The 68,209-nt window shown below is 54.9% G+C and overlaps 3 protein-coding genes across 7 annotated transcripts in view; 1 reads left to right on the top strand and 2 right to left on the bottom strand.

Annotated features, from left to right (window-relative positions):
• Window positions 1-32,112, bottom strand: part of LRP1 (LDL receptor related protein 1) — a 78,972-nt gene extending 46,860 nt beyond the window's left edge. Inside the window, exons 1-13 of one of the 2 annotated variants that reach the window (XR_003791197.1) lie at window positions 31,584-32,042; window positions 23,214-23,336; window positions 20,524-20,661; window positions 18,335-18,454; window positions 16,681-16,809; window positions 16,297-16,560; window positions 7,111-7,273; window positions 6,779-7,001; window positions 5,555-5,744; window positions 4,944-5,087; window positions 3,531-3,767; window positions 1,896-2,076; window positions 804-1,026 (exon numbers count right to left, since the gene is read on the bottom strand). Coding sequence is in view for 1 of the 2 variants with exons in the window: in XM_029206206.1 (XP_029062039.1) it covers window positions 804-1,026; window positions 1,896-2,076; window positions 3,531-3,767; window positions 4,944-5,087; window positions 5,555-5,744; window positions 6,779-7,001; window positions 7,111-7,273; window positions 16,297-16,560; window positions 16,681-16,809; window positions 18,335-18,454; window positions 20,524-20,661; window positions 23,214-23,336; window positions 31,584-31,650 (2,202 nt within the window). In the remaining variant the exon portion in view is untranslated. Of the gene's footprint in view, window positions 1-803; window positions 1,027-1,895; window positions 2,077-3,530; window positions 3,768-4,943; window positions 5,088-5,554; window positions 5,745-6,778; window positions 7,002-7,110; window positions 7,274-16,296; window positions 16,561-16,680; window positions 16,810-18,334; window positions 18,455-20,523; window positions 20,662-23,213; window positions 23,337-31,583 lie in introns of both variants that reach the window. The other variant, XM_029206206.1, reaches the window with a different exon arrangement.
• Window positions 32,113-46,301: 14,189 nt separating this feature from the next.
• On the top strand, window positions 46,302-59,920 carry STAT6 (signal transducer and activator of transcription 6). Of its 3 annotated transcripts, XM_029206200.1 has the most exons (23): window positions 46,302-46,569; window positions 49,166-49,302; window positions 49,715-49,853; window positions 50,149-50,232; window positions 50,653-50,791; window positions 50,918-50,970; window positions 51,143-51,291; window positions 51,459-51,713; window positions 51,882-52,013; window positions 52,135-52,323; window positions 52,655-52,742; window positions 52,867-52,989; window positions 53,587-53,679; window positions 54,400-54,606; window positions 55,794-55,888; window positions 55,985-56,121; window positions 56,461-56,607; window positions 56,825-56,888; window positions 56,995-57,105; window positions 57,299-57,391; window positions 58,195-58,260; window positions 58,365-58,493; window positions 58,572-59,169. In XM_029206200.1, the coding sequence occupies exons 2-23, from the start codon at window positions 49,187-49,189 to the stop codon at window positions 58,759-58,761; spliced, it is 2,799 nt and encodes a 932-aa protein (XP_029062033.1). In that variant the 5' UTR covers window positions 46,302-46,569; window positions 49,166-49,186; the 3' UTR covers window positions 58,762-59,169. The 3 variants fall into 3 exon arrangements, with proteins under 3 accessions (XP_029062033.1, XP_029062035.1, XP_029062034.1); XM_029206202.1 differs by lacking the exon at window positions 51,459-51,713 and having other exon boundaries at window positions 46,314-46,569; window positions 58,572-59,920; XM_029206201.1 differs by lacking the exon at window positions 46,302-46,569 and having other exon boundaries at window positions 48,052-49,302.
• NAB2 (NGFI-A binding protein 2) lies at window positions 59,848-65,931 on the bottom strand. 2 transcript variants are annotated; one of them, XM_029206205.1, is made up of 7 exons: window positions 65,479-65,931; window positions 63,172-64,045; window positions 62,697-62,830; window positions 62,309-62,360; window positions 62,083-62,215; window positions 61,677-61,868; window positions 59,848-60,708 (listed from the first exon to the last, which is right to left on the bottom strand). In XM_029206205.1, the coding sequence occupies exons 1-7, from the start codon at window positions 65,559-65,561 to the stop codon at window positions 60,599-60,601; spliced, it is 1,578 nt and encodes a 525-aa protein (XP_029062038.1). In that variant the 5' UTR covers window positions 65,562-65,931; the 3' UTR covers window positions 59,848-60,598. The 2 variants fall into 2 exon arrangements, with proteins under 2 accessions (XP_029062038.1, XP_029062037.1); XM_029206204.1 differs by lacking the exon at window positions 59,848-60,708 and having other exon boundaries at window positions 61,196-61,868.
• Between the last annotated feature and the right edge of the window lie 2,278 nt (window positions 65,932-68,209).

The following is a 68,209-nucleotide window of genomic DNA, read 5'->3' as shown; positions in this document are numbered from 1 at the left end:
TCCACCACACATTTGCCAGGATCTATTAAGGTAGCACTAAGAAATGGAAAAGACGGGATCCCTTCGCTGGAGCTGCCTATTGTCTCAGGAAAGGCACACAAGGCTGTCCACGGCGGAGAGGGGTCTGGAGACAACACCCCAGGGGAGGCGGCCCGCCCCTGAGTGCTGTGCCAGTTGCGGAGGAGCTGGGTGGAGGCAGCAGAGGGCAGCACCCTGACGTGTGCTGGACTCGAAAGCTGTCTAGTGCTGCTGTTCCAAGTGCCGGGACGCAGGGAGCAGAGGGTGAAAGAGGACCACAGAGACGGTCAGGGGCCACACCACAAAGGGCCTTATATACCATGAAAGAGCTCGGTCCACACGCCTAGACTTGCACGGGGCTCATGGATGAAGCACGTAGCCCCCGGAATGAACGAGCGTGCGTCTACACCGTCTCTAGGCATCTCGCACCTGTACAGGGGCACACAGTGCAGGCACACGCCAGTGTGTGCTGCCTGCGTGTGCACAACCAGGCAGAGGTGCACACGAGGTGTATGCTCAGGTGTTCACATGGGTGGTCAGGCCCACAGACCATGTGCATGGTCACAGAGATACTCCGATAGAAGCTAATCCTCAAACAACGTAAGACATAGGCACACAAGCACACAGAGGGACACACCCACAGGCTCACAGGTAAACACACATGAAGCACACAGGCCCGGACACACACAGACGCCCACACATTCAGACACACAGCCTCACCCGCACAGAAATGTGGTCCAGCAATGCACACATGAGCACCCACACACAGGTGCACGCCTGCCCACCTTCCGGTCCGTGCCATTGAGCAGGATGGTCTCGATGCGATCATAGAAAGCGTCCACCCAGTAGAGGCGCCCAGCTGGGATGTCCAGGCTCAGCCCATTGGGCCAAAGTACTGTCTTGGAGGTGACAAAGATGTCTCGGTGTGAGCCGTCCATCCAGGCCCTCTCCAGCCGCCCTCGCCGACTGTCCTTGGGGTCCTCCTCCCAGTCAGTCCAGTACATCCACCTGTGGGCAGCTACTGGTCAGCACCACATAGCCACCCCTGCCATCAACATCCTCCCCTGTGATCCCAATCCAGATGGGCCATCCCAGAGCTTCTCACAGGGGTCTTCCTGCCCTGCTCACCCTTAGCCCACATATTTCATTCATTCATTCCTCCATTCAACAAATATTTGTTGAATGCCTACTGAGCTGGGTACAGTTCTGGCGCTGGAGGACCCAGCAGAGACCAAAGCAGCCAAAGCCCCTGCTCTTGTACGGATATGTCCCACCCAGGAGACAGACAAGAAACAAGTCAGTCGAGAGGGTCACACACAACGCAGAGCAATAGGAGTCAGGAGGGACGCGAAGCAGGGGCATGGCATGGAGAGTGCCCGGGCAGCCGGTGGGGAAGGCCTCTCTGAGGAAGTGGCATTTGAGCTGAGATGTGAATGCTGAGGAGCCACATATGCAAATACTTGGGAGTCCCAGGCAGGGCAACTCCAAGAGCAAAAGCCCTGAGGTAGGAAGAGCTGGAGTGCTGGTTTAAGGAACAGACAGCAGGCAGTGGGGACAGAACTTGCAAATGCAGGATGTGAGGTGCAGATGAGGTCAAACGAGCTGCAGGCAGACCCTGTAGGACCCCGGGGCTGATAAGGGCAAGGGGAGCCAGGGGAGGGCCCGCTGGGAGTGACAGGACCAGATTTCTATGCATGTGTTTAGAGCATCACTCCTATTGCCCTGTAGGTGGGGACACCTTTTCCCCTTTCAGCCCAATTCTCACCCAAGCATCCCACCTCGGCTGCCCTCCCCTGTCCACTCTCTCTCTTATCCCCCAGTCCTGAGGCCCACGCAGTCCCTGGCTCCTCCCCTCCCAAGGTCGTGGGAGGACTCACCCATTGAGCGGATCCACCACAATGGCCCTGGGGTGTGTCATTTTGCCCTCAATTAAGGTCTTGCGGGTCTGAGCAGCTTTCTCCAGCCTGGCCACACTGATGGTCTTCTTGGGCCCATCATCCGTCCAGTACAAATTGTCCCCCATCCAGTCCACAGCTACGCCCTCCACATTGTGTATGCCTGCAGTGGGCGGGGCGGAGCAAGGAGGGAGAGCCTCAAAGGAGGCTCAAATCTGCCTGCCTCTGGCTCTTAAGATACCTGCACCTTGGAGCACGTGGCTAGTGGGGAATGCAGGGAGACTCCTGTGCCCTAGACAGTGGCTGGGAGGGGATGGAATGAGAGGTTGGAGGAAGGAGCCTGGGAGGTCGTTTGTGCTGCCACATCTGTGTTGAGTCGGGGTCTCTCAAAGCTGCACATGGCAGGGCTTCCCTGGTGGCGCAGTGGTTGAGAGTCCGCCTGCCGATACAGGGGACACGGGTTCATGCCCCGGTCCGGGAGGATCCCACAGGCCGCGGAGCGGCTGGGCCCGTGAGCCATGGCCGCTGAGCCTGCGCGTCCGGAGCCTGTGCTCAGCAACGGGAGAGGCCACAACAGTGAGAGGCCCGCGTACCGCAAAAAAAAAAAAAAAGCTGCACGTGGCAGCAAGAAAACCTACATGGCACACGTGGGCTCACTTGAGAAGGCATGTCAGGGCCTGAGCTGGGGTGGACAGCTGAAGCAATAGGCATGTGGCTCTGGGCACAAGTGCGACGCCACATCCCAGGCCTAAAACTCTTGAGCTAACAAAATGAATAAGTTAGGAAGTGATTTTTCACTTAGCCACAGGCTTCATCTCAAGCTAAATAGCATCCCTGGTATAGGGAACCCCAGTCCTTTCCTGATGAGGAGTTACTTTTGATTTCCCCGAAGTCTTATGATTGCTGACGGCTGAGGTTCTCTGAGCCGAGGTGGGGGATGGAGAGCAGGCCAAGGGGTGGTAACCAGCACCAGCCAGACTGACTGGTTAGGAAGCCCTGTCCTGGGGGCCCGAGTGCAGGTTTGGGAGTTCCTAACACCCGGGAGGCATGGTGCAGCGCTCGCTCGGAGGCTCAGAGCCTCCTCGCCGATGGATATTCAGAAGGCAGTGCACTGCTGACCTGCTGGGGCAGCTCAGAGGGAAAAACTGGATTCCATTCACAAAACACAATTTTCTCAGGACATATAAGCATGCAGCTCTTGGCGGCCGTGAGGTCTGGCTGCACAGACCCTGTGTGTACACACGTGTGCCGGTGTGTCTGCGCCGATTCAGAGCCTCAGGCCTCTCCCCGGCTGTGCACTGCATGAAGCTCCAGGGCTCAGAGCCAATGGCAGAGAGACCCTGAGTTTTCCCAAGGGCTGGCAAGGACGGCCCACACTGCCTTAGCCATCCATCCTCCGGCCTCTTTCCGGCTCAGCCAAGAAGGGGGTCACCCAGGGGTCAATCTGTCTATCCCCTCATCTCCATGCCAACCAGCCCAGCTAGCCAGTCAGGTGGGGACTCTCCACGCTGGAAGGGCACCAGGAGAGAGATGCCCAGGCCCCAAATCACTTCCTGCCTCAGGTGGGCGCGTGCCTTGGGGGTCCCATCCACACACCTCCCACTTTGGGGCCCTTACCATCCTTCAGGATGGTCTCCCGCTCAGTGCCATCGATCTTCTGGCGGCCAATGAGGTAGCTGGTGGTGTCGGCAAAGTAGATGAAGCCGGTCTCAGCATGGAAGTCCAGGGCCCGGGGGTTCATGAGGTTCTCGATGGGGATCATGTGCTCGTCGGGGACCTTGGCCCCCATATCCATGCCCCGGATGATGCCTGGCCGGCCCTTGCCATACACGAGGAATAGCTCGTGTTCCGGCTCTAAGGCAGGCACAAGGAGGGGCACAAAGTCAGACACACACACACACACACACACACGACCACCACCCAGCCAATGCCCCGGCTGTACTGGGTCAAGGGTGTGGGGACAGCAGGGGGTCTGAACCACATGGACAGACACATAAGCATGTAAGGTCCAGGGAACAACGCCCTGGGGGGTTTCTCCTATACACTCTAGGGGTGAGAAATGGGGTGAAAGTAGCATGTCTTCAGTAAGTGCCCTCTGTTGAGTAGTGAAATTAGTGGCCCAAATATGTTGGAATCAGGTCCCTTTTGACCACTTCCTCTGTTCATCCTAGTCTAAGCCATACCACTTCTTGCCTACACCGCAAAAACAGCATCCTGCCACTTCCCTGCTGCCCGTCCTCCACCCAGCAGCTAGCATGATCATTTTTACCAACGTGAATCAAATCTGTTAAGCCACCCAGAGCTTCTCATTCCAGTTAGAATATAATCCAACACCCTTCCTCATCTCCCCTCACTCACGCGCTGCCCCGCTCCCGTCCCCGTCCCCCTGCCGCCTCTCTGCTCACCGGCACACCAAGCTCACGCCGGCCTCTGAGCCTCGGCACTACAGATTCCCTCTGCCGGAAACGCTCTCCTTTCAGGTACATGATTCACATGATTCACTTCCTCATTTCACAGAGCGCTTGACGTTAATAACACCTCCGCAGAGAAGCCTTCCCTGACTGCTGTCTAAACTGGAGCCTTCGCTGTCATTAACTCTAAGCTGCACTTTATTTTCTTCCTAACACCTACCCTCACCTCAAGTTATTTATGTGTTTGTCTGCCTCCCCTGCCAGACTATAAGCTCCATGAGGCCAGAGACAACGTCTATCTTGTTTACTGCTGAACCCTCACTGCCAGGACAGTGCCAGACATAGCGTGTGCTCACTAGATACTTGGTGAATGAAGGGAGGAATGAAGGGATGAATGGGCCAGTTGACAGTGTTCTCCAGAGCCTGAGTTGGGTAGCGGGATAAGCCCTGCTCTCGGATGGGAGTGTAAGTCGCATCCCCGTCCCTCACCGGGGCGAAACTTTGGGTAAGCCCCTCCATCTTTCTGCATCTCAGACAGATGCAGCTGGGCTATGGGAGGCAGGTAAGGACCCCTCCCGTCCCACCCCAGCAGGCACACAAGCCCTTCCCTGTCACTCACTCTTGCACGACTTCCCATCACTGCCCAGGCTGAAGCCGGAGCGGCAGCGGCAGGTCCGCGCCTTGTGACTGTTGGCCAGCAGACAGATGTCGGAGCAGCCTCCCGGCTTCCCGTACTGGTCATTCTCGCAGGCGTGGCTCCTCACTGGGGCAGGGTGGAGAGCTGGTCAGGACCCCTCGAAGCCCCTGTGCCAGGCCTTGAGAAGGCTTCCTGCAGTCTGACCACTCTCCCTCCTGCTAAGGTCTTTGTGCCTGTTGTCCCCTCTGGGGATTCGGAAGCCACAGGACTGGCATTCCTCTGCTCTGACACCACCCAGCCTTCAGACTCTTGGGTGGGGACCTCTGTGGTCAGGGGACAGAGTCACACTGTTGCCCACAGCCAGGCGCTTCTACTCTAGACCAGCCTGGGAACTGGGAGGGGTGATCTACGTCCTGAGCAGAATAGGGGCAAGGGGCTCCCTGGGGGTGGGATCTGGAGGCTGACGGGCAGGAAGGGGCAGCAGGGGAAGAAGACGGTGGAGAGGAGGTAGTCTGGGGTGGATGGCTAGGAGAAGCAGTCATGCCACAAGAGAATCAGGGGTGTCCCTAGCGGGGCTGTGGAACCCCGCTCACCTCGGGGCTGACGCCGCTGGTGGTAGATGTGGAGGGCACCTCCCTTGTCCACACGGGTGACGACCTGGTAGTCGGTGCTGTTGAAGCGGTTCACGCGGATCACGCTTGTCTTCTGCTGGGCGTTGGCATTGTCTGAGTTGGTGGCGTAGAGATAATTCTCAAACACGGTCAGGCCATACAGGTGCTCGATCTGAGATGGGCAGGCAGGAACGGTCAACGTGAGAGGAGAAGAGAATCCTCCCTCTGCCCCTGGTGAGCCCCTCAGCTTCTCTTCCAGACTCCATAACTTGCATCCCCAAACTCATTCCACAGTTGTCTGACTCCGTGCTTTACTCCTGTCTCCTCTGGACTATCCTGTTCTTGAGATATGCTTGTCAAATCCCATCCACCCTTCACAGAGCATCTCTTTGAAGGGCTTCTGGAATCTTCTAACCAGAGAGGACAGTCTCTCCTTCCACACTCCATTTCTGGCTGTAATCCACTGTCCGGTGATCTGTGGGTTTACTCTACCCACTCGGCTCAAACCCCTTGAGGGCAGGAACCATATCCCTCTCAGAACCAGGCACACATTCAATGATGGGATGATTTTGCACTGAAGTAGAGTTGGGCCCTACACTCTGTCCACAGGGAACATTCTTAGTCCGCCTCTAGCTCCCAGCTTTTGGGAAGGTTGAGAGAACAGACTGGCCCCAAGCAAGCCTGATAACAGCCTCTGCTACCTGCATAATGTATCTAAGGTAACCAACTGTCCCAGTTCGTCCAAGACTGGCCCAGGGGACTTTCAGGGCTGACACTGGGACAGTCTCAGGCGAATCGGGATGGAGGGTCCCCCTAATTATCCCAGAAGAGAGATGTCATCTCTGAACTGGAAGGGCTTCTAGACTAGGTTCAAGTGCTATTTCCCAGCTGTGTAACCTCAAGCAAATCACTTAACCTCTTTGAATCCTGCCTTTTTTCAGCTGCCAAAAGGGAACTGAGACACCTGACCGCTCATTTTCCAGGGGCTTGTTGTAAGAACCCAACTCAAATGAGAAAAGGGAAGTAAAAGGTGGTCTCTAAAATGACTGTGGCCGTCCGAGTGGAAGCCATATTCTGTCCTTTCCCCCAGATGCTCGTGCCCACCCCCTCCCTACCAGAGGGCTCAGGGCAACCACGCTCCCATTCTGTCCCCCGCCCTCCCAAGAGGCCCAGAGAAGGGTTTCCCGGCCAAGACTTCCTCCTCACCAGGATGCCCTGGATGATGGTCTGCCGGCCCTTGCCCTCGTAATCCACCACCTCAATGTAGTCCAGGTAGGCATCGGCCCAGTAGACGAGGCGGCTGACCAGGTCCAGTGTGATGCCGTGAGGAAACACAATCTTGCTGTCGACCAGCTTGGTGCGGTTCTGCCCGTCCATATCACAGCGCTCCACTTTGGGGATCTGCCCGTAGTCAGTGAAGAACACCTTCCTGTGAGCAGATGGCATGTTAAATGGGGTCTGGACACTGGGCACCCTCCCTTCTACCACAGCCTCTGCCTCCCTGTTCCAGGGCCAGTGCCCCTGCCTGCCCCGCTCACCCCATGGCAGGGTCCAGTGCAATGCCCTTGGGGTTGTAGAGCTCCAGGTCTAGCAAAGTGACACACGTGTCCCCGTTTCGGTTGCAGACAAAGATCCTATCATCGATGTCATCCACAAAGTAGAAGTTGCCTGTCAGCCAGTCGATGGCCATCTGTTCCACGTCTGGAGAGTGTGAATGAAAGGGCTATGGGGGAGGTCCTCCCACAGACATGCCCACCCTCTGCTGGTGCAGAACCTACCGTGGGAAGCCCACCTCCTCTGGGGTGCCCTCCTTCACCACCCATGCCACGGCTGTCTCTCCTCCCTGAGCTCTTACGGGAGCTACTGGCAGTGGCACATTTTGCCTTGTGCTCTTGGCCACCCTTCACCAACAGGGTCTCTCCAAAGAGAAGTCTCTGAGTATCCTCCCACACAGCGTTGCTCCCCATGCCGAGCTCAGGGTGGGCACACAGGGGCACTGGATAATTGGTGGCTGGTTGGCTGACTGACAGGTTTCCCAACTCTAGCCCCTGCTTGAATGGGACCAACTTCTTGGGGTTCCAAAAGGCAGTGAGGATAGGTCTACTAGCTCATTCCAGAATTTTTTAAATCTGCTTTTACTTTAGATAAGAGCACTCAGGCTAATAAAACATCACACATCTCTGCTTTTGGCTGGACTTTCATCATCTTTGTATGGTAAGTCGAGTTATACCACACTAGCTAGGAGCACAGACTGGAAGCTGTACGTGCTGCATGACTTTTAAAAGTGGAAAAGCAGGGCATCCATCAATAAATCCACTCTGAGAGAAGAGAATGTCCAAATATGGGGCCCACAGAGATGGAAAAGGGAAGGTCCGTGGTGGCAAAAGGTTAGAACCAGTGGCATGGGCCAAACTTCCTGTACTCGCTCCCATTCCCCTGTTTCTTCAATGTCCCTATTGCTCAATTTCCTCCAGTCCTCGGGAGGGTGGGAAGGAGCAGGGAATAAGATATAGGGCTGGAGGGCTTCCCTGGCGGCGCAGTGGTTGAGAGTCCGCCTGCCGACGCAGGGGACGCGGGTTCGTGCCCCGGTCCGGGAAGATCCCACGTGCCGCGGAGCGGCTGGGCCCGTGAACCACGGCCGCTGAGCCTGCGCGTCCGGAGCCTGTGCTCCGCAACGGGAGAGGCGACAACAGTGAGAGGCCCACGTACCGCAAAAAAAAAAAAAAAAAAAAAAAAAAAAAGAAATAGGGCTGGAGGAGAGAGTGCAGAGGAGGAGAGCCATCAAAGGACTCTGAAGGTAAACTGAGGCATGGCTCAGAAAGAGGGGGAGCTTCAGAAGGGTGGGAGTGGGGGAAGAGGATGGAGACCAGGTGCCCATACTCAGTCTATGGCAAAAAGGGCCTAAGAGATCAGGGGTGGGGCAAGGGCAGCAGGAAGTCTAGGAGGCAGGAAGTCTGGGGACGGGACCCCTGCTGGCCTCCTGGGGGGCGGTGTGGCTCCTTCTCTCCAGGACCCACTGGCTCCCATCCACCCACTGCCCCCTCCAACTACCACTATCAGAGGTGATACCTCTTGCAAGCAGGGAAGTTTCCAAGACAATGACTCCCTGGGACCCCTGCCTTGCACTCCACTTCCACCAATTTCCTCAGCAGGTAAAGGAGTCTTTGGACCACCTGTCTTTGGCTGAAACTTATTTATTTATTTATTTATTTTTTACTGAAATCCCCACTAGCCACACTCAACCTGGTAAGGATTATTCAATCCCTACACAGCTACAGGTATAATGACTAGGCTTTCTGCTCAGCCCTCCCTAATCCTCCCCCCTCCCTCACAGGGATTCAGGGGCTGTTTCCTAACAGTGGGTAGGGGTGGGGGGCACAGGGAACAGGAACACGGCTCCCAAGGAACTTGGCCAGGCCCTGACACTGACTCACAGTCACAGGACTTAGGCTGAGGGAGGAAGGGAAAAAGCCAGTCTGAGACTCTCACCAAACTAGTTTCCTCTTCAGGTCCCCCCTGTTGAACCCCACCCCAAGATGCCTGGAGAAAGAGGTCACAAGGATGAGGTGTTACCCCTGTGACTGCTGATGTGTCCCTAAACCCAGCAACTCTCTCCTATGAGCCCCAGTACTGTCCCCTCCTGACAAGGTCAAAGAGAGGGGGCAGAGCAGCCTGGGCACGTGGATCCCAGGCCGGGTAGGAAGAGGGCCCCGCGCAGGGGTTAGGCGAGCAAACTACCCCACACTGTGACCACAGAGAAAACAGATGAAAATGAACGCTGCTGGACCCCATCCAGAGGAAACCAAGGTCCCAAGCTGGGGCCGGGGTGGGGAGGGGCGCGGGGGGGAGGGGTGGACCCTGCCGCAGTCCCAGGCAGCCAGCAGGGTGGGTGAAAGGCAAACAGGGCTGTGTGCCCTTTACTTGGTGGGCACGGTGGGGGTCTGGGGGATGCTGGCGTGTAGACGAACCTCATCACTCAAAGCTGTTTTCCCAGCACCAGCTGGGGCAGCTGCGTCCTTCCCTCCAACTTCCTGAGGCTTCCCTGAGTCACTGCCCAGCTCCAAGGCTGGCAACACCCTTCCCCTGCTCCCCGATCCACCCTCCCTCGGCAAGAGGGGAGGAGGAAGAAACCTGAAGGGATCTGATGCCCCCCCATCCCAGATGCAGTTCCACGTCCTCCCCTGCAGCCTCAGGATGGCCGACCTTCGAGCCTCCCTGCTGGCCTGGGAAGGAAGGCAGAGGGATCGTCCTTCTCTCAGATGTTTACCCTTGGCTCGTCTCCTCTTCCACCTCCCAAAGGCCAGGCAGGGCCCCACTCAGCAGGCCGGTGAGGAGTTGGCAAGAACTGGAGTCCCCAGCCCGGCCTGGGCTCCCCTTTGGTATTTTTGCAGCTGGAGACTATTAGTTGCAAGCAAAACTCCTTTGTTATCCAACCCCTCCACCACATTATCTTCCTCTCTTCTCAAGTCCAGACTCCTCTGCACACCCCACCACATACACTCACACACATGCACACACTCACACGCACACACACGCTTGGCCAATCTTCCCATTGCAAGTGTAGTGAGACGGGCTCAGATTGGGAGAGGGCACCTTCCCTCCCGGGCTCCCCGCAGGCAGTGTCTGGGCCACTGCCCCCTGTCCCGGGGCGTGGAGGGGGCAACTGGAGTCCTGGGCTTCGGCCTGCAGGACCTGACATTCTGTCTCCACACACCCAGAGGGCAGCTGGCCCCTCGTGGCCCAGCCTTCTCGGAACTGATCCACCTCACGGCACCCTCCACAAGGGCTCTCTGGCCAAAGGCCCCAGAGATCCTGAAGACGGGAGAATCCTGTAAACCCAAGGGGTGGGATGCTGTGTGGTGATGGGAGGAGTGTGGGGCTGGTCTGGAGGCTGAGGGGTTAGGGATGCCAGGGTAGAGAAGGAGGCCAGGAAGCTGGGAGGGTAATAAGACAGAGGATAGACCACAGCCTGCCTGTGATATCACAAAGGACTTTCAGTTCCAGGCCCCAGAATAGACCTGGGCTGTGTGTTTGTAACTGCTGAGCCCTCCCTGTGCCCCAACGCTGATGCTCAGTGCTCGGCACTTGCCACCACTCCAGCTTTCCTCGACGTCGCCCTCCTTCACGTCATTCAAGAGGCGTCTCCCTAAACTGGTGGCTGCTTTTCCAAAAACAACAGCCCCAGCCCATTCCCAAGAAGACCCTAACTTCAGCCGCAGGATTCTAGTCACTCTTCCTAAAATAATTCTGGGGAAGGAGGAGAGTCTCTATGCCTTGAGGAAATATCCCCCAACACATCCATACACCCAAGGATTGCAGAATAGGGTACCAGGTCCCTGGGCGAGGAAGGAAAATGCCATTTCCACCTTAACTACATCCCCAGTGAAGACACCAAGTTCTTGCCCTTGTTCCAGAAAACTTCCCTGCCTCTCCCATCACTCTGCCCTGGGCCCAGACAGCCTCCAGACACTGACAGCCTGGGTGTGAAGCCTAGTTCTGTCACCTTCCAACTGTGGAACTATGGGCAAGTCACCTGATGTCTCTGAGTCTCAGTCTGCGGATCTGGGATGGGATGGTGCATTAACAGCACTTAGCACGAGGCCTGGCACATGATAAACGCTCCACAAATGGGAGCTGTTGTTCATACCACTGCATGATCCTCCCTCACCTCAACCCCATCCTTCCTTCCCTTTTCCATCTGTCCCTCCAGCCAGAGCCCTGTGGCCTCCTGACTGAAGGTAGGCCCTGCAGGTGGGCAGTTTGGGGCTGACACCTACTATTTATTCTTCAAGATAGTTCAGGCCCTCAGAAGGAAAATTTCTGTATTGCAGGCTTCCATAAGCCCCTTTTATCACGGCCTGCTTACCTGATTACAAATATTGTGAGGGCAGGGCAGGTCCTTCATTTTTGTCCCCAGCGCCTGACACACACGTACTGATTCATTCAACAAATATTTGGTGAATGCTGAGTGCTCACTCTGTTGTCCTAGAGCTGGGACTTAATTTTTTCCTTCCCTTCTATTGCCAGGATCCTCCTTTTCTGGCCTGAGGATGTCTAAGACAGTGGGACAAGACGTCTGTCACGCAACGTTCTTGCTTGTCAGAGCCACTCTGGGATCTCACCCAAGGGCTGGGGGAGATGCTCGGGAGCCCGGGGCCTTTGCAGGTAGGGAGGAGACCACCGGGCAGGCCTGGCAGAAGTTTTGCTAAATGGCATGTGCTCACACTCCTGTTTCGTGCTGGGTCCTGATTTCAGCTCTTCTTGTTCCACCAGCAGGTCCGGGGATCAGCCACACTGGGTCAGCTCTGTCCCTGGGCTCCCTTCCTGCCCCGCTTGTACTTCCAGCCCCGCTCCCCTCCCCTGAGTGGCCCAGGTCCACACAGGCTCTCAGTCCTGAGTCCCGGGGATGGGATGCGTGGACTCTGCAACTCTGATTCAGAATCAGAACAAGGGTCTTCCCACTATTGAGAAATTCTTGCTGGGCTCTAAAACACATCTCTCTTGCTTAAGTTACTTCCTTTGGCTTGAAAACAGGGAGGGGGTTGTTGGGCGCAGGCTGGGTGGAGAGGCAACTTCAAGGAGACAGCGGGGGAGGAGAGGACTGGGCTGGAGCTGTGCCGGGAGACACAGGGCTGGCCTGGCCAGGAAGAGGAGAGAAGGGCCATTAAATGATTAGGAAACTTGGAATGGGAATGGGAAGCAAAAGCACCAGAATGCGGGGGGCCCAAGGCCAAGAGCAGGCTGGCGAGAGCCCCCCAATATTCTGACACCCAATGGGTGGAAAGGCCAAAGAAGCAGGTGGCCAGTTTTCATCTGTGACACTGGAAGTGTTCTGTAGGCTGGGGTGGGGGCTGAGAGGGCCTTGGGTGCCCAGCTCAGTGGGAGCGTGGCTCCCCTTCCAGCAGGGAAGCCAGTTCATCAGAATCAGAGGAGATATTCTCTCTTTCTGTGCCCCTTCTCTAGACAAATCACTGCCCTATTTCCTGTTGTGATTTTAAACACACACACGCGCGCACACACACACACACACACACACACACACACACACGAGAGGGAGGGAAAAGTGAAGCTGGCCAGCTGGACTTGGGGACCCATTTCGCAACCTTGCAGCCTAGGAGGACTTTTCTGGGCCTCCCCTCCAATCTCCTCCTTCCCCATGCAGCATGGTACAGAGAAGAAACCCTAGGACCCCCAAGGGCCCCTCCAGAGCATTCCCTCATACACAGCCCCGAATGAAGTGACTTCAGCAAACCTTATGTCCTTCAAGGCCTCTATCTGCAACCTCAGAACCTCCCCTCACCACACACACACATCTTCCCAGGGCCCCGCTCCTGCAGTCTGTGCTCTTTCTTTCTACAGCAGAAACATCCTCAAAGCTCAGGGAGGACAGGTCAGAGGAGTGAAGCCTAGACAATGCAGGGCCGGGCTGGGCTGGGGGTCAAGCAGACTTGACCCCCAGCCCTGCCCAGGGGCGGCCCTGCAGGGGGCTGGACAGGGCCTGAGGTTCCTTGAGAGGGTGGTCAGAAGTGGGGGGTAGGGTGGGCAGGCCAGGCCTGTCGACCCCTCTGGGCCTCGGTTTCCAGAACTTCAGTCTTTTGTCTGTCACTTTCAAAATGCTTCCCATGTTTATGCACAGCCTGCTCTGCCGTTTCTTTACATCAACTCACTTTTCTTATTTTGCTGCATCCTGAACAACCTATGAAGCCGTAGGTTTGATGTGCTGGTTGTAGGAGTTTCTAACGGGCATTACATAAAAACATGACTGTAACAATAAAAACGCACATCCATACACGACCTAAAAATCAAGGCACTCCGGCTTTGGGAAAGGCAGTAGTAAACCCTGAGGGGTGGGACACGGTCTTCCCTGAGGGTCTCCTGGCTCACCCCATCATGTTCTCTAGTCATGGGATCAGAGTCCTCAGAGACATCCCCGTCCTGCTGGGGCAGCGGCAGAGGGGAGGATGGACCGTGGAATTACATCCCAGGAGGGAGGAGAAGAGATGAGGACTGATTTCTAAGACCCACCCTCCAACCCAGGCCAATGCAAGACACAGGCTGGGGGAGGAAGCGCTGGCAGCCCAGCCTGTTAAGGGATGAACACACACACACACACACACGCAGACACACACACACACACACGCAGGCACGCACGCACGCACACGCACACACACCTGTCAGAACGAGTGAGGATGCGGTCAGTAGGTCTCTCCCCACTCTTGAGTAGAAACAGGGGGAAGGAGCTGGGCTCAGACAGGAAAAGGCCGGACTTCGGCCCTAAGCCTATTCCACGGAGCCAGTCATGAAGCCGCACCAACCACTGTGGGGCCTGGGAGGGGCCCTCCAAGGGCTCAGGAGTCAGAGCAGGCCTGGCTCACAAACGCCCAAGGACCCATGTGAAACAGGCTCACTTCCTGGCCTCCTTCCTTCTTTCTATTCTATTTCTGTTTCCAGAGTTTTCTCCAGGGCAGGCTCCCCCTTCTTCCCACACCAGCAGGCGGGCTTCTCAGCCTCTGGGCTCTGGGCTCCAGCACCTCTCCCTTGTCAGACTCCCCCCGCCAACCCCCCCCACCCCGGCATGGGGCTCAGGCCAGGGGTCCGAAGGAGGTCAGGGTCAGCCAAGAATGGCACGATTGCAGGGAGGGCTCCCCCAGAGGGCAGAGAGAAAGCAGGAGAAAGCAGCAGCCTTTCTTATTCCTGCCCCTGGGGGAGCTAATTACAGGCCAGCAGCCCACTGCCCAGGTGAGTGCCTGGGACCAGCCACGCTGCACACCAGGGCAGGCCATCAGCCTCTCCTGGGAAGGGGGATGAACTGGGGGCGGGGGGAGGGTGCTGGGGAGAGACACTTCTGACATCCTCAGCTCAGGGCCCATAATTAGTTTGTGGGATGAGAGCAAAACAACCATCCTCAGGGTGACAGCCAGACATTCAGGCGGCATGGGGCATGGGGTGGGGGTAGGGCAGGAGGAAGGGACAGAGGCTGGGGCAAGAGGAACCCATTCATTTGCCCCAGCAGCATTTCTCCCCAGAACCTTCCGGTCTCTTCTGGCCTCCTGGACTCTGCCCCAGAGGGGCCCAACGAATCTAGCAGACTTTGAAGGCAAGGCTCTGTTTGCCAAAGGAGGGGCACCCACCTGAGGTTATTTCCTGCTTCTCCTGGGGAGAAAGGCAGGAGAGGGGCCAGGCCAGAACAAAAAATGTTCCCATCAGGGCACCCCTGCCAGCCACCTATCCACAAGCTCATCAGCCCATTGGCCGCCCTGAGGCAGGGCCAGGGAGGGAACTGCTGGAGCTGTTTGCCCAGACAGCCTGTTGGGTGGGACCGTCAACAAGGAACAGGGAGAGGGCAGCTGTCTCATGGGGTCTCACCCTAATACTACCCTACCTACCACGACTGCCCGCCCCTCAAGAGCTCAGCCGACCAGGCGTAGCAGCCCCCAGCCCAGCACTCCAAGGAGGACAGGTCTATCACAGGTGAGCCCTGGTCACCAACAGCTATTGGGATGCTGTGGAAGGGCCGCAGCTGAGGTGTGGACCACACAATGGGGCTGCAAGAGGGCGAGGGCTCTTGGAGGAACCCCTGCTCCCTCAAAAACTAAGCCCTTGTGTCCTCCTGGGATTTTGGTCTTCTGTGGGGATCATCACATGGGGACCCAGAGAAGGAACTTCAAGATCTTCTAGACAGGACCCAGGTTTACCATCCTAAACCTTGTGTGCACTGGCCTCTAGTTACTTCTGGCTTTCTCTGCAATTTATCTGATCTCCCCAGACAGGCTCAAACCCATTATGCAGATTAGGAAATCAAAGCAGAGACAGGGAGTTCTGGTTTACTCAAGGTCACAGATCAAGTTACCCTCTCTCCTGCGGGAGAGATCAACCATAGGCCAGACCTCCCCCCTCAGCCCTGTGGTGCATTTCCTGGAAATGTGATGATGCCAGATGTTTTGTTTGTTTATGTAGCAGCATCTGAGATGAGCAGGACGGCTCCAGGCAGTGGATCTATGCCCTGGCCCCATCCCCAGTGACAGCCCATCTGCCACCTCTGAGACAGCAAAGTATGGCCTGGGAGGGAGCCCCAAAGGGGGACATCCAGGATATCTGAGAACGCTCACGTGGCCCCAGCGCTCACGGCTCCTCCTCTGGGCTCATTCCTGCCACAAAGCCCCCTAGAAACAGCCTCAGGACCCCTACAGCCATGCTGCAGCAGGGAGTCCGTTCTGGAGATGTCCCCAAGAGAAATAATGGAAGAGGAGATTGGACCCAGCCTGGCCGCGGCTCCTTTGCCCTCAGCTACAACTTAGCCAGGCTCCTCTGGTTCCAGGCCTCTTCTTTCCCTTGCTCTGGCTCTCGCTGTGTGGGAAAGCCCCTCTGTGGATTTATCAACACTCCTCTCTCTGAAAAGGGACAGCCCCTGGTCTCTGGAGGCTGACCAGTTATTGCCCCCATCGAGCACTTCTTCTGGGAGGCCCTTCTCTGCCCTGAGCCAGGAACGCAGGAGCCATCAGAGACTCAGCTCAGAGAGAGGGGAGGAAGCACAGCCACAGCTCTGCCCCGGCTCCAAACAAGTGTCTTCATCATGTGAAGCCCCTGCCTCGGCCTCCGTCAGCGGCTTTTGTTTAGGCTCCTGCCCCGGACAGGGGTCACCCCGAATATCCCTCTGACTCTGTCCCGGACAGGCTCTGTCTTGCCCATCTCCCCTGCCCTCCAAGCTGGAACAGGTGACTCACGGTGCAGGCTGAGGGAGATGTTGATGGTGTGCTCATCCACGAAGCCCTTCAGGCCCGGCATGCGGGCACACTTGAGCTGTGTCTGGGCAGCACTGTCCCCAACGTGCACCCAGCACACCGTCTCGTTGGCATAGCTGAAGTCCATGGCTGTGGTCTGCCGTGTGCTAGTGGGTGTGATGGTAGAGACCTGGGCCCCACTCAGGTATGTAGCCAGGATATTCTGTGAGTTGGCAATCAGCAGCACAGGGGGTCGGTCTACCGGCTCTGTAGGTGGAGGAGAGAAGGGTCAATGCAGCAAGTGGCCCTGAGACCTCTCTGGCCACTCCCCATCAGGGAACAACACTGAGGGCGCCTAGCTGTACGGCCACAGGTGACCCCACCTACCGTTCTTGGCCTTGCAGGAGCGGTTGTCTGGCTGCAGCAGGTACCCTTCCACGCAGCCGCACGTGAAGGAACCATCTGTGTTGGTGCACAGCTGGCTGCAGATGCCATAAACCGAGCACTCGTCAAAGTCTGCCGGGAAAAGGAGAGAGCGCCGTCACTTCCAGCGTGCCGAGGGCAGGGAAGGGAGTGCCCTCAGACACCACCAGGGATGTGTCCAAGCCTACGGCTACTTCGGAGGACAGTTTGGCAGAATCTATTACAATAAGAAATGTGGAAACTTTATCACCTAGAGAATCCAGACTTGGAATCTACCCTGGAGAAATATCCACACACGTGCATATTATCCATTCGCTCAGAAAAGATTTCTTGAGTACCTACTACGTGCCAGGTACTGTTCTAGGCTCAGGGGATACATCAGTGAATAAAACAGATTCAAATTGCTGCCCTCATAAAACTTAAATTCCAATAATAAATGAAATACTGTTCCTACGATAATATGACACAAAGGTAAACGGCATGTTAGAGGAACTAGTGCAATGGAAAGTGGCTGGTGCTATGGAAAAATATTAAGCAGAGAAAGGGGGCAGAGAATGCCGGCGCTGGGGGTGGGATTTTAGGGAGGTAGGGATGGCCTCACTGAGAAGGTGGCATTTGTGCAACGACCCCAGGGAGGTAAATTTAAAACAGAAAAGTTTGCATTGTGTGTAACAGAAGAAACTGGGAACATCTTATGCATCAAAAGGGAGATGGCCAAGTAAACTGTGGTAACAGTCATACATCACAGTGGTTTTTAAAAGAATGAGGTAGACCTCTACATATTAACATGGAAAAATCTCTAGAACATACTGGGTGAAAAAACTGAAAAAAGCATATGTACAGTATGATATTTATGTAAAAAAAAAATCACATGCACATAAACAGTACTTTCAATTAGATTCTCCATGAGTACATGTATACATGGACAGAAAAAGGCCTGGTCAGAGAAGTAGCAAACTGGTAACAGGGTTGACCTCCAGAGAGATGGGGAAGGGACCAGAACTGAAGAGGATTTGTCAAAGGGGACTTTGGTTTTATCTATAATGCTTTAATTTTTTTTTTTTTTACAAGAAAACTCACATATGACCTATATAATTTTTTTTTTTTTGGCTGCACCACGCAGCATGTGGGATCTCAGCTCCCTGACCAGGGATCGAATGCACGCCCCCTGCACTGGAAGCGTGGAGTCTTAACCACTGGACCATCAGGGAAGTCCCTGACTCATATAATTTTTAAGACGACTTTTAAGAAGTCTGGTGGAGGGCTTCCCTGGTGGCGCAGTGGTTGAGAGTCCGCCTGCCGATGCAGGGGACGCGGGATCGTGCCCTGGTCCAGGAAGATCCCACATGCCGCGGAGCGGCTGGGCCCCTGAGCCATGGCCACTGAGCCTGCGCGTCCGGAGCCTGTGCTCCGCAACGGGAGAGGCCACAACAGTGAGAGGCCCGCGTACCGCAAAAAGAAAGAAGTCTGGTGGAAGCAAGTAGTTAGGGCCCACAGTCATGCCCTGAGGCTGTAAAGCCTGTAGCCCCGCCTCCTGTCTTGCACCTTCCATCTGCTTTCTCCTCCCCAGCCCGGCCCACTACCCCTCACCTCCAGCACACACGGTGGGCACACTTACCTTTGCAGGTCTTGCCGTCTGCCTGAAGTTGAAAGCTGTTGTTGCAGTAGCAGGTGGGCCCGTTGAGTGTAGGGACACAGTGGTGCTGGCAGCCCAGATGAGAACACTGTCCTCGCTGCTCTGTGTGGGAGCAGGTGACACATACTCAGGACTCCAGACCTGGCAGCTGTACCCAGACTGCAACCTTCCCCCAACCCTTCAGAAACCACTTCTGCTGCCTGCAGTGTCAGAGATGAAGGGGCTTACGAAGCATCGACCCTAAAAATATAGTGTCAGCCAGGAAACCGAGACCAAGGGTGGGTATAAGATAGGTCCAAGGTCACACAGCCCATTATGATTTAGAACCCACATCTCCCTGCTCTGGCTGCTCTGAACTCCCTCTGTCCCCATGGAGAGGGGTTCTGGTAGTTTGTTGGCGTCAACAGGAAGTGGGGACAGTGATTCTCATCCCCTTCACATACCTCTTGCCTGCACTGCCCGAGGACTGCAATGTTGGCTTTGGGGCTGAGGGTGAAGAGCTGGCATGGAATTGAATCTTTCTGTGCAGCACCCTAGCTCTTGTCTAGAAGCACCCCTGCAACCCATCCCTTGAGCCCTAGAGGCCTCAGAGAGAAGGCCCAAGGTCCAGGTAGAGGATAGGAGGAGGAGCAAAACTGGCTCCCCTGGGATCCTTCTCTAATCTTCCTCCTGCCACTGACCCACTTCCACAGGGGAGACAGAAGGGAATGAGACAGGAGGGGGAAGAGGTGGGAGAGCAGCTGCCCCCCCAGACCAGCGACCCAATTAATGGTCTTGCATGAGGCCAGGCGGCCTGGCCACAAAGACCCCTTTGTCCAGCTGCCTCACACCCCTGCTCCCCCCCTCCCACCTAGGAGAGAGCACTGCCTGAGATGCTAAGACGTTTAGAGGCACTAAGCCTGCCAGGAGGAGCTAGGATCGGGGGCCGGGCCCCGGTTCTTCCTTCTCCTTCCCATCTCTGCCCGAGAGCCCGAGTGTGCTGCCCTGTCCAGCCTCCCCCCAACACAGGGGGGAAATAGTGTTTGTTCCGGAAAATCTGGAAAAGAGTTTCTCTTCTGGATATGGGGTGGGAGGATGATGAGGTCCAACTTCTGTAATATCAGAGAAGGAAGTCCAAACCCTAGGTTTTCGAGGTTCTTGGTTGTTTTTGATACTGACCAGGTATACAAAATCAAGCAAGCTTGAACACACGCCATCCGATAAGATGGGACGTGCTTGGTAATTGAAGTCAGCCCCTAGGCCCACACTCTGCATCCCATTCCAGGAGCTTCAGAGAAAAACATGCAGAATCAACCAAAGGAAAGGATAAAAATCTTCCACAAACTCCCTTGCTCCACACTCCCTGCCCTCAATGAACAGGATCCAGATGTGTCTCTTCCCACAGGCAGATGTTTTCTGACACGCGTTACAGGCACAAGACACGGTCCCCACCCCCCAGGGAAGATTGCCCCACACCCAGGGGCTTGCCTAGGGACTCACAAAGCCAGGCTTCTGCTCCAGGCCCAGACCTTGAGGGCAGTAGGAGAAGTCCCCATTCCCTGACTCACAGGCCTGAGGCCCTGCCTGTCCCCCCTGCCCCCAAAGAATCTCTCCCATTGCTCACGTGGGATCCAGACTCTCCCTGGGTCATGGGGGCCTCCAGGGGGAGAACTGCAGAGCTGGTGACCTGAGCTGCAGGTGGGAAGGAAGTCTGACCTATCATAGTTCCCTCTTCAGCCTGGGTGACTTTCCCATCAAGCAACTTCACAGAGCCTCAAAGATCTGCACTTCCTGGGGGACGCCTTTGGGGCCCTGGAAGTGGAGGCAGGGGGACAAAACTCCAGAACCCCCCGACCCCAGCTTCAATCACAGCACCTGCTCCTCTCTGTTCATACTCATGTAAGAAACGATTTGAAGAAAAGACCCCGCTGTTTACAGAAATAAAAAGTACAAAAACGCTGATCTAGTATAAAGCTCTCATTTCACAGGTGGGAAACTGGGGACTGGAGAGGGGTAGTGACATGTCCAAGCACACACAGAGAAGTGCCCGGGGCACAGGGGAGCAGGACAAGGCCTCATCCCCCACAAAGGTGCGAGGACAGTCCTTGGATGGCGGGCCTCCAAACCTGTCAGGTGCCCACCTGAGAACTCACTGCATCCACCTGGGACAGGAGAGGTGGAAGAGCCCTTACCTCGGCAGTGGGGCCCCTCGTCCGACCCATCTGTGCAGTCCTGGACCCCGTTGCAGAGGCGGGACATGAGAATACACAGCTCGGTGCCCAGGCAATTGTGCTCGTTCGGCTGACATCGCTGGGTCTTACTCTGTGGACCTGGGGGCAGATGGAAAGGCCAGCATGACCGCACTGGCTACAGAGGCTGTCTGCCTAGTTGTTCACTGGGGGAGGGGGTGGGGAACTGAGACTGGGGTTACAGGCACCTGCACTTTTTAGATCTCAGGAGGCCTAGGGCCTGGATAGACTCTTCAACCTCGAGCTCTCCTATGCCATTCCCAACAGCAGCTACACACCTGGGAGCCGCCAGGTGGAGGGGAGAACTAGGTTTTAGCAAAGAGTCCACTCCCCAAATGCCCCACGCTGTGGACCCCAATGCCTCACATTCTACACTCAGGAGACAAAGTACACCTCCTTCCTATAGCTCCCCAGGTCACAGAGCCTGGAGCTGAGAGCTGGACCAAGTCTTCTAGAACTGCACTTCCCAATATGCAGCATCATACGTGGCTACTGAGCATTTGAAATGTGACTAGTTCCAACTGTAAGTATAAGATGCACACTGGCAAAAACAAACAAAAAACAATGGGAGTTCCCTGGTGGCCCAGTGGTTAGGACTCGGTGCTTTCACTACCATGGCCCTGGATTCAATCCCTGGTCGGGGAACTAACATCCCGCAAGCCACATGGCATGGCTGAAAACAAACAAACAAACAAATAAATGAATAAATAAAATAAAATGCACACTGGCTTTTGAAGACTTAATACCACAGCCACAAAAAAGAATGCAAAAGATCTCATTAATACTTTTAAACAAATAATATACTGAAATGATAATAGTTTGGATACATTGGGTAAAATAAAGTTGAAATTAATTTCACCTGATTATTTTTACCTTTTTGAATGGGGCAACTAGAAAATTTCGAAATTGTGTACATGGCTTGCATTATATTTCTGTTGGATGCACTGTTACAGACCCCCAGCCCCAGAGCGGCTTGCCTGATGCAAGGCTTTGGAAACGGTCAAAGGCTGTGGCCCACTATGGTGTCTTGGTACCTCCTTTGTTACCCAAGAAGATGGGCTGGGGGAAGGGCAGGGCAGAGCTCCTGAGGGGATTCTAAGGAGGCCAGGTGACCTAGGACGCTGGCTAAACCGGTGGGCTGGTAGACAGACCACTGCCCATTGGCTCCCAAGCCTGGACAGGGTGTGAGAGAGTGTCTGTGTATGAGTGCACCTGTCCGCCTGTGCCTGGTAGGAGTCCACATGCATAGGTGAGGGAGGTGTGTACCGTGGAGCAGAGTGGTGTGGAGTGAGGGTGAATCCATGGCCCTGGATCCAATCCCTGGTCGGGGAACTAACATCCCACAAGCCACATGTGCTGGTGCTTCTGGCCTTGGTATGTGCATTTCCATGTCCTTTTGGGAGCGAATCTGGGTTTGTGTGTGCGTGTCTGGGAGCATCTGTCTGAGTGCAGGCTGTGTCTCTGCAGCCCCATTTCCGAGTGTTGACTCTGCGCTGCTGTGAGAGCATGTCTGTGCCAGCATCTGCCTCTGTCCGTGTGTGTCGGGGAGGGTGGAGGGGAGTGAGTCAGTGCCCGGGAGGGACTCAGCGTGGGTGTGATGGGCCCAGGACTGTGCATGAGTGGGGACAGTGTGGGGATGTGTATAAGGTGGGGTTTACATCGAATTAAAGGGAGGAGGATAAAAAGAGCCAGATCTGGACCTTCTGCATGGCTTTCTTTATCCCTAACGCCAAGCATTGGGGTCAGAAATGTGGGGCATAAAGACGGCATCAGACAAGAAGATGCTCCAGGCTGAGCCACCCCCCCCGTACAAACACTTGCAGAATATCCCTGGCTCCCACACCTCCAGGGCAGGGTATGAGGGTGAGGCAGACAGAACTGGTCGCTCCCTTTCTGGCCCTAAAATTACCCCTAATAATTATGGGTGAGGGTGTGGAGATGGGGCTGGGACAGGATAAAGCCGGAGAGAGAACGGAGACAGACCTAGGAACGCAGGATCCCCTAGACCCCAGCCCAGATTAGCCCCGCAGAGGAGAGACTCTGCCAGCTGCCCAGGACTCTAGGGTCCCGCCAGAAAGTCCTCCACTCCCGCCACTGGCAGGGTAAAGCCTGGGTGGGGACCTGTCTCCCAGTTTAAACAGCTGTGCCTCTTACGGAGGGCAGGGGGAGCGGGGGAGGGCGGGAAATGCGCAGGGGCGGGGTTTCTGGGACAGAGACTTAGCAAGGGGCCAGTGGCCTTTGGCCTGGGAGCCTGAGGACAGGAAGGGGACCCAGCAAGACCTGGGGGCACTCATCAAGGATCAGGAGGTTCAGAGGTGGGAAGAAGAGGGATGAGCCAGAAGGGAGGGGAGCCTGGGCCCTCTCCTTCCAGGAAATCTGTCAGCCCAGAGAACACAATCTCTGGCTGGCTTGGGGGTATAGCAGCTGAGGGAGCTCATTTCTGAGCACACCAAGCACCGTGCCGGGCTCTTTGAAGAGGGGGAGAGGACAGTTTTAGCTGTGTCATGTACAAACAATCATAGAGCAAGGTCCACGCCAGACTAGAGCTCAACTGTCCTCATCCCAAACTGCCTGGGCCAAAAGGAAGAGGCATAAATCGGTGGTGTGGGGAGGGGTCCAGAAAAGGCACTTACAAATCTCGGGAGCCTCGTCAGATCCGTCGGGGCAGTCCCTCTCACCATCACAGCGCCAGCCCTTTGAGATACAGGTGATCTGGTCTCTGCAGGCAAACTGCTTTGGGCTGCAAGTCTTAGGGACTGGGGTCAAGGGAAGAAAACAGGGGTGTGAATGAGGGATACAGGCCAACTCTATGGCCTTAAGCGCTCTAGGGCGCCTCCTCCTCCCCCAGCATCAGTCTCCATCTGGCCCAGACTCTGACCCACGGTCCATGTGTTGGGGGGGGTGGGCATGTGGCTGGGGTTCACTCCCAGAACACCGCGTACCTGCGACGGTGGGAGGGGAAGGATGCAGGGAGCACGTTTTATTGCCCCCCACTCAGTCCCGAAGACTGCCTGTTCGGTGTGCCCTCCCCCAGTCCTCAGGGTCAAAGCCCTTGCTGTTCTCTGTTACTCTGGTCAGACACCAGCAACCCCATTTTGCTGACTGAGAGTGATGGGGCATTTAGCCATTGGCGTGTTTTCTCTTTATCTTCCTCCCTGTCTCACTAGAGGTCCAGAGCTGGTCTTTTCTAACCTCTCTGCTCCTTCGCCCTCTGGGACACTTTTGGTCCCTGGGACCCATCATCCTGCCCATCTCCAACTCTTAACCACCAGGCCCCCAGATGGGATGTGTGTCTGGGGTGCCCTTGGCACAGTGGTGGCTTGGAGATGGCATCAGCAGAGGAGCCCTGCCTCCACCTGCATTCTCTAAAGACACAGCCTCCCTTGCTGGTTAGACTTTCAGCAGATGCCCTCAGAGGTAAGAAGCACCTAAGATTGCCCAGGATGACAGAGTTGGAGAGCTGAGGCAGGGGGATGGCTGGGGTGACCTGTAGGAGCTGGTTTCAGCCCAGCCGACCTGTTAAGGTCCTATATCCGGGACCTCTTTGCCCTAAACCCTCACCCCCACCAGCTTCCCTCTGCTCCTGCCCCATTCTCTTACCTCATTCTCCGGGGATGAATTAAAGACGGTAACGCTAACCCTCATTGTTACCTCAGTATGTGCCAGGAAATGTGGTACACTAGTTCTTTCCACGTATCATCTCATTTAATCCTCTCCACAATATGACAAAGTAGGTACTACTAATACCACCATTTCCTAGATGAGGAAACCAAGCCTCAGAGAAGGTGGGTTCACACAGCAGGCAAGTGACAAAATCAGGACTCATACCAGTTGAGCTGACTCTAAGCTTTTAACCAACCAGTGCACACCAGTCTCCCCATTCTCACTGAGAGGCTCTCAGGAGTTGTTCCTCCCGATCCCGTCACCATGCCCTCCACGGGAAGAAAAGTACCCCCCTCCTTCACCCCCAGCCAGTCTCCCAGCCCTTCATCGCCTCTTCCTTGGTCTGCGTCAATCCCATTTCTCTTCGGCTGTCGTGCACTGGAAACCAGCTCTGTGCCAGGCACCGCACTAGGCACTGGGGTGCCAGGGAGGGGCGAGATGGCCCCTCAGGAGCCACAGCACCCTGGGAAGACGGCAGGGCAGAGTGAGCTCAGGGCTGGGACAGAGCAGAAGGAAAGTATGTCAGGGCTCTGAGCAGGGAGGGATGGAGTGTGAGGGGAGCCACACTGAGAAGACGTCCTCCCTCCCTAACCCCCATCTCTGGCAGAGGGGACAGCACTCAGGCCCCTGGCCAGGATGAGAGCCGAGTTCAGGAAACACATCAAGGATGGCCTGGCTAGGCCCGCGGCCCCGGGGTCCCCCTCCCCCCCCCCCCACCCTGAGCAGGGAATAAAGGCCCCTTGAGGAGGTGGATAATGCTGAGTTCATTGCCCCACTGGGCCAGCTGTGAGGTCTTCCCGGGGAAACAGCCCGCCAGCCTAGTTAGCATGCCAGAGAACGGTCCTCTTCCCCTGGCCAGCCGAGACCGGCTGGTGGCGGGGCGGGTAGAGGGGGCTGGAAGGGGACTCAGAGGCAGATGGGCTGTTTGGAGCCCAGAAAGGCCCCCATGCCACCCCTGCCTCCACCTGGACTTTTAGTCCACGCCCCCTCTCCTCCCCAGGGTAGAACTCACAGCCCAGGCCTGAGGTCACCGGTTGGTCACTCCAATCTCCCCTCCATTCCGAGTCCCAGCCATGATCCCCTCCTCCTTTGGCCCTCACTTTGTCCCCCGCGCTGTCCCCCACCCCCATTTTTGGCCTGAACTCGACAGAGGAAACAGCAGCTGGCAAACTCCGAAAGCTGGAATGAGAGAGATTCACAAACCAGATGTGCTCTCGCAGAGGGAAGGGAGCGGGGGATGGGAGTGAAAGGAAGAGGAGCGCTCAGGGCCCCTGTCCCACAGCAGCATCCCTTTGGGCTGGGGCAGGGGGACTGGAGGTGCACGTCTCCCACAGGTCAGGGCAGCACAAGGATCTCGAGAGATGTGAAAGAACTTCCTTTCCATCAGGGATGGTGGAGAAAGCCCTAGGAATCTCAAGTGTGAAGGCTGAGGCCTGTCTGTGATTTCCTTCAGGGGGAAGAGGGGAGGAAAGAAACAAATAACCTACTTCGGGGCAGTCTACACAACCAAGGGAAGCCTCACTTGGAGGCAGAGGGAGCTGCAGTGCGGTGGGGTAGGAAACTTGTAATCTGCTTAGAGCCAGCAGCCAACCCCACTGCCCTCAGCTGCGCCTTCCGCTTCTGATGCCAGCACCCAGGAAACCCACCTCTGTGGCCTTAGATGAGGGAACAACACGGCCCTAAGTTCAGGAGTAACTAGTGGCCTCCCCTGCCTCCTGCGCCTCATGAGACTTGGGGCTTTATAAGGATATGAACTAACATTTTTCAACATGGTCACTCTGTGTCAGCCACTGAGCTGAAACACTTTGTACACATTAACTCATTTGGATCCTCAAACCCTGTGACATGGGTACTGTTGCAATCCCCATCATACAGATGAGGGAACTGAGGTACAGAGCGATTAGTGACTGAACCAGCAGTTCCTCACTGGCCACGATGATGGAGCCACATGAAGAAGGATGAAGAAGGGAAACGGCAGGGTCCTCTGGCGCTGGGAGTGGGGACAGGGATTACAGGAGGTGGCAGTGGCCTTCAGGGCTCCTCAGAGAGGAGGGGAGAAGGTGGAGAAGACGGAAAGGGACAAGAACGGGACAGAAGAGGGAAGAGAGAAGGGAGAAGAAGGAGAGGACTACGGAGGGAGAGCGAGCGAGGTTGCAGAGAGAACGCCAGGACACAGGGGCCGTCTGTTCTCAGCTTTGCCCAGAGATGAATGTGACCGCCATGCTAACTCTGGCCAACACCCCTGCCCCCCCTCAAACCCAGGCACCCAGCCCAGCCATGGCCCCCAGGGCCACCAAGATGGAGCCAGAACAGGAGGTGTAGGATTGGGTGTGCATCCAGACACAACACGGACCCCACTGCCCTGCTTAAGCCTTGGCTGTCATCCTGTCCCATTCTGGGACCTTGGGGGCAGGGTGGGGAAGGGCGGTGAGAGGGCCTGACCAGAGTAGAGAGAGTGACAGGGAAGTACAGCCCTGAGGGAGTCTTCTCCAGAGAAGGGGACCCATCTGTTGATCCCCTTGGGAGCAGAGATGGAGAGGAAGAGAGATGGTGAGATTTCCTAAAGACCCAGGAGACCTGAGACAGGGTAAGCATGAAAGAGACCCCTGAGACCCTTTTCAAGAGCAGACACAGCAGATGGAGAGATAGGCTGTGTATCAGGGGATGTTTTCTGAAAGGAGCCACATGATATATCTAAGGGAACAGAGGAGCCAGGGGGTGGCCAAGGGGTGGGGGACAGAGCCTGCAGGAATCTAAACTTTCAAACATATGGGGGTGGGACAGCAGGGGCCTCCCAGACCCTAACCAAGAGCTTTTCACTGAATTTTATGTATTTTGGGTGTTACCCGGTGGCTCCTTCCCCGCAGCTCAACGAGGCTCAGACACATTTTTGTCATTCCTGAGTCTGGGCCTCTGCTTTGCGGCCTGGACAGACAGACAGGATGGCTTGGGCTGCTGGGGGAGGGGAAGGGTCTCCCCCTCCATCCTGAGTCAATATTGACTCAGCAGGACATTAGCCTGACCTCCCCACCATCTTTTCCTTTCCCCACAAGTAAAATCAGACCCTTTGAATGTCTCCAGAGGTCAGCATATCTCTCACCAGGCCTTTAGAAGGCCTTCCCACCTACCCCCCAACACACACACACAGCTTATGCGCTGCAGAAGGAAAAGCTCTAAGCTCCTGACCCATTCCTCACAACTTTCTCCAGTTCTCAGGTTATGAGGAAGTTCTGCCAGAAGTCTAACCTCCCTCCTCCTTTCTGAATTATCGGCACTCCCTCTCTTACTCAACCCACAAAGGGTATCAAGTTCCCTTCTTCCAGAAACATTCTCTCCAAAATTAGTGGAGGGGGAAGAAGAGAGAGGAACTTGGAGGAAAGTGGAGGGAGAACTTTCACTGCCGAACTGGATACTCCAAGCTTGGCCTGGGAGGGGAAGAATAACTCCAAAATGGCGAGCACGTGGGAAAGCCCAGGAGAGACTTCTGCTCCCAGGTAGCTTTCAAGATACCAAGAGGCCTGGATGGAGGTGGATGGAGACAGACAGAGACAAAGCAAGATACAGAGACTGAGAGAGACAGGACAAAGAATGTCACAAAGGATGAGGTAAGAGAGATGAGAGGATGAGAGACAGAGGTTCTTTGAGGCCAAGAGAGCACACACCAATGATACACAGACAGAGGCAAAAACCAGGGAAGGGGTCTCAGCCGAGAGGTTGCCAAGACAACGACACAGTTGTCTTGGGATGACCCCGGAGAATAACATCCCTGAGACTCAGGGTGGGGAAGCATATACCTTGACTTGGACAAAGAGAGTCTCTGCCCTAGCAGTGCCTGACCCAAGGGAGACTCAGAATAGGGGCCGCTGCCTCCCACAGAATTGGGAGGGTGGGAGGAAGGAAGACTGAAGCTCTTCAACAGGGAAGCCAAGGCCTCCAGGAGATTCTCATTTTCCCTGGGGGTGCAAGAGGGATAAATACCCCCCCTCACTGTCCCTCACCTCTTTCTCAGGGAGGTTTTACACTGGGGCCTGGGGCCACCGCACCGGAAGCAATCTGGAGCCAACTGCTTCCTTCTCCAAACAATGCAGGATCCTGCTAACCAGGCTGAAATCTGGGACTGAACACAGGGGCATGGGTCTAGGTTCTTCAAACACCCACACCCAGCACCCAGCTCCACCAGGTCAGGGACAGCTTGCATGGTCCCACTCAACTGCACTCAGATTCCCAAAGGGCGAGGAGCCCCCATCCGGAGTTGGAGGACTTGAATGCTGGAGAGTTCATAGAGGGTTGGGGAGGAGGGCGGTGCCCTGAGAGGAAACTACTGAGGGGAATAAGCCTTAGGTTTGGGGTTTTGGTATGCAAAGGCTGAGACTACAGCAAGAGGAAAGAAAGTTAGACTTGGTAAGGAAGGGCTTCCCAAAGGTAAGGAAGGGCTTCCCAAAGGTAAGGAAGGAGTTTTGTAAAGTTCCGGGGATGTGGACAGGATCTGGCTCTGGCCAGAGCCCCTGCTGACATCCTTAAGAGGCCCAGTGATGGGGAGTGGTTGGGGGCAAAAAAATATAGAGAAAATGGAGGAAGGGGGAGCAAGATTAGGAGAAAAGGAAGTCTTGAGAAGCAGCCTCAAACATCAAAATATCCCTCCATCCCCAAATCAACATCCCACACATCCCTGGTTTGAAAGATGAGGGTGAGGGGAGATGTCCAAGATCTGAGTCTGACCAGGGGAGAAAGGAGTTTGGAACCATCTCTCAGAGAGCCAGAAGGCAAACAACTCAGTCTCATAACTCACTTAACTGTCCAGCTTGTCTGATAAATGGTAATACACTGGCTCGAGGGGGTACGTGGAGACGGGTAGGAGAGAGGGAGGCAGCCAGCCCTCTCCACTACAAAATGTTCCTAATCTCAGCAGGAACCTCAATAACTCCTCTTCCCATTCCCCATTCCATCTGTTTCTCCATCCTCCCAGGTAGCAAGTATACTCAATTCTGTCTACTAGCAGGGAGTGACATTGCTCCCCAAAGAGAAGGGGACCCTGGGGATTGGGTTCAGGCATAGCAGAGAAGGCAGAAATGGTGGAGAAGGACCCTAGGGCTGCTCCCCTGGAGGGAAAGCAGCAAGGTCTGTGATAGCAGCAGAAAGGAAGGTTAGACATTGAGTCAGGTAAGCTGGAGCCAGGACGTGTCCTTCTCCAGAAAACGAAGGAGAAAGTTCCGTGTCTGTGGGCCTGAGACATGAGGGCAGGGGTGGGGATAGAGGAATCCGTAGGCTGTCCTGGACAACATTGGCCCTACAGGTCTGTGCAGTTTCCCTTTCCCACTCCCCAGAATGGGGTAGAACCGATGATTCACTATTCCCATTCTTAAGGTGAGCACAGTATGGGTGTTTGGGGAGTGGTCCTCTCTCCAGGACTTTGGATAGAGTTTGGTTTGAGCTGGGGTTACAGCTGTGGACTGGGTGGAAACTTACAAAAGCGTGGGAGACCATTAAGGAAAACACATCCAGTCTCCCTCTTCCACTCACCACCCACCAACTTGGTGTGGCAGATAGAACCACTTTGGAACCCTGGGGGTGAAGCTCCCTGGGGCCATTCCTGACCAGGCTGGGGACTTTTTCTGCTCTCCACAGAGACCCCCCTTTTCCCTCTGCCTTCCATCGTGGGGCTCTTGATGGGTCACTCTCTCTCAAAATTTTTTTCTATCCCTCCCAGAAGTCGCTGTACCCAAATCTCTCTGCCTCAGTTTCCCCTCTCACTTCACAGGGCTGAGAACAAGAGGAAACAACATGCATAACTGAGGAAGTCATGGGCAAGGGCTGGTCTGAAGGGTATTCAGAGCAGAGCCTCTTTCCTCCTCTTGGGCAGATAATTGATGTGGGATGGGGGGTAGGCAGACAGAGTCCCCAAGACGGCATAACTGAGAGCTACTGAATATATTGTCTTTCTGGGCACAGCTACTTCCTGACCCCTTAACCTCCCTCCCCCCACTGAAGCAAGTTGTGGGGAGGGGAAGAGAGAGAGAGAGAGAGATAGTCTGGTTTCAGAGAAAAACTTTCCCAATCACAATCTGGCAAAATTTAGAAGATGGAGGAGGGGTGCATGATGGTATTGGGTCCAGATTTTTCTCTGGATGAGAGGACTAAAATGACGGGAAGGGATGAGATCCCACCCCTTCCAAATCAGGGGCCCAGCCCAGCCCAACCCCATGACCCCAGCTCAAAGCTTGAGCAAGACTTGAACCAGTGACTCACAAGTAAGAGGGAAAATCGCTGACATTAAAGAAAGGCAAGAGGGCCCCCCATTTCTCCAAAAGGACACGGCTCTAGCCCAAACCTAACTGCAGTCTACAAAGTGTGTGCGTATGAGGGGAGGAGGGGAAATGCTGGAGAGAAATAAACACATCTACCAAAGGAGCAGGGAATTAGGGGGTGGGGGCATAGCCATAACCCCATCCAGCCTCCAACTCTCCTTCCAGTACAAACTGTGATCAGACCAGAAGTCAGGGAGAAAGAAGCCTTCCTCCACCCTCCCACCTCAGCATTCCAGGCCATTCTCCAGTCCCCTTCCCCAATGATGACATCTAACGTTTTTCATCTCAAAGCTCCCAGGAATTAAGAAGGAAAATTCAAAGTCATATAGCTTCGCCTTCCCCCACCCTCTACACCCCCCAACACAGCCCTTTCCAGGCTACTGACAGAGGCCCTGAGAGGGGGAAGTGCTCATTTCGGAACCCAGGCTGTCAGCCCGCTGGATCCTGGACCCAGGCCTTCAAGCCCAGTCTCCAAGGGCCCAGATTCCACACCCAAGCAGGGGGCCCTCCCGTGGCCCTCTCTCTCCCCACCACAGCCATCCCCCCTGTCCTGCCTGCCCTCTGCCCAGCGGGGCACCCCTGACCCGGCTACCCTTCCAGATGCAGAGGCCACTGCAAAAGGACCCCCGCCCCCTTTTGCAGCCAGTAAACAGCAAATCCGGATTCCTTTACAATTCAGATGTGTTGTGTGGGGGGGTGGAGGATGTAGGGGAGGCAGAGGCCCTCCCCCACCAGAGATAGGAAAAGAAGGCCTCTAGATGTCAGGATCAGAAAAAAGGGGATCCCTCCTCTCCCTTCCCAGGCCTCTGGTCTTTGTTTGGGCTGGGGGGGTCCCAGAAGCATCATTTGCCCGGGGCCCCTATCCTCCAAATTGGACCCCCATCCCCACCCCCAGTCAGGCCGCTGCTGTGTCAGCTGGACTGGGATAACAAAAGGCACCCCCTCCCGCGTCTCCCTTTCCCATCCGAACGCAGGAGTGGGGGCTGGGGAGTGGGTGTCCCCAGGGGTCCAAGGGGGCCGCGGAATCTCACTCACCATCGACAGCGGCCGCGACCAGAGCTGAGAGCAGGGGCAGCAACAGCAGCAGCGGCGGGGTCAGCATGGTGTGGGCTGATGCAAGCAGCAGCCCCCTGCCCTCTGGTCCTGTTACTTTTCGCCGTCGCCGCCCCCCCCAATTGGGGGGTCCCCCCTTTTCCTCCTTCCTCCCTTCTCCTCTATTCTTATCCTATCCTTCAGCAAAGCTCACCAGGGGTCTGGGTGAAGAGGTAGAGTTCGGAGCCCCTTGGGGAGGTCCTGCAGACGGGGGTGCACCCTCTGCCCCCAAATCCAAACCCTTCACCCCCGGCTTTTCTCTTCGTTCCTCTTTTTCCCCCTCCCGGGCGAAGCTCACAGCCCCATCTCCGAGCCGCCTCCGGCTGCAAAAATGCACAATTGGGAGGAGGCGGGGTGGGGGAGTGGGGGGCGTGGACCGGGTGGGGGAGCCTTCGGAAGGGGCCTGATGGAGCTATGGGGTCTCCCCTCGTTTCCGCCTCCTCAGTGCACGGGCCTGGAGCTCGCACCACTGTTCCCCGGACTGAGGTGCCGCGGGGCGGGCGGGGGGGGGAGAAAGAGCTACGCGGCAATCCTGTGAGTGCGCATGCGCCGATTTGGCGCGCTGCCCTGGGGAGGGGGAGTCAGAGCGGCGACCAGATCTGGATCTCTGGCTACCGGTCCGAGAGCGGGGGGTTCCCGGGGTCCCGCTGGCTGGCTTTGGGCCTGGAGCGCCCATTCCCGTGACTGGGCCTTTCTCCCTTGCGCTCGGGAGCTGAAGGGGCGAGGGGGGTTGGGCAGGGGGGGTTGAGGGCTTTTCTTTGAAACTCGGTGTCTTGCCCTAGAATTTCAGGCCCCGTCTGCGGATCCAAGACCGGGAGGTCTGGACCGAGGCCTGATCTCCTGGGGGAACCCTGACTGTGCCTTCCCATGACTGGGGTGGGGTCGGGGGCTGCCAGTCCGCGGGGAAGATGCGGGGAGAAGCTGAGCTTTGATTTGGAGACTTTGTAAAACCTGGACGGGGATTGGGGCCTGCGGCGGAGGGGGGCGGGGTGGGGGAGGGGCCGAGACGGCCTGCCCCAACCTCGCTCCCGGACTTGGAGTAAACAGGGACACCCGCCGGGACACGCCGGAGCTTGTCCGCCCGCCTAGGGCTTGGGGATGGAGCCCACCTTAGTGCCCGCCCCGCCCTGCTTGCCTGGCACCGGGAGGGGCAGGCCCTGGTTTGGAGGGAGGTGAGTCACCAGCGGGTGGGGTTAAGTAAGTTCCACCCACCTTCGCCCCAAGAGGTCGGGGCTCATTTATTTTTTTGTTTGGTGTTTTGTTTTTTTATACCTTCTGACTGGCTTCCCACCAAGTCGGGGTTTTAGATTCCGAGCAACAGGGATTTGGAATAAGATGAGGGACTCTGGACCTCTGTTTCCAGGCCTCGAGTTCTAAGGAGGTGTCTGCTGAGTGCCGGACCTTTGTCCCAGCCTGAGCCCGTGAGGGAATGCTGCTTTGAGTCCACAGGGCGCCGGGCGGTTCCCAGAGCCCAGTGAATGTGCTTCTGGCCACTGCCCCCTTCTGGGCGGTGTTTTAAGGCTGTACCTTGGGTGTCTGACTTTCTGGTGTCTGGAAGTCAGAATTCAGGGAGACAGCAGGCGACGCCAGAAATTCACATTAGAGATGAGGGAGGCTTGCACCATCCTTCTCCATTTTAAAGCTCTGTTCAAGGAAAGGCCCCAAATCCTCACGCCAGCCTGGCCCTGGCAGAAAGTGGAGCAGCATGGAGGACTTGTCTATTGATGGCAGTGAGAGCAAGAGAGGAATCCAGAAGGAGCTAGACCTTTTCACCAAACCAGAGCTTCCTCCTTGCTCACGTTGCTCAAGGCCAAGGCCAAGGCCACCTGCCTTTAGTCTCCCAGGCCAGAAACCTCAGACTTACTGCCAACTTGTCTTCTGGGCCTTTCTCTCCTATACCAATCTTGGAAACCTGTGCTCAAGATTTGTCATTTTTTTCCTTTGAAATAGAGTTCAGATTTCCTCCGTTTCCACTGCTGGAGTTTCTCTGGGCAGGGGTGGGGTCTTATTCATCCTTTCATCCAGACCTCATGGGCTAACACAGTGGTGGTCACATGGCAGCGACTTACTAACTTTTTAATGAACTCCTACTAGGTTCCTTCTTCTCCCAGGACCCTCTCTCCTTGTTGTCATCCAAGTGAAGTCAGATTGAAACAGACTTCAGACGGCTTTGCAAGGAAAAAGCTAGCTGGAGTGACCATACGTAGCCCAAGAGGGTTATGAGGGGGCAGCCCCATTCCTCTCCCTGATACCTGTCTCATGCAGGTGAATCTTCCTGAAACTGCTTTCCCTGTGTCTCTTCCTGGCTGGCAAACCTCTACTGGGTGTCTATAGACAATGGAATCAAATGTGGACTCTTCTCCCAGTCCTGGCCTCCCAATATCTGGCCTCAGCCAGCATATCGACACTTCTCGTTTGCTACGTCCCAACCCCTGCTATCTCCTGAATGTGAATGTGTGTTTATTTTTATGAACGTTATATTGTAAAAATGGTAATACTTAGTGGTTGCAAAACTCAGAGTATAGGAAGGTACAAGATGAAAAGTAAACTTGCCACTACTCTCCATACTCCCATTCTTCAGTCCCACCCTCAGAATAACCACTACTAAGAGTTCCTTGGGTCTCCTTCCAAGAGGTTTTTTTTTGACATGATAAACAGGGAATTCCTTGGTGGTCCAGTGGTTAGGACTCGGTGCTTTCACTGCCAGGGGCCCAGGTACAATCCCAGGTACAATCCTTGGTCAGGGAACTAAGACCCCCCAAGCCACTTGGTGGGGCAAAAAAAAAAAAAAAAAAAAAAACGATAAACAAATATAAACATCTTTTAAAACCACAAATGAGCTCATACAGTATATACTGTTCTGGAACTTGCTTTTTTTTCAGTTAACTCATCTTGATCCCTTTCCACATTGTACACACACATCTAGCTCACTCTTTGTATTGGCTACTTGGAATCTCCTTGCTTGGATACTCCACAGTCTACTGGGATTGTTGGGCCCTTGGGTTATTTCCAATGTGTGAAGTGCTGAGGTTGTCTCTATAAGACAAGAGAATGCATATTTCTACTTGAGCCTTTAATTATACTCTTCTCTCAGCTGCTTCCTACCCTCATCAGCAAGGCTCTCCTGTTATTCTCACTCTGCCCATCTCTCCTGTCCCAAACTTGCTCTCAAGATAGCCTCAGTACCGAGAACTTAGCACTTAATTTCGAGGGTTCTGTGTCCACCATCAGACCATAAGGTGGTCCCTAAGGGCAAGTAACATGCCTTTTACTTCTTGTATCCACCCAGTGTTAGGACCTCTTGATTGTTCAGTGGGTAACCTGACAGGAGTGTTAGGACTAGGGGAGTCTGCGCTGGTAGAGGAGACAATCATAACTAAGTACCATCGAACGGGATGTGACTGGAAGCATTTTCTCCGTATTTCTCCTATAGCACCCGTTATATAGTCCCTCTCTCCCTCAGCTTCTTCTCTTTCTCCCCACTTCTATTCAAAGAAGCTTTTTCCATCTTCAAACCCTTGGGTCGGAATTGTAACCAAATAGAGGAAACCAAGGAGGAATTCTCTGCAATCCATGATCGGGATATCAAGAATGGTGACAGTGGGCAAAGAAATTGGTGGGGAGGATATCCCCTTTTTTCGGATCTCCCAGCAGATTATTAAACATCTCCCTTTCCTGTCGACTGTAACAGGCACTTGAGATGGGGCATTAAGGGGGCAGCTCTGGGATTGAATGTCAGGCCAGAGACTGACACCACCTAGCGGTCAGCTAAAGAAGTGTAAACAGGAAGAGTGTCTGAAGGGTCTGGTGGAAAGTGGGAAGAGAACCAAGATTTACTGAGTACTTACCATATACTAAGTCCATGCAGTGGATTTTACATGGATTAGCTCATTTAAGTCTTATAACCGCCTTGTGGCATAAGTGTTCTTTTCAGTTTGTAGATAAGGAAATAGAGTCTCAGAAAAATTAAGGAATCTGCCCCAAAGCACAGTGCAGATTGGAGCCCAGTTTTCTTTCATTTAATAAACATTTATTAGGTACCTCATATGTGCCAGTTACATTGGTAAGCACTAGGGACGAGAGATGGAAACACACAGTCTCAGCCTTCAAGAAGTGTACAGGTTAGTGGGGTTGTGCAACTAAATCACTGACAATTACAACAAAGTACCTTAATGCCTGTGATAAAGGTACATGGCACAGAGGGAACCAGGGCAGGATACCTATTCCAGATAAGAGGGTCAAAGCAGGGCAGAGTAGATGATACCAGGCTATGTGTTGAAAGAGAGGAAGGAGATGATAAACAATGACAGAAGGAAAGTGTGTTTTAGGCTGGAGGACAGGCAAAGGCATGGAGGCATGAAGAAGTTTAAAACATTTGAGGCAATTATGGTATGACTGAAGCTTATTGGGGAAGATAATGGATGAAGTATCAGGGATCATAATCAAAAGGGTGCTTTTAGCCACACTAAGGACTTAGAATTTTTTTCTAAAAGTAGTGGGAAGCCAGGTGAGAAATTGATGAAGTCCTTAACGCACAAGGCACAGAACTGAAGAGGAAGAGGATTCCAGGTAAAGAGGTAGGATCAAGTATATTAATTAGTTTATCATGTTGGCCTAGAGGATAGTGACAGGGAAAGCTGAGTCTAGAAACTGTGGCTCACATTAGAATGTTCTCAACTTCTCAGATTTTGGCAGCACATTAGAATCACCCAGGGAGTTTTAAAATCCCAATGCTGACAAAAAAAATTCTCAGTGCCAGAGAACTTGTACTACTTGACTTCAAGACTTATAAGCTACTGTAATCAAGACACTATGGTACTGGCATAAGGACTGACAAACAGATCCGTGGGATAGAATAGAGGGCCAGAAATGACTCACACTTAAAGGTCATTTAATTTTGATGAAGATGTCAAAGCAATCTACTGGGAAAAGGAATATCTTTCTAACAAATTGTGCTGGAACAACTGAATATCCATATGGGAGAAATAAGTAAATCATGATCCCTACCTCACACCATGTGCAAAAATTGATTCAAGATTAATGATAAAAAAAAAAAAGGTTAATGATAGACCTTAGCCATACAAGCTAAATTATAAGGTTTTTAGGCGAAGACACAGAATATCTTCATGACTTGGAAGCAGGCAAAAATTTCTTATGTTATAGAAAGCAATAACCATAAAACAAAAAAAATTGATAAATATCAAAATTGATGCTCATCAAAAGACACCATTAAGAAAAATGAATAAGTAAGCCAAAAGGTAAGCAAAATATTGATCTCACAAAGAACTGGTATTGGGACTTTCCTGGCGGTCCAGTGGTAAGACTCCACACTTCCATTGCAGGGGGCGTGGGTTCAATCCCTGACCAGGGAACTAAGATCCCACATGCCATGCGGTGCAGCCAAAAAATAAAATTAAAAAAAAAAAAAAACAGGTATCCAGGATACATAAAAAAGTTCCTATAACACAGTAATAAAAAGACACCCCATTTTAAAAAGATGGACAAAAGATTTGAACAGATACATCACAAAAGAACATGTATGAATGCCCAATAAGCACATGAAAAGTGCTCAGTATCTCTAGTCATCAAGAAAATGCAAATTAAAACCAGTGAGAGAATTCTCCATACTCACCAAAATGGTTAAACTTTAAAAAACTGACAATACCAAATGCTAGTGAGAATGTACAGCAACTGGAACTCTCGTACAGTGTTGGGAATGTAAAATGTACTATAAATTTGGAAAAATATGTAGCAGTTTCTTATATAACTAAGTACATATCTACCCCATAACCCAGCAATTATACTCCTAGTTATTTATTCAAGAGAAATCAAAACGTATGGTCACACAAAGATTCAAAGAATGTTCCTAGGGCTTCCCTGGTGGAGCAGTGGTTAAGAATCTGCCTGCCAATGCAGGGGACACGGGTTCGAGCCCTGGTCCGGGAAGATCCCACATGCCGCGGAGCAGCTATGCCCATGCGCCACAACTACTGAGCCTGTGCTCTAGAGCCCACGCTCCCCAACAAGAGAAGCCACCACAATGAGAAGCCTGCGCACCTCAACGGTAGCCCCTGCTCCCCACAACTAAAGAAAGCCCGCGCGCAGCAAAGAAGACCCAATACAGCCATAAATAAATAAATAAAAAAATTAAAAAAAAAAGAATGTTCATAGTAATTTTCTTCATAATAGCCAAAAACTGGCTATGGCCCAGGTAGCTATCATTTTTTTACAAAAGGATAAACAAACTATGGTATATCTGTACCATGGGATACTACTTAGTAATAAAAATGGACACACTGGGCTTCCCTGGTGGCGCAGTGGTTGGGGGTCCGCCTGCCGATGCAGGGGACACGGGTTCGTGCCCCGGTCTGGGAGGATCCCACATGCCGCGGAGCGGCTAGGCCCGTGAGCCATGGCCGCTGAGCCTGCGCGTCCGGAGCCTGTGCTCCGCAACGGGAGAGGCCACAGCAGTGAGAGGCCCGCGTACCGCAAAAAAAAAAAAAAATGGACACACTATGGATACACACAACAACACGATAAATCTCAAGACATGGTGAGTAAAAGAAGCCAGACATAAAAGCACATCCTGGTTTTTGTTTTGTTTTTAATTGAAGTATAGTTGATTTACAATGTGTGCCAATCTCTGCTGTACAGCAAAGTGACTCAGTTATACACATATAGACATTCTTTTTTTATATTATTTTCCATTATGGTTTATCACAGGATATGGAATATAGCTCCCTGTGCTATACATTAGGACCTTGTTTATCCATTCTAAATGTAATAGTTTGCATCTACCAACCCCAAACTCCCAGTCCATCCCTCTCCCTCCAAAGCACATCCTGTTTTATTCCATTTATATGAATTCTAGAACAGACAAAACAAAGCTACCGTGGAAAAAATTAGAACAGTGGCTCCCCCAGGGGGTGGGGTGAGGAAAATGACCTACATCTTGGTAGGGATGTAGATGTTATACAGCGACCAAGTGGTAGGGCAAGGATTTGAACCCAGGTTGGCCTGGCCCCAGAGGCCATGGTTTTAACCACGTTACATTGCTTTGCCCCTCGTATGCTGCAGCCTTGAGTGTGGATGAGGTTACAAGGAAGTGTAGCCTGTGAAGACAGGAGACCGAGAAAGGAGCACCCAGACAGGTACGAGGAAGACTAGGAGACAGGGACCATGAAACCCAGTGGGGGAAGAGCTTATTCAAGAGTGGCTAACAGTGTTGAATGCTGCTGAGCCGTCCAGACAGAAAAGGGACAGGCCATCATTCTAGGAGGGCATGTGTGACATGGGTCAGAACAGTTTCTTTGGACTGGTGGGGGCAGTAGCCAGCTGGCAGTGTACTGAGGAGGTGAGGAAGGGAAGACAGGGAACGTGAATAACGTTCCCAAGAAGCTTGGCTGTACCGGGGAAGAGGGAAAGGCAAGACAGTAATTAGAGTGCTAGTTAGAGGGCTGGAATTTCCTTGCAGAGGCTCAATCCTGATCACAGTTGGCTCCATCCAGAGATGCCTGCTTTCACCCACCCACCAGGGCTGCTAATTGTCCTTCTGTGAGGTGAAGGTCTGTTGGCCACAGTAAGCCCCTGACAGCCGCAGGGACCTTGACATTTGGGACCTTGAGATCAGCTGACCCCACCATTGCTCACATCCTGTCATCCTTGGCAGGCCTCAATGGGCGTTCACCCTTCTCCACTCAGCCTAGTGATTCCTCTTCCTGACCACCCTTGCACTGCTCCCCAATCCCTTCCTTGCACAAGGCACTGGGTCACCCTTGGCTCAGATTATCCTTGCCCCTCTTTGCTTGTCTGAAACATGGCTCTTCCCTGAGGACACTTTTTTTTTTTTTAAAGAGATATCACTTATTCTCCCAAGTGGACAAGTTAGGTGGTGGTGGGAGCAAGGGCAGTCAGCCTGCTCTGTGCTCTCCATTTCTTATAGTCAATGTGGCTCCACCAAAGTCTCAGTTAGGGATGCATCGAGCAGCAAGGACCAGAAAACCCAATTAAAGGAGATTGAATAAAGAGTTTTAGAACAGATCCAGGGCTGGTTGATTCATCAAGAGTTTTCTACCACTTCACGCTGATACTCTGTCTTCAGTGGTTGATGGTCTCTTTCCTCACAGTTGCAACATAGTTGCAGCTATTCCAGACATAACATGTGGACTTGACATTGAAGAAAAACAAAATATTTTCCAAGATCCTCCCAAAGTCCTACTGGCCAGGACAATGGAAATACCATGATTGACAAGACCGATGAGATTCATCCCCTAAATGCATGGGAAGGGAACACCTGTATAAAATCCAGATTTTGCCAACAAGGGAGAAAGACACACTGCTGAGCAGGCATCATCAGTGTTTGCCCCGATAGTCATACAAATTCCTCTTCCTTTTAAGGGCCAGCTATTTCACCTTCCATTGAGAAGATGTGTAGCATACTGCTTAAGGGCAACAGTGCTTATGCCAGACTAACTGGGTACAAATCCCAGCTTACTTGCCAGCTCTTTGGCCTTGGGCAGATTACTTAAACTTTCCACACTGCAGTTGCCTCATCTGTAAAACGGGTGCTATCAGCACCATCCAACAGAACTTATTGTGATGATGGAAATGTCCCACGCCCGTGCTAATAAAGTAGCCATTGGTCATCCGTGGCTGCTGAGCATTTGAAATGAGACTAGCGCACCTGAGGAACTGAGTTTTTCAATTAAAATTAGAGAATCACAGGGACTTCTTTGGCGGTCCAGTGGTTAAGACTCCCTACTCCAAATGCAGGGGGCATGGGTTTGATCCCTAATTGGGGAACTAAGATCCCACATGGTGCAGCCAAAAAAAAAAAAAAATTAAAGTCATATATGGCTAGTGACTACCACATTGGGCACATAGTTCTATTTCACAGTATTGTTGTAGGATAAAACGTACAGTACTTATATTATATAAAAAGTAGGAATGAAAGTAACACATGAACCCTCACTAAACGTTATTACTTTTGCTGCCATCTGCTGATGGGTCATTTGCCCGCTCTCCTTGAAGAAAGACTTTGGCATATGACTCACCGTCTTCCTGGCCACCTCAGGTCTTTAGCAAATCCAGGTGGCTTCAGTGTTCATGCAGGTAGTCTAGCAGCACCCTGGCCTCTTGGTTCTTGACCTCCTCAACTCCAGTGCTCACCTCCATGTTGCCATAGCCACTCACTCCCATAGCCGTGACCTCTGCCACACCCTCCCAGAACTCGGAAATCTCACCCCCTTGTCTCCGACCAGCCCTTCAGTTCCTTCTTTCCCTTGCTCCCAGGAAGGCTGATCTTTAGGTTGGTTGAGACTTCCAGTTCCTTGACTCTGTTCTTGCCTTTCCCACTGGCTCCTCATGTCTTTACTTCTCTTCCTAACCGGCCTCAATTCCACAATGCTTCACTTCTCCTCCTCCATCACATGGTCTCCTTCTTCATTATTATTAACCTTCTGAACAGTTCTCCTGGCTTCAGACTTACTCTTTAAATCCATCTTCCAAGCTGCAGCCAGGGTGGTCTCTCTACTAAATCTCATCATATTACTCACCTGCCCTAAATCCTCTAATGTTCCCTATTGCCAACTACTACCATTTCCAGAAGGTACCTTGCTCCCACAGTATCCATGCTTTTGCACATGCTAGATCCCCTTCCTGGTTTAACTCTCCTCCTGTTCTTTGCCTCGGTAACTCCTGAATCTTAATTTCCTTTAAGATTCAGTTCCGGCATCACCTCCCTGATCTCTCCTAACCCCTACCTAGTTTAGGTGCCCCTCCCACATGCTCTCACAGCACCCTGTGCTTCACTGGAATCACAGCCCCAATTATGCTGTTGTATCATTGTTGACAAATCTGACTCCCCCTCTCAGCTATAAGAGCCTAAGAACAGACACCCAACAAATTTTTTATTGAATTAACTGGACACAGATTCTGGGAGGATGGCTTTTGTTTGCTTGCTATCAGTTTGATTCACTTTTTTAAAAAAATTAATTTATTTTTATTTTTGTCTGCATTGGGTTTTTGTTGCTGCAAGCGGGCTTTCTCTAGTTGCAGCGAGCGGGGGCCACTCTTGTTGCGGAGCATGGGCTCCACGTGTGCGGGCCTCAGCAGTTGCGGCACACGGGCCCAGCAGTTGTGGCTCGCGGGCTCTAGAGCACAGGCTCAGCAGTTGTGGCGCATGCCTAGCCGCTCCGCAGCATGTGGGATCCTCCCGGACCAGGGCTCGAACCCGTGTCCCCTGCACTGGCAGACGGACTCCCAACTACTGCACCACCAGGGAAGCCCTGATTCACTTTTTTAAAGGTGGAGGGATTTGAACATGTTTATATGCTGAGGGTAAAGAGCTGTAATAGGGAATTCCATGGTGGTCCAGTGGTTAGAACTTGGCACTTTCACTGCCATGGTCCGGGTTCAATCCCTGGTCGGGCAACTAAGATCCCGCAAGACTCAAAGCACGGCCAGAAAAAAAAAGAGCTGTAATAATTAGCAACTGAGAGGCTGGAGATTTGGAGGATGGAGGGGACAATTAATGGAACAGTGCCTGGGGAGGCAGAAGGAGAAGCCCTGAGCACAGGTGGAGAAACATACTTTGGGCAGGGGCAGGGACAGAGACACCCTCTGCTCTGAGCCTGAAGGGATGGTGCAGGTGCTGATGAAATGTCTGTTGGCAGACAGCAGGAAACTGGAGGAGTTTCCAACTGATAGCCTCCATTTCCTCTAATCTAAATGGTGAGTTGGTATCAAGGTGGATGGAAATTTGGGGAGAATAGAAAAGACCTGGGAGACAGAGCTGCCTAGGGGCCCACAGCACCTTCCCACACTTCTTCTGTGAAATTTTCCTTCTATCCCTCAATCCTCCACAAATCCCAGGCTGCTGCCCAGTGCTCCTGAATGTGGCGCGCATTCACCTTGTCTGTGAAATATACTAAGCTCCTGCCATCAATCCATCACTGTTTAGTCCTCATATAAGAGAGTGTATGTAAAACAGCCCAGCAACAGGTACACAGTAAGCACTCAGTAAATGGTAGTTTTTGTATTCACTAGTGAGGATGAATTTTGTTTTTTTCTAGCTGCATAGCAGAGTTTACAGGATGATATGTGTCCCCGCCCTCTGGGAGCTTATGTCCTTGTCGGAGAAGGATGTACCCATAATTAAAAAGCAATGCAAAGTGATATGTGATGGTTACCAACATCCAAATGGTGCTTTGTTTTTGATCACAACCAGCACTGAAAAGTATCTTTTACATGAAGACCTAGAACTCAGATAAATATATAAAACAGAAACAAATTTCATTAGACACCACTTATCCTCACTTTGTGTGATGCATTCTGATATTTTCTATTCTATCATACTTTGTTTTAAAAAAGTGATGGTCAGAGGACTTCCCTGATGGCGCAGTGGTTAAGAATCCGCCTGCCAGTGCAGGGGACAGGGGTTCAATCCCTGGTCCAGGAAGATCCCACATGCCGTGGAGCAACTAAGGCACATGAGCCACAACTACTGAGCCTGCGCTCAGGAGCCCGCGAGCCACCACTGAGCCTGCGTGCTACAACTACTGAAGCCCGCGTGCCTAGAGCCGGTGCTCCGCAACAAGAGAAGCCACTGCAATGAGAAGCCCGTGCACCGCAATGAAGAGTAGCCCCCGCGCACTGCAACTAGAGAACGCCCCCGCGCAGCAGTGAAGACCCGACACAGCCATAAATAAATGAATAAATAAATAAATTCATTAAAAAAATAGTGATGGTCAAGGCTCACTGTTATCGGTTGAACTGTGTCTCTCGAAAATTTGTATATTAATACATTGAATTCATATATCCCTCAAAAGTTCATATTCATATGAGGTACCCCCAGTACCTCAGAATGTGACCTTATTTGGAGATAGGGTCTTTACAAAGGTAATCAAGTTAAAATGAGGTCCTTAGGGTGGGCCCTAATCCAATATGACTGGTATCCTTATAAAAAGGGGAAACTTGGGAATTGCCTGGTGGTTAGGACTCGGTGCTTTCATTGCCGCCGGGGCCCCAGGTTTGATCTCTGGTCGGGGAACTAAGATCCCGCAAGCTGCGTGGTGCAGCAAAAAATGGTGGAAACTTGGAGACAGACTTGCGTATAGGGAGAATACCATGTTAATAGGAAGATATGGCCATCTACAAGCCGAGGAGAGGGGCCTGGAACGGATTCTCTCTCTCAGCCCTCAGAGGGGACCAACCCTGCCAACACCTTGACCTTGGACTTCCGGCCTCTGGTACTATGACACAATGAATTCCTTCTGTGGTCTAAGCCGTCCCCCACCCCCACCCCCAGCTGTGGTGCTTTGTTATGGCAGCCCTAGCAAACGAATACACTCACCAAACTGATTTTGTGACTCACTGTTGGGTTGCAACATGCAGTTCATAGACTACAAAATGGTTTTTTCCTCTGCTTTCCCTCATGCAATCCTTACAGAAAGTGGAGGGGTGGTGGGACCCGGAGGAGGGTGAGGCAAGCAAAGCACTCACTCTCAGGGTCATGCAAATGGGGGTGTCATTACCAGTAGTCTAGCCAACCACTCACTTGCACCACCTGAAGATGAGTGCCTTCTCCAATTTGGCACCCTCGACACCTCACCCTGGCCTAGGCCAGGTCAAGTAGGTATAGCTTTTGTCTCCATTTGAGGGGTTGACACACAGTCACAAAGCTTTTAAGTGGAGTCAGACCCGTGTCAGGTATGCCTCTAAATTCCTTTGATGACATCACAGTGTCCCCATCAGGGCAATAAGTTAGAGAAGATGATAATAAATATTGTTTTACCTCCAGTACGTGCTCCTCGCCTTCCTACCCCCCAAAAAGAGCCAAAGTTCACTCCTCTCCTCCTCTTGCCAAAGTCCTGAAGGACTTGGCCCTCCGGAGACCCTTAGATGGCAAAGCCTGAATTCAGCCAATGTCTGTGGATGTCTGCAGGCAGAGTGGGCACCCGGGAGCACACACGAAGTGCAAGTGTCGTGAGTGCCTTTGTGCGCATGCTGCGATCCTAGCCGTTTAAACCCATGGACAGGTTGCCTGCCTGCCATCTCCACCCCGGCTCTCCCTCCTTTTCAACTGGCTGCCTTCCAGACACAATAAATACATAAACATACCTCCAATAGCCTCTGCCTTTGTGGCAGTAATATTACCCTCAAATCCGGGGACCCTATGTAGGATGGAGGCCCTTCTGTCTTCCTCCTGTCTGGCTAATTCTGGGACATAAAAATAGTGCCTAACGTTTACTATGTGCCAGGTATTGTTCTAAGCCTTCACATGTATTATTGCATTTCACTCTCACAACTTTATAAGTTAAGACCATTATTTGCTCCATTTTACAGATGACAAAACTGAAGCACAAATAGTAAACTGCCCAGAGTTGTGCAGTTAGCAACGTTGGCAGGCTCTGAACCCATGCAGCCTGTCCGCAGAGGCCAAGTTCTTAACTGCTACCCTCTGCGGCCTGGCTGGGTGCGCCCCTGCACACACTTGCCCATCCACGTGGAGGGGAGGGGGAGGAGCTGGGCTCTGGGAATCAGTTCAGACACCAGGGGGCAGCATAGGCCTGGCTTTGGCCCCTGAGCCCAGCCCTGTTTGGGAAGAAAGGAGGGAAATAGAAGCCTCCTCCCACCTTCCACCACCCCCCAGAGACCACCATTTCCCCATACCCCTCTCTCAGGTTTTTGGGCTTGAAGGGCTCTCTGGGTCCCTAGGCCAGCTCCAGCTCCTCCTCCAGCAAAAGCTGCAGAAACCATCCACTAGATAACTAGATGGTGACTCAGAAGCTGAGCAAGCCTTGTGTATGTGAGTGTGTGTCTCCTTGCGACTGCATGTGGCTCTGAGTGCTGACACGTCTGTGAGCCTGCCTGCACGTGTGTGTAAGCATGTGTGTGTGTGGGGGGGTATCCTTCTGGCTGGGGAAGTTGAGTATGTGTGTGTTTATTTCTGGGTGTGTCTCAGTATTTACCCCAGAAACAGATAGGAACTTCACCAAAGCTGCACCGCAGATTCACACGCAAACTTGTCCCTTGGGAATCTACAGGCGGCAACTCCAACTCGTGCCGGCTCCCACCTGGGTTTGAGGAGTAGTACCCTGTGAGGAGGGGGCAGAAACGATTTTCAGTCCGAGGGACCCCTGGAGTCCTACAGAATTGTGAGCTTCAGCCTCCCCTCCCCCACTCCCTCCTATCAGCGGTCACGAGACCTCTAAGGCGTTCCCCACCAAGAAGGAAGGAGGACCTAGGAGTTCCAGCTCCCTGGCCGCTTTCAGGGTCCTCCACTGGAGGGAGCGCAGAGCCCCAGAGAGATTTCTTTTTCCAGAGGCCACAGGGGAGCCCAGTCCCTTGCGAGCCCAAACCCCCGGCCCCTGCGAAAGTTTGAGTATGGGAGCGGCAGTTTGGGGCGGCACGTCTCTGGCTTGATATTGGGTGACTTTCTGGAGGAAAGTTGATTGCTTTTGAGGGGGGACAGAGTAAGTGGGGATCAGCATCCCCTCCAGCCTGGCCCCAGGGCCCCCAAGCCCCAGTCCTGGCTCCCCACCACGCCATGCTCCCCTACCCGGTATCGGAGGCACACACGCTCACCCCACTTTCTTCCTCTTCCTCCTCCAGCCCACTTTCCCTTGTCTGTGTCGTCAGAGCTCCAGGGAGGGACCTGGGTAGTCGGAGAAGCCGGAAACAGCAGGCTGGGGCAGCCACTGCTTACGCTGAAGAGGAAGGACGGGAGAGGAGTGTGCGTGTGTGTGCGTGTGTGTGTGCGTGTGTGTGTGTGTGCGTGTGTGTGTGTGTATTTTTTTTCTTTTTGGTGCTGGAGGTGGAGGGGGGGTGCTAGCAGGGCCAGCCCTGAACCCGCTGGACAGAACTACAGACCCATGGGGCCTGGCAGTGCCCGCTGAGAGAGGGAGAAGACAGCAGAGGGGTTGGCAAGGTGAGGGGATGCCTCCAAGGAGGGGAGGGTGGGGGGCCTCTGACTGTGAATATGTGGGGCGGTGGGTTGCGGGGAGTGCCTCTCAGGGTCCTCCCTCGGCAGAGTGGATGGTCCCCAAGAGATTGTTTCAGCTGGGGTTGGTGGTTGGTGGTACTGAGTTTTGGCAGTTTCGAAGTGTCAGAAGAATCTGGGGTGAGTACAGGCCCAGCACATCCCCTCCCCCCCTCCCCACCGTGGGTCACTTTTTCCATACACCCCGTCCCCCGCACCTCCAGGGACATGTAAAGGCAGGGAAAGGAGGGCAAGGAGGTGCCCCTCTGCCCTCTGGGTTGGGGGGAGGTGGCCGCCCCTCCCTAGAAGGCTGATACCAGAGGGCAGTAGGTCCTAGACAAACCCGTATCCGGGCCCCCCAAAAAGGTTCCTGTTCAAGGGTGTGGCTAAGGGGTGAGCGAGCCCCAGACGCAGACCTCATGGTGTCCCAAAGGAGAGGGAATTTCCCCCCTCAAAACTGCTCCACTTTTGGCGCGGCCAAGTCACGCAGTTAACCCTACTCTTGCTGAACTGGCTCCGCCTCCCGGCCCCCCGCCCCGCCCCCGCCGCCGCAGACACACACTGGGCAACTCAGAGAAGCTCGTTTGACTCTTGATCCTGTGGTCCCACGGTCAAAGGGCTCGGGAATGTAAGGGTTGAGGTGAGGTTTAGGCCACGAAGAGGGCTGATGAAGATCCTGGACGTTGGGTTTCCCTTCCCGGTTGGGAAGGGAACACTGGCCCCGCCCCCTCAGGCCGTGGCTCCTCCCTCCCTGCCGGTGTTGGGGGCCTACAGCAGAAGGTGCCCCTGGCCTGGCCGGCCGATTGACCCAGCCTGGTTACTGGGTGTGGCTGGGGGAAAGCCTGGCCCCCTGCTGCCTGAGGATGGAGTGGGGAAGATCTGAAGCCAGGACCAGGCCAGGAAGCTGGTCACTCAACAGGGGCACGTAGAAGAAAGGGGGGCTGCCTATGGCTTAGGGATCGCCCCAGTCCCCAATAGGGTAGGGAGAGAGGTCAAAGGTCTGAGCACCGTGAGACACAGGAGAGGAAGAGGGAAGAGAGAGATGGAGTCCTCCCCTGAGATTGAAACACAAACCAAAAGGGGCCCCACCCCAAGGTGGGTGTAGAGAAAGGTCTATTATAGGACCCTGAGCAGGATTGGGGGAGGATTCTGCCTTTGGGAGAAAAGAGCTCAAGGGGATAGGGACTGGGGGGAAAGGCAGGAACTTCCAGAAAAGGGGCCCCTCTGTTCTCCGTCCCTCTGGGAGTCCTGGAAGAAAGGAGGGGCTAAAAGTGCAGCAGGAAGACTTGGGGTTACCAGGTTGGGGGCGACCCAGGGAGTTTCCATCCCCATCCTTTCTGTCATCTCTGGGAAGAGGGATATTTTGAGAAACTGGAAACTGAGAGACCCCTGGGAAACCACTGGTTTACCCACCCCACCCTGTGGCCCACCCAGAAATGGGGAGGCAGCCCTCTCCCCTACCCTCCCATCTCCTTTCCTCTTGCCCCCTTTTCTTCCCTTCGTTGTAGCCCTAGCCTCCTTGCCCCTCTTCTAGGCTTTTCATTGAAGGCTTATTAACCCCACTTTTTTCTCTAATCTCTCACCATCTTCCTTAGTTCTCTTTACTTTCCCTTTCGCTCAGTCTCCTCTTTTTCAATTCTCCTCCCATGCCCCCCCCTTAGGATTATGGGATTTGGATCTGGAGGGCATCCTAACAGTACAACGTGGTGGTTAATCCCCTCTCGGGTTCAAATCGCTTGCTGAGTGGCCTCGGCAAGTTGGAGAACCTCCTTGATCTCGGTTTCTCTACCTGTGAAAGGGGATAATTCTATATTTTAAAAATTGTTGCAAGATTTTAATGAGGTAATGAGCTCAGTATAATGCCTCATACATAGTAAGTGCTTAATAAATGGTAGCTATTATTACTCTGCCATGCTCTTCATCATCTAGCCAGGTAGTTTTCAGATTCTCTCACGGAAGCCTGGAATTTTGAGGGTTTTCTCCAGGGACACCTTTGGGGTCAGGAGGTGGGGAGAAGGAAGTAAGAAGCAGTAGACTTCCAGGCCTACCACACTTGCTTTCAACAGAGAAACTCCAATTTTATATAATTGGGATTCCACAGATTAAAACTAAAATTGTCCACTGCTTTAAAAAGTTTGGAAAGTTCTGCAGTTTATGCAAGCCTCATATTTTATAGATGAGAAGATTGAGGTCCACAGAGGGGAGGTTTCTTGCCTACAGAACCAGAGCCAGGCCTAGAGCTACAACCCACATCCTCTGTCTTCTCTCAGAGAGCTTTCCCTACTGTCCCATCGCCCCTGTCTCCCACCCCGCCCTCTGACTGCAGCTCAGCTCTTCCCACCCCATCACCCCTGTGTCTACCGTTGAAGGAATTACCTTGTCTGAGGCATTGGCCAGGGATGTCCCTGGTTTGAGGTGGTCTGACTGTGAGTGGTGGTGGGGATGGTCTCTGGGAGGGCTGTCTACGGGAGGTCCCTGGCTGCCCCCAAACAAAAGCCAACTTTCTTGGGCAGAGTGCCCAAGTAGCCTTGTTCCTTTTCTCCAGGCACCCTCCAAACCCCAGATCATGTCTCTGTGGGGTCTGGTCTCCAAAATGCCCCCAGAAAAACTGCAGCGGCTCTATGTTGACTTCCCTCAACACCTGCGGCATCTCCTGGGTGACTGGCTGGAGAACCAGCCCTGGTGAGTCCTGGCTGCCCCATGTTGGTCCCCCAGATCCTCCCCCACCCACCTTCCCTTTCATTAGATTTTCTTCATCCCATTTCAAGACTTGGGACTCGTTATTCCATGTGCGGTGGTCCAGATTTAGCTGGGAGTCTGTACCTCATCAACCAGACTATGCATGTTGATACGTGGAGTCCCCCACCCCCTTAGGAGGCTGAGCCAAAGAGGAGGGAGGTCAGAGCTGGGGTAAGGGCACCACCCAACAACAGCTGGAAAACTGGGGAATAAGGGACGGGCCTGAGGGCTACAGAGGGCTTGGATGGAGGATAAGAGGAGGAAGGAGCCGCTGAGCTGATTGCTGTGGGGTAAAGGGACAGTAGAGCAGAGGAAGCCCTGACCCGAGGCTGCCTCATCCTTGATCTTCCTGCAGGGAATTCCTTGTCGGCTCAGACGCCTTCTGCTGCAACATGGCCAGCGCCCTACTTTCTGCCACTGTCCAGCGTCTTCAGGCCTCAGCTGGAGAACAGGGGGAGGGGAGCACCATCCTGCAACACATCAGCACCCTGGAGGTGGGGCAGGAGGGGAGGGGACAAGGCTGGGTGGGGCCTGGAATGGAGCTGGGGTGAGCATTGGATGCTGGAAGAAAATTGGTTGGATGCTGGAAGCAAATCGGTGTTCCTGTGGCTAGCTGTTAGCTAGCATGCAAATTAGATTTTAAAAGCATGCAAACGCATGAAAACTTCTGGAGCCTACAGCTGTGCTGCCTTTCAGTGCATGCGTAAATGGGGGGGCTGGGGATTGGAAGGGGAGAAAGACATGGGTAAGAGCCAGGCTAACCCTGTCTACCACCCTTCATTTCTATAGAGCATATATCAGAGGGACCCCCTGAAGCTGGTGGCCACTTTCAGACACATACTTCAAGGGGAAAAAAAAGCCATTATGGAACAGGTACTGTGGTACCCCACCTCCCACCCCAACTCAACTCCCTGGGACTTTAGCCTGAGCCATGAGACACTAGAAGGAATTTGAACTTCAGGAAAAGTTCAGTGTTCTAGGCCCAGGATGACCAAAGGAGTCAAAGTGAGCCCCAAGTTAAGCTCAGAGAAGCTTGCAATGAGGGACTGAGGGTAGTGAGGCCTAGGAAGGAGAGAGCAAGTGATAAGGAGCTGATTCTGCCAGGAGAGAGGTCTTATCATCAGGAAATTCCAAAAGGCCAGGAAGGACTATCAAGGGAGAGAAGGGAGGCAGACAAGGGAAGTGGCCTGTTTTCTGCAGAGCATGGCAGTTGCACCCCTTTAGGGAGTGGAGGCCGAAGGGAAAGGGCTGAGCAGAACGCCTCACCTCCTGGCATCTCTCCTTCCTGTGCAGTTCCGCCACCTGCCAATGCCCTTCCACTGGAAGCAAGAGGAACTCAAGTTTAACACAGTCCTGCGGAGGCTGCAGCACCGAGTGGGGGAGACCTGCCTTCTCCGCAAAGCCCTGCAGCCTGGGGCTGAGGGAGGCCAAGGTGGGAGCCTGGGCCTAGAGCCCTAAGAGGGTCCTGAGGAGTGTGTGGGAGTGATCCCCTCTTGGATCTCAACCTTGACTGAACCTCAAATCTATCCGCACCCCTGATTTCTGCCCCTACCCTCAGTGTCTTTGCACAGCCTGATAGAAACTCCTGCCAATGGGACCGGGCCAAGTGAGGTGAGTAATGGACTGGGACATGGAGATTGAGCTCCAAGGGCAGACTCTGAGGGTCTCAAATCTGTGGAGGGATGGAGATTAGACCTCAGAGAGGTGAGAAAGAGAGCCCTACCCTCCAGAGCTGGGTGAGGAGGAAGCGTGTGGCCCTGGCTCAGGCCCTTTCTTCCCACAGGCCCTCGCCACGTTCCTGCAGGAGACTGTCGGGGAGCTGGAGGCTGCCCAGGCCCTGGTGCTGAAGAGGATCCAGATTTGGAAACGGCAGCAGCAGCTGGCAGGGAATGGCGCACCCTTTGAGGAGAGCCTGGCCCCACTACAGGAGAGGTTGGGGCAGGGCTGACAGGGAAGGGTGGGGGGGGCTGGGGGTGGACACCTGCTGTCCCTGCTGGAGCACCCACAGGTGTGAGAGAGAAAACCAGGCCAAAGGGTCTTGGGGTGAGTCAAGACTCAGAGAAGCCCGTTCCAGCAGAGCCATGCACACTGTTGTCCAGGTTGTGTCCTGTACACGTGCACCCGGCGGACGGGGCACAAGCAGGAGTTCTTCCAGCCCACAATTCTCTCTTCAAGCCCCGTGCCCAGAGGAATGGGAAGTCTATTTGGTCTATTGGGCGGGGCACCTTTGAAAATGCACAAAAGCATCGTATGTGCTGGCAGCTGACCTGGGTACCAGAGCCCTGGGGAAGAGGCAGCTGGGTTTCCACAGAGCTTCCAGGCACTGAGAAGGAACCTTCCTCCCCAGAGCCAAGGCATGTCCCACAACTCGGTTAGCCCAGGTGCCTTGCAGCCACGCCCACTGCTCATCCCACCCCTCCACACACACTCTCCTGCTATCTTCCTGGGTTTAGGGGTGGGGGGTCTGGGCGGGGAGCAGGCAGTCTAAACCCTGTGCCCCCTAACCACTGTCCCGGCCCCAGGTGTGAGAGCCTGGTGGACATTTACTCCCAGCTGCAGCAGGAGGTGGGGGCGGCTGGTGGAGAGCTTGAGCCCAAGACCCGGGCAGCGCTGCTTAGCCGGCTGGATGAAGTCCTGCGAACCCTCATCACCAGGTATGAGACCCCAGCCTGGCCTAGAGCAGACCCCAAGGAAGGAAGAGGGTCAGAGCTGTGGGGAGGGCACCAGGAGGGACCCAGCTGCTAACCTCCCTTGTGTCCTCCTCACTCCTCCCAGCTCTTTCCTGGTGGAAAAGCAGCCCCCCCAGGTTCTGAAGACTCAGACCAAGTTCCAGGCCGGGGTTCGATTCCTGCTGGGCCTGCGGTTCCTGGCGGCCCCAGCCAAGCCTCTGATGGTCAGGGCCGACATGGTAACCGAGAAGCAGGCGAGGGAGCTGAGCATGCCCCAGGGGCCCGGGGCTGGAGTGTAAGCTGGGGCTGGAGAGGGGCTGGAGGGTGGTGGAGGCCAGAGGAGCCTGGGGGACTGGCACCACGAAGAACAGGGTGATGACAGGGAGGGCGGGCCATGGGATGTGGGGACCCTGTATGATAGTCAAGGCAGCGGAAGGGGAGGGACCCATCAGTGCTGGAATGGGGTGGGAGCATCATGATTTGGCTAAGATGGGGACTTCTCCCTTAAGAACTCAAGCGGGGAGATGGAGATTAGGGGCCAGTAGTCCAGGCCATTAGCCGGTGGACTCAAGCCCCTGCCACTCCTGGCCCAGTTGGGATGAGCCACTCTCTGACTTGCCTGGCAGAGAAAGCACTGGGGAAATCATTAACAACACCGTGCCCCTGGAGAACAGCATTCCCGGGAATTGCTGCTCTGCCCTGTTCAAGAACCTGGTGAGGCCTTCGGGGAGCAGTGGGCGGGGGTCCTCAGGCCAGGACATTCTCCTTGGAGAGGGTGTTGGGAGCCCAGGAGAAGCAGTTGCTGCCCTCACCCTCCTCTCCCTCGCCCCACCCGCAGCTTCTCAAGAAAATCAAGCGGTGCGAACGGAAGGGCACAGAGTCTGTCACCGAGGAGAAGTGTGCCGTGCTCTTTTCCACCAGCTTCACGCTCAGCCCCAACAAACTCCCTATCCAGCTCCAGGTGAACCGAGGCCCCAGCCCCGCCCAAGGCGGGGCCCCAGGTGCCCCTCCCGGCCACACACTGGGGCCCTGCATCCTCACTCTTCATGACTGCCCCATACCCTGTGTGTTTGGGATTTGTGCATGCTGGGGCCCCGGGTGAGTGGGGAGGAGCCAGAACCAGAGTGCACACCCCAGGGAATGACAGCGTAGGAGCAACTGGCACTTACGCACTTTTCATAGGCCAGGACACTGTTTTAAGTCACACACGTGCACACACACGCGTGGTTTTCACAATAACATTGTGAGGTATGTATTATTACTAGCCTCATTTTATAGATGAGGACATTGAGACACAGAGACATTGAGTAATTAACCCAGGTCACACAGCTGCTGAATGTTGGAGCTGGCATTGGAAACCTGGGGATTCTATAGCACTGACTTGTAACCACTTCTCTGCAGTAAGGCCCTAATTGAGCTTCAGAAAGCACTCGATACCCTACCATGAGTTTTTAACCATGTTGTGTGAGTCCAGTAGCTCCCCGGCACCCTCAGAGCCAGCCCTCTGTGGAAGCCCCTTGCCCCAGTAAGAAGAACCCCCTTTCCTCACCCCCTTCAGGCCCTGTCTCTGCCCCTGGTGGTCATCGTCCACGGCAACCAAGACAACAATGCCAAAGCCACCATTCTGTGGGACAACGCCTTCTCTGAGATGGTGATGAAAGACCTGGAGTTGGCGGGGGTGGGGTGGGGGGCTCTTACCTGGGAGGTGGGGTGCAGGCTGGCAAGCATGTTCAAAAGAGAGTGACCTTAACTCCTTCTCATAGACCTGTTTTCGTACTCCTGACCTCTTTTCGTGCCAATTTTTTTCATACTTCATTTTTTATGTTATTAATTTATTTACTCATTTATTTTTTGGCTGCCTTGGGTCTTCGCTGCTGCGTGCAGGCTTTTCTCTAGTTGCGGTGAGCGGGGGCTACTCTCGTTGCAGTGTGTGGACTTCTCATTGCGGTGCCTTCTCTTTGTTGCAGAATATGGGCTGTAGGCGCGTGGGCTTCGGTAGTTGTGGCACTGGGCTCAGTTGTTGTGGCTTGGAGGCTCTGGAGTGCAGGCTCAGTAGTTGTGGTGCACGGGCTTAGCTGCTCCGCAGCATGTGGGATCTTCCCGGAGCAGGGCTCGAACCCGTGTCCCCTGCATTGGCAGGCGGATTCTTAACCACTACACCACCAGGGAAGTCCCGTTTTCATGCCAATCTTAACAGCTATCCTGCAGTAGCACCTTAGACTCCTTTGGAAAAGCACCATCTTTGTTGAGCAAGTTCAGGGGGACAAGGCTGGGGAGCGGCAGGCTTGGGGAAGTGGGAAAGGCGAAGGTCCTCCTGAGGAGGGATGGGGATGTCAGCCTGAGGCTCCCTTTCCTTCTCTCCTCCCCCCAGGACCGCGTGCCCTTTGTGGTGGCTGAGCGGGTGCCCTGGGAGAAGATGTGTGAAACTCTTAACCTCAAGTTCATGGCTGAGGTGGGGACCAACCGGGGGTTACTCCCAGAGCACTTCCTCTTCCTGGCCCAGAAGATCTTCACCGACAACAGCCTCAGCATGGAGGCCTTCCAGCACCGTTCTGTGTCCTGGTCACAGTTCAACAAGGTCATTCCCCTGCGCTTCGGACTTCCCACCCCCAAGCTCTTCATCCCTGGGGCACTCAGGGCTTCCCCAACGTCTGCCCAGGGATCAACCGCTGGGATCTTCACAATGCCCCACCACGTTCATCAGGAAGGCCTCTGTCATGGCCCAGGCAGGAAAACCCCTCAGGTCTCTGGCATCCCCCCGTTTTGGTCTGGGGGCCCTCCGTCCTCCCTCTTTGCCAGTGATCTGCATGACTCACCCAGATTGTGTGTAAACACAGCTTTGGTTCAAAATGACTTTGACCCATTGGGAAAATAGGTCTTATTGCAAAAACAGGGACGAAATCCCACAGGGACATATGCAATAATACCAGCTACCATGTGTTGACAGCTTACTATACCCAGGCACTGTGCTTCAGCAGTTCATGTATGCTATCATCCCAACATCCCTTTGAGGTAGGTGCTATTACCCCCATTTTACAGAGGATGAACCCGCTCAGAGGGGTTAAGTGGTTTGTCCAAGGCCTCCCAGCAAGTGAGTGGCATGTCTGGGATGGAACACCGTATTTCTGACTCTTGTTCTTAGCGACTACATTTTACTGCCTCCAAAATAAGGTGGCTCAGGACTGGATCTGTTACAAGAACAGGGGAAAAAGGAGGTCTGGGTGTCTTCGTTGAGGACCAGCTGGGTAAATGCAGTCACGCACTGATCTCTTTTTTAAAAAAGGAAGAAAGAAAAGCCCACACGACCAGAGGATGTGTTAGCAAAGGGAGCAGGACACTCACACCCTGCAAGCTGTCTTCTCTGGACACCACTTCCTCCAGGCCTCATTCAGGAGGGTGTGGAGCACAGTGGTTAAGAGGGGGCCCAGCCCAGACTTCCTGGGCTGAATCCCAGCTCTGCTTCTCACCAGCTGTGTGATAAGCAAGTTATTTGACCTTTCTAGGCTTCCATTTCTTCATCTGTAAGATGGGATACTCACAGGACCTACCTCCCTAGGCTTGTAAAGATCAGATACATTAATTTATGAAAAGAGCACGGAATAGTGCCCGGCACGTGGTAAGCCTGAGTGTTGGCCACTGTCATGGATGGGGTCTCAGGTCCAATGTGGTTCCCTCAGTCCTGTGACTCTGTCGTGTAGGTACTCACAGCCCAATGCCTGCCCTAACTAGGCTCCTGTGCTCCCACCAACTCCCCTCTCCCCACAGGAGATCCTGCTGGGTCGTGGCTTCACCTTTTGGCAGTGGTTTGATGGCGTCCTGGACCTCACCAAACGCTGTCTCCGGAGCTACTGGTCAGATCGGTGAGTCCCCGCCCCAGGTGGCCTGAGCAGCTGTACCTCCAGCTCCCACTCCACACCCTGCGACCCCACCCACATCCTCTCCCTCATCCTGGCCAGGTTGATCATTGGCTTCATCAGCAAACAATACGTCACTAGCCTTCTTCTCAACGAGCCTGATGGAACATTCCTCCTTCGGTTCAGTGACTCAGAGATTGGGGGCATCACCATTGCCCATGTCATCCGGGGCCAGGATGGTGAGGTCACCCCAGCCAGTCCTCTGCCTCTGTGCCTGTGCCCTCTGGGGTTTCTTCTGGGGAGGAAACATCCTGGCCTTCCTTGAGGCCAACCCTGGTCTTCAAGAAGTTCTTCCTTCGGTCCAACTTCTCTTCCTCCTTCTGTGGTCTAAACGTCTACCTTCTCACTGTGAGTTCTGTGGGAATGGAGACTGGTGGGTCTCCCTCCCTCAGGACCCTCACCCTAGCTCCTCTCCTCCTCACCTTGGTAGATTGACAATGAGTCCAATAGTGGGAGGAGGTTGGGGAAGGGGAATAAAGTCTGGACAGAGGGGACTCAAGGTCTCATTCCTATTGTAGGCTCCCCACAGATAGAGAACATCCAGCCATTCTCTGCCAAAGACCTGTCCATTCGCTCACTTGGTGACCGAATCCGGGACCTCGCTCAGCTCAAAAACCTCTACCCCAAGAAACCCAAGGACGAGGCTTTCCGGAGCCACTACAAGCGTGAGCTGGGGCTGGCAGTTCTGACTCCTTCCTGTTGTCCACCTTCTCCCTGCTCCCAGCTGCCCCCTCCCTGCCTGCTGTGTGTCATCCCCGACTTCTCTCTCCATTTTCATCTCCCTGCTTCTGCTACCTGCCCATCAGCCATGCTCACCTTTTCCACCTCCCTTCCTCCCTAAACCAGAAGCACTCCATGGCTCTCCTTTCCTCCCCACAACAGCTGAGCAGATGGGTAAGGACGGCAGGGGTTATGTCCCAGCTACAATCAAGATGACTGTGGAGAGGTGAGTGTGCTGGTATGGATGGAGGGTGGGTCCCAGTACTTACCTGGGGGAAGGGGTGGTGGCATCAGCCCCTGGTCAGTCACACATGCCTCCTCCCCTCCTCCAGGGACCAGCCACTTACCACCCCTGAGGCCCAAACGCCTACCATGATGCCCTCTTACGATCTTGGAATGGTCCCTGACTGCTCCATGAACATGCAGCTCGGCCCAGATATGGCGTAAGAAGCTTGAGAGACGGAACTGGGAGTGATCTGTGCTAGCAGGCTGTTTCAGCATGGGCAACTGGGGGAGCTGGCACTGGGGGCTGAAGTAGGGAATTTCCTTTCCTTGAAAGGGATTCCCCATCTTGAGGCAGGGATTTGGGGTGTCCAGGAGAAGGGCTGGCATCAGGGGTCTGCTTTCTTTCCCCAGGCCCCAGGGGTACCCACCACGCTCTCACTCCATCCCCTCATATCCAGCCCTTCCCCGGGAAGAATCGGTCAATGTGCTGCCAGCCTTCCAGGAGTAAGTGGGGCCCCCTCTGGGGAACGGGGTGGGATACCCACCTGCAACGGGCCTGGGCACTTGCATTTGTTAGGGAAGTCTCTTCTGTGAGAACGGGGTGGCAAAAAGCCAACACCTGGGTCTCTTCTGTCCATTCCACTGAGGTGTTAGTGGTTAAGATCCAGGTTCGAATTCCAGCTCCACCACTTGCTGACTTTGGGCAAGTTACTTAACTCTGATGTGTCATCTGTAAAATAGGGAATAATGATAATAACAATACCTACCTCACAGGGTTATTGTGAAGGTTAATTGAGTTAATAGTATGTGTAAAGCTAAACACAGTACCTGGCTCACAGGAAGAGCTATGTAAGTATTAGTATTATCTCTCCCGCCCCTGAAATCTACTGTCACTTATCTGCTGTCTTGATTTTTATTTATTTATCTTTTTGGGCCTGAAGTGGCATAGACACTTGTTCTCCAGGTAGCACTCAGGTGCTTACTCTCAGTCGAGGCATGACATCTCCCCTCCCAGGAGTTGAGGTAGGGGTGGGGACAGGGGTACTTAGAGCCAGCAAAGTTCAAAGTCCAAAGAAACATCAAAAATTAGCTAATCTAGCCCTCCTCTGTCTCCTGCCCCCAGTCGCCAATGCATACACATTTATACAGATGAGAAGTCCAAGCTCACAGGTGGAAATGGCTTGCCCAGTGCTTGCCGTCAGGATAAGGAGCTGGAAATACTGTTTCCTCACTCAGTGGTCTTGACTTTGCAACACCCTGCCCTTGCCAGCTTTTCTTTCTGACTGTGCCCTCCTTCCTGATTCCAGACCTCACCTGCAGATGCCGCCCAGCCTGAGTCAGATGGGCCTGCCCTTTGACCAACCTCACCCGCAGTGAGTGACGCCCACCCCCATCCTGAGCTCATGCTCCTCATTCATCCCCAGCCTCAACCCCCCGACCCCCGCCACCACCTCACTTACTTCTCTGGGCCCGGCAGGGGCCTGCTGCCGTGCCAGCCTCAGGAGCATGCCGTGTCCAGCTCCAAGCCCTTGCTCTGCTCAGATGTGACCATGGCGGAAGACAGCTGCCTGAGGCAGCCGGTGGGAGGGTTCCCTCAAGGCACCTGGTGAGTGTCAGCCTGGGGGTGGAGGCTGAGGAGTGGGTGCCATGCCTATCTCACTGCTTCCCTCCTTCCTCCCTGCAGGGTCCGTGAAGACATGCTCCCGCCCTTGCTGCCTCCCACTGAACAGGACCTCACCAAGCTTCTCCTGGAGGGGCAAGGAGAGTCAGAGGGAGGGTCCTTGGGAGCCCAACCCCTCCTGCAGCCCTCCTGCTATGGGCAGTCTGGGATCTCAATGTCCCACCTGGACATAAGGGCTAACCCCACTTGGTGATCCCAGCTGGAGGGGGAGCCCAGAGACAGCTCTCCTGCCCCCATGGACCTGCTCTGAACACCTGCCTGTGCTCCTGCCAAGCAGCAGCTGGGGAGGGTGTCCTCCTATCCCCACCTACTCCCTGGTCAGGAGGAAAAGACTTTGCCAGGAGAATGTACAGTGGGTGGAACATATCTACTCCTTCCTTCCCACCACACACCCCTGCGCTCCACTTTCCAAATACTGGAAGGGAAATTCAGGTTCCAAGTGAGACACGCCCCAAAACGCCTGCACATGCAGAACACACACACACACCCTCTCCTTAGAAGATGTGGCTGAGCAGGAAGGGGGCTGGGCCAGAGCACAGGTGAGGGCACGGAGGGCTTCTCTGCTTGCCCTGAGCCGGGGCTCCGGACACACATGTGGAAACACACAGACACGTGCACACATCTGCTTCAGAGGCTAGGGATGGAAGTATGGGCTTGGGTCCCAGCCCTGGGGGCATGGGAAACAGTTCAGGAGATCCTGCGAGAGACGGGGGTCTGTACACATTTGGTTGCTGATGTGGGTTTTGCCCAGATTAAAAAACAAATCCCAGTCAGCTCCAAATTCCTGTCAGTCAGATGCAGGCTTCTGGATATGTGTATGAGATTGTGCAGAAGTATAAGGGCTGAGTTTGCGTATAGCTGTGTGAAAGTGTGTGGACCTGAGACGTGTTAATATATAGATGTCACGTTAGTTTTATGGCCACATAGAACACGCACCTCTCTGATTTTGCCTGTGTGACAACACGTTTGGAAGTGTGAAACACTGCTCAAAAGACACCAGCGAGTATACTAGCCTCTCTGATGTATGCTAACCCAAATGTACTAAGCTTTGAGTATGACTGTGCCCAAGTTGAGTCTATGTGGCTGTAGCTTCGGTGGCTCAACACCTCCAATCCTGCCCAGAGGCAGAGGCTGAGCCTGGGGTCCAGACTCAGGTGTGTGGTCCTCATGGTGTATTGGGGGCCCTACCCGCTTCTTCTTTTCTATTTCCCCACCCACCGCCAGCTTCCCTCCACTCCCCAACCCCATGCCACCCTTTCTCCATCTTGGGGGTCATAGATCCTAAGCCATAAAATAAATTTTATTCCAAAATAACAAAATAAATAATCTACTGTACACGATCTGAAAAGAAAGACGCTCTAACTGCTCAGACAGGTGCTGCGGCCCAGATCCCAGCTGAGGGAGACCCTGAGTCCACCCAGGCCTCCCGAGGGGGCCGGTGAAGGGGACCCCACACCCCCCTAGAGAGGGCAAGAGGGAGAGAACTGCTGAGGACTTGGGGGGAAGATGGGGATGGGTGGGCGAACTGCAGCACTTGTTAAATTAAAGAAACAAACTAGAAGCACAAAAATGGAGGAGCAGAGGGGAGGAGCAGGTCCAGTGTTCCCAGGCCCCCAGATCTGGGGGGAAACCGTTTCCATTTTTAGCTGCTGGACCCTCCCAAGGAAGTCCCCCTTTCCCCCATGTCCAAACTGAGTCCAACTGCTCATGTCACTGACTCTAACTAGAGAGGATGGGAGTGTGCTGTGTAAGGGAGGGGAGAATCCCAAATGCCCTGGAGGCAGAGTTCTTGCCTCCTCGCTCTGGGCAAGGATGAGGGGGCACCATGCACCCTCCTTGTGTCCTCTCGCCAGGCCCCTGCTTGTTATTGCTTGAAGCCCCATAGTTCTATGCCCATGGGGCAGGTGGGGAGGCAGGAGAAGGGCAGCGGAAGGATCCAGGGTTGTGACTAGATGCCAGGGATGGAGAGTGGAGGGGTCTGTGTGAGCCAGAAGCCTGGCGCCCTGGGTCTGAGGACGCCAGTCCCCCCCTCACTGCCGGCTGGCCTCAGCCTCCACTTTCACGCTGCTCCTTCGACCTTCCACCAGAGCAGGATGGGGTCCTGGGCCAGGGCATCGGTCCAGCAGCCCCTCCTCGAACTCTGCAGGGAGAAGGGGTAGGTTAGGAGGCTGCGGGATGGACGCTGCAGACAGAGGGGGGCTGAGAACAGAGGCAGGGGTAGAGAAGGCTGCGAAGATGAGCTTGATTTCCTGCCTCCTGCCCACCTCTGGTCTAGGGGGCGGTTCCATACCCAAGTGTGTGCGCCCCCCTCCCCTTGCTGGCTGTGTGTAGCTCTCTGTCTCTGGATGTGTCTCTCTCTTTCTGTCTCTCCCGCCTCCGTTCTGCTGGAATTTCTGGTTCTGTCAGGAGCTGTGGGGGCGGCTTGGCTCTGACCTCTCCCCCTCCCCCCTTCCCAGGCTCTGCTGCCCCCGCTTATCCCTGGCCTCCTCCCAGGGCACCCCCCCAACCCTACCATGCCCCCCAGGGTTCTTAGAAGCCAAAACAGGGGGGACACAGGAAGCCAGCCTCCCAGATCCTCCCCCAAGAAGAGCCCCCCTGTCAGTCCCCGCCCCCAGTTCCCACCCACACACAGTTTAAAAATACCAAGCTAGGGTTGGTGGCTTTGTCTGCTGCGTCACTCTGAGCCCAGCCGATGCCCGGCCCTCTGCCGGCCTCCTTGCCTACTCCCGCTTCCCCCATCCACACACAAAGCATCCCCCTCTGGGCTCCTCCAATTCCAAGCTGGCAACCCTACCCCAACTCCTGGCCTGCTCCACCCTCCTGCGTCGGTAGAAGTTCCATCCAAACTTCCCTTCTTGGTGGCTCTCCTCTTCCTGTTCCCCTTCGTTCCCCATTCTCTGTCCCCCTGCTCCCCAAGCTCGCCATTCACAGACGTCCACTTGGGGTTAGACCCTCCCCACTGGGAACAGCCCTGCAGGGGTCCCCCCTCCTCAACCCAAGGCCTGGTTAGCTGGAGCCCCACCATGCTACTGCCCCGAGGACACCAGGACTGCTGTGCGGGGCCTGGGTGGCAGGGGTGCTTGGGGATGGCACTGCTGGCTGCCTCACCTGCGAGAGGTGGCTTTGCGGGCACACAGGGGCTGAGGCGGCCCACGCGGTCGTGGGAGACGAGGCGGGCTAGCCGCAGCCCCTCATCCATCAGCGTCTGCTGCAGGATGTGGCGGCTCCACAGCCCATGGGCTGGCAACGCCAGAGGCAGGTCAGCAGGGGGCGGCGTCAGCCTTGGGCACGACCCCACAGCTGTGGGCAGGGGCACGGGTCAGGTAGGGGGCCGCGGTCAACGGAACCCTCACCCTCAACCACACAGCCAGCCCCACGGGCCCAGGCCCATTCGCCCCCGCCCAGCCAGGCCTCCCAGCCCTGTGCCAGGCAGTGGCCTCCTGGCGCCCTCCTCCCACACCTTCCCCCCCTCCCCCCCGCCCCCTCAGTGAGAAGCGCTCTGACGCACACTCACCCTGCAAGTGTCCATCCAGGCTCTCCCCGGACAGGCTGGCGCTGTCTTCCTCCAGGCTGGGGCGGTATGGGTGTGCATAGGACTCAGGGCCTGGGGGAGGCTGCTGGATTTCAGAGTGACTTTGTTCTCCAACCTGTGGATGCCCCAAATGGGGAAATGAAGACTGGCAAGAGAGGGGGCTGGGGAAGACTGCCCTAACTTCCTATATGTACCCTAGCAAACCTACCTCTTGTTTCAGTTTCTTCAGTGGGGGGCCTCCCAGTTCTTCAGGGTGGAGCCTGCAAAGATGGAGAGAAACAAGGAGGGTGAGGCTGGGGAGGGACACATGGTGGACAGGACACAGAATCTGATGGGGAACATGCATTATTCCCAGGATCTGGAAAGCTGAAGGGTAAGCAGCAGTCCCCAGCTCAAGCACTATTGTTGTGGGGGGCAGAAGGGACCTGAGAGGGATGGGAGGTGGGGCCAGACCTAGGCAAGTGGACTTGGCCAAAAGCAGGGACACGCAGGCGGGTGGGAAGCAGGCCTACAGGCACCTGAACTGGAGGTCAGGACGTGACCCATCTCCTTGGCGGGATTCTGATCTAGGGAGAACCTGGAGAAGGGGGTCTCACCTGGAGCCCTTCAAGGAGGACAGGTAGGTGCTCTCTCGGGCCACTTGGCGAGACAGGGAGAAGAGTTCCACCCTCCGCAGTAAAAGAGTGTTGTCCCTCATGCAAAACTGGGCAGCAGCCTCGTTGATGGTCAGCTGTGGAGAAGACCGCCAGAGCAGTCAGAATCCTAACTGGCCCACCACCTTGCCCAGACCTCCTCACTCCCCTTCACCACCAGACAAATGAGGCTCATCCATCAGATGTTTGCTTGGGTTTTGACATCATGCAGGAAGGAGCTTTCTGAGGAAGGAAAACAGAGGTCAGCACCCACAGCTTCCTAGGAATGCCTGGGGCCTCCTCCACTCCTGGGGCGTCCTGAGTGGCGTGGGGCTGGACAGCTGGGCTCTTGCCTGTGTCTCTGCTTCCCCCTTAGTTGAGGGAAGCACTGCAACAACTGAAGTTGGTAGGGGAGGGGATCAGGGCCTGGGGTCCTCACCTCATGCAGGCTCAGCTGCTTGCCCTCCCGCCGCTTGGAGTCAAAGCGGCCATAGATGATGCTGTATTTGCGTATCTCCTCTTCCTTCTGGCTGTCATTATCGTCCATCTCAAAGATGTGGCCCACGCTCCGTGCCAGCTTCTTGTTCAGCTTCAGCAAGGAAGTTACCTCCCCAGCATCCCCCCTTGGGAAGCTTCGGAAGATCCTCTCCACGCTCTCCACCACCATGCGTACCATCTCTGGCTCCAGTCGATCCGGACCACCACCAGCCCCAGCTGCTGCCAGCCCCCCAGCCCCAGTCCCCTCAGGGACTCCTCCCCCTGCAGGTGGGGAGAACGGGGGTGAGCCAGCCTCCTCTTCTCCTCCTGCCCCAACATCAGACTCTGGAGTGCTCCGGCCTGGCCAGATCCGGGGGTCCCCTGCCCCAGGTCCCCCAGACAATGGCGACAGCTTCTCTCCAAGTTCAAGGGGGCTCTTAGGGCTAAAACTGCGGGCACTGCCCGCCTTTTCCCCTGGGCTGCCATGCCCATTGCTCATGCTCCCTTTCCGGGTCCCTGCAGTTTCAGAGATCTTGAAGAGTGGAATGCTGGAAACGGGCACGGCAGGCACTGGCTGGCTGAAGAGCCCTGGATTGGTGGCCCACTCTCTCAGTGCCTTCTGTAGGCGTCGGACATGGAGGGGCTTGGTGGCCATGCCCACGAGTGCCATGATCTCCAGGAACTCCTCCTCACCCGCCTCACACAGTTGCTGCACGTCGTCCCCTCCCTGCTGGATGAAGGTCTCATAGTAGGAAAGGAGATTGGCGCGCTGCAGGACCCGGTACAGCTGCAGCTCCCCCAGTGTCCGAGGCAGGGCCATGGCTCGGGCACTGGGCCTGAGAAGGAGGCGCACAAAGGTGGGGGGCAGTCAGTGCAAGTTCCCTTCCTGGGTACCAACCCACACTCACAACTGTTTTCTCTTTCCTGTTTCTCTTCCCCTCTTTTGAATGCTCTCTCTACCCAGACCTGAACACAGACTAGGAGAATCAGGCACTGCTCAGAGGCATAGCCATGCCAGCTCTATCCCAGACTGGCCGCAAGTACCAAAAGCCAGATCAGTTTTTGCCGAAGTCAAAGGCTCCAAGCCCCCATCCTCAGCTTTTACTTTTCTGGCCTGGGGCAAGGAGACCTTGAGCACTGAGGCCAGCCAGCACACCCCTGGGATGGCTGGACCAACCTCTCTTCCAGAACACAGTCCTCACCTTCCACCCTAAACACCCAGCAGTCTCAACATTACACAAGTTAACTTCGCACACTGAGGTGAATGCAGGACCCCCATCCTCCCTGCAGTGGACACCTAGGACCACTATGGGCCAGCTTTATTCCCTGGTGGCATCCTGCTCATGTGGTTGAGAGACAGGGGTGTGGCCCCTACCCCTGCCCTTTTCCACTCAGTGAGCTAGGCAGAACATCCTCTGCTCTCCTTTTCCCACGGATTAGGCATTCTTTGCCCATTCTTGCGCTCTCTCCCCAGGACCTCCCCTGCCTTCCAGACTGCCCAGTGCACCTCAGTTGGCCCCTCTCCCAGCAGTGACCTTCCCACCTGCCCCATAGGTAAGCCCATCCCTTCAGCTCGGGCACGGGAGAGAGGAGGAGTGCCTCAATTGTTCTGCTTCGGGGCCCGGTCCGCCCCCACACACTCCCACAGTGCTACCGTCTGTGGGCGAACACCGCCGGGGGGCTCCCGCCTATCCTTCTCTCCCTCATTTTCCACCCTCGTCTTCAAGGGTTGTGTGGGTGCGACTCAAGACCCCTTGAGGGAGGGGCCGCACAACGAAACCCCCTCGCAAGCCACAGAAATGGAAAGAGACGCCTAAGGCATGCCCCGCTTCTGCAGAGCTCCTTTGATGCTCTGTTGGTTCAAAGGCGCCGGCTTCTCCCGGACCCCGGAGCCGCGCGCTCCGTGCCGACGACGGACTGAGCCAGCTGAGTGGCCCTCCCCCGGCACTGTTGCCAGCTAAAGCTCCAGGGCTTCCCCTAGCGCTTGGGAGCCTCCACATTCTTTGCAGGGGGCTCACATGCCAGGTCATGCGCACAAAATAAACGGGCGATGGAGAATTAGGTACTGCTCTTTCACATCCAGCTTCATCAGCTTCCTGCCTGCTCCCAGGGCCCCTAATTCGAAGACGCACCCCCTTTCCGTCAGTCTCCACCCCCCACCCCCGTCCCGCTTCCCCTCGTCCTCTGCTCGACCTCCGCCCTCCGGACCCCTTTCCCGAGTCCAGCTCCACCCATCTCCACTCCCCGGCGCTTCCCTTTGCCCACTAACTTGAGTCTGGGCTGCGGGGTCCGGCGGGCGCTGTCCCCTCCGCCCGGCGGCTGCTCGGCTGTGGGGGAGGGAGCTCTGTGCATGGACGGCTGCAGACCACCGGGGATGCCCCTCTCGGTGCCCAGAGCTCAGCGCCTGCCGCGCGCTGCTCTCTTCCGGGCGCGCGAGGCCGTGTCCGCCGCTGTCCGGGCTCCGTCCCTCCCTCCACGTCTCCTCTCTTCGAGCCTCCGCGCCTCTGTCTGTGCCTCTGCCCCCCCCCACCTCCCCGGCTGCGCTTGCCGCCTCTCCGCGCCTCCGCCCCCGCAGGACGCACGGGGAGCGAGGCCCGGCGCAGCTCTGGCTGCCTGGCGGGCGGAGGGCGTGGGCCGAGCCGGGGGCGGAGGCCGGGGGCGGGGGGCGGGCGCCCGGCCTCTCCGCGGGCCTCAGGACGCCGCGGCGGAGAGACTGAGAGAGGCGGAGACTGGGGGGAGGGGGTGTGGAGCAGGAGGCGGGGGCGGGGACTCGGAGCCTGGGCGCCGAGTTGGGGACTGAGGTGACCGACGCTGGGCTGTAGAAGGCGGGCTTGGGGATCCGGCGGGCGGGGCGAGGTCGCTCCGTGCCGCCCACGCCGGATGCACAGCCGGCCTTCTCCGCGCCCACGTACCCACGTGAGAGCCCAGCCGGCGACATTCTTACTCCCACCCCCCTTCCCCTCCGAGCGGAGAGCGGAATTTCACAACCACGCACAGGTACACAAAGACCCAGAAGCGCACGGACGGGCACAGGCGTCTAAACTATGTGGACGCCTGCCTGCAGACACTCAGGCTTCGCGGTGCTGTACTTGTGAATGTTAGGAGCGAGCCCGTAAAAGTTGTTGGAGACTCGGGGTGCACGGCTCCTTTCGCGCGTGCATGTGATTCCCATAGGGTGTGCACTTCAGGCAGGTCTGTGAGCGTGGGGCTCTGCAGGAATCTTTTACATATCCTCGCGCTGTTCCCCAGCCCCAAAAGGAGTTATTTGAAGAGACCGTTCTCAGAAACCCAGGCGTCCTCCCATCCCTGCCCTAAGTTCCCGTCGAAGTTTGGCGAAAAGGAATGGGCGGGGCTTACTAGAAGCTACCACTTAGACACGCGGCGATTAGTCGCGTCGGGTTTTGTTAGCGCTTAGGTCAGGCTGGGGTGGGAGGGGTACCCCGCCTTCCTCTACTCGTCGCACCCTATTTGCTGAGGCCCCAGGGACCTGCTCCTGGGGAATTGTGTGGCAAGCCTGGGAGAAAGAAGATACCCTTTCTAGGGATGTCTATTAGGGCACTTTGCCCGCAAGAGTCTAGTGGAAGATGGGCAAGGGCCGGCTGCATCCAACGTGGCTCCCTACAGAGTAGGAGGGAGGAGCTCCTTCGAGGAGCCTAGCCCCTCCCCGCAACCCACCCCCCTCCCCGCTTTGTTTCTCCCAGCCCCATCTGGTTCCCATTACACTCCCGCCCACGCCTGGGAGGGCGGACGGGCGGGGGCTCTGAGCGCCCGGCCCTGTGGCTCTAGGCCCCGAGGAAATGAAGGAGGTTGGGGGAGAGGCGGCGGGAAGCGAGCGGACTGGCCAGAAGCAAGGTTCCCCCTAGTCCGAAACCTCACCCCCGCCCGCCATTCCGCACTTCTGAGTGGGTGGCGTGGGCCAGGGTTGGTTATACATTCCGGCCTGGTGAGGGGGACCGTTAGGCCTCCGGTGGGAACCGGAGAGGAGGGGGTGCATCACTGGGGGGAATTTCGGTAGCCAAGATTCTCTTCTCCATGCCATTAAGCCCCAAACACGGGGGTGGGGAGTGATAGAAATGAGCTGAGTCCTCGGTCCCGAAACTGGAGGGTGCGGCTACACGGGGTCCCTTCGGGCGCACTCCCCGGGGGCACTCCCGACCCCTCTTAAGTGTGTGGGCGCCCCTCCCCCCTCTCTTCTCCGGTTATTTTAGAGCCTTGGCTGCCAGCGGCTGGCCCCGGGTTTCCACGTGCCTCCGCCCTACCTCTGCCCACGCTCCCCGTGACGCACATCCTCCGCCCACGCAGCCTCTGCTCGAGGTGCCCCCCTCCCTCCCACCCGGGCCCCCTTGGGGTGGTGCTGAGCCCCCGGATCCGGAGGGAGACGCTGGCCCGCCCAGGGAAGAGGGCGGAATAGGGCGTGAAGCAAGGGGGCGGTAACCAACTGGGCTCAAGGCAATTGGGTCCCGGCCCAGGAAAGAGAACGGTGGAGGAGCCAAATCTGGGGCCTCAGCTCCACGGTACTGGGGCCGGTACTAGGCCAGAGAGGGACGAGGAGAGAAAAATCCCACGCACTGGGCCGGCCCACTCCCCTAGGGGTCAGAAGGAATCTGGGTGCGAACGTGTATCGGAGAGTGAAACTCCCGACTGTTTGTATCTTTGTTCCTCAGGGTTGTCGTGAGGTTCAAATGAGAGGGTGTATATGAAAACTTTGTAAATTGTGGAATGTTAATAAGCAGATTTAAGACGCTATTGCCAGTTTGTGCCTCTGTACCCTGAGATTATGTATTTATACGTTTCTTTACATCTAGTTGTGTGTGTCTCTGTCTCTCTCTAGGTTTGTGAGCCCCTCTGTGTGGATTTAAAAATATGTACATTTAAAAAATCATTGACTTGTCAAGCCCCACCAGAGGCCGAGACGCCCCCGCAGCCGGAGCTGCTGAGATGTCTGTTCTTCGCTTCCCTCCCACTCCTACCACCTCCAACTCCCCTCCTACTCCCTTCCG

The sequence above is a fragment of the Monodon monoceros genome, unplaced genomic scaffold, assembly GCF_005190385.1.
Source record: "Monodon monoceros isolate NGI ecotype Baffin Bay Population unplaced genomic scaffold, NGI_Narwhal_1 Super_Scaffold_6, whole genome shotgun sequence".
NCBI classification, from domain to species: Eukaryota; Metazoa; Chordata; class Mammalia; order Artiodactyla; family Monodontidae; genus Monodon; species Monodon monoceros.
The sequence above is the reverse complement of the archived record's forward strand: the minus strand, read 5'-3'. Positions and strand labels throughout refer to the sequence as shown.

Bases quoted from the DNA above. Each gene is read 5' to 3' on its own strand.
- NAB2 (XM_029206204.1), bottom strand. From the start codon at position 65,561: ATGCACAGAGCTCCCTCCCCCACAGCCGAGCAGCCGCCGGGCGGAGGG. The intron at 64,046-65,478 runs GTTAGTGGGCAA...CCTCCTTCTCAG, and splicing joins ACCCCGCAGCCCAGACTCAA to GCCCAGTGCCCGAGCCATGG. The intron at 62,216-62,308 runs GTAGGTTTGCTA...GGGCATCCACAG, and splicing joins TGAAGAAACTGAAACAAGAG to GTTGGAGAACAAAGTCACTC.
- STAT6 (XM_029206200.1), top strand. From the start codon at position 49,187: ATGTCTCTGTGGGGTCTGGTCTCCAAAATGCCCCCAGAAAAACTGCAG. The intron at 49,303-49,714 runs GTGAGTCCTGGC...ATCTTCCTGCAG, and splicing joins TGGCTGGAGAACCAGCCCTG to GGAATTCCTTGTCGGCTCAG. The intron at 54,607-55,793 runs GTCATTCCCCTG...CTCTCCCCACAG, and splicing joins CCTGGTCACAGTTCAACAAG to GAGATCCTGCTGGGTCGTGG.